This window comes from Chanos chanos, chromosome 5 (genome assembly GCF_902362185.1).
Source record: "Chanos chanos chromosome 5, fChaCha1.1, whole genome shotgun sequence".
Taxonomy (NCBI): Eukaryota; Metazoa; Chordata; class Actinopteri; order Gonorynchiformes; family Chanidae; genus Chanos; species Chanos chanos.
Genome location: NC_044499.1, coordinates 24,791,098 through 24,863,186, shown reverse-complemented (window position 1 = coordinate 24,863,186; position 72,089 = coordinate 24,791,098). Strand labels below are relative to the sequence as shown.

The 72,089-nt window shown below is 41.2% G+C and overlaps 2 protein-coding genes across 2 annotated transcripts in view; both read right to left on the bottom strand.

Annotated features, from left to right (window-relative positions):
* Positions 1-2,828, bottom strand: part of LOC115812334 (phosphatase and actin regulator 1) — a 32,762-nt gene extending 29,934 nt beyond the window's left edge. The window contains exons 1-2 of the mRNA XM_030774817.1: positions 2,666-2,828; positions 211-375 (exon numbers count right to left, since the gene is read on the bottom strand). Coding sequence (XP_030630677.1) covers positions 211-375; positions 2,666-2,807 — 307 coding nt within the window. The 5' untranslated portion in view covers positions 2,808-2,828. The remainder of the gene's footprint in view (positions 1-210; positions 376-2,665) is intronic.
* Positions 2,829-25,260: 22,432 nt separating this feature from the next.
* mep1bb (meprin A subunit beta b) lies at positions 25,261-54,123 on the bottom strand (the record flags this gene model as incomplete). The annotated part of the gene is made up of 15 exons (XM_030774816.1): positions 25,261-25,485; positions 37,812-38,004; positions 38,515-38,725; positions 39,149-39,328; positions 39,831-40,301; positions 41,380-41,595; positions 42,353-42,505; positions 43,027-43,245; positions 44,909-45,087; positions 45,579-45,696; positions 46,165-46,243; positions 46,455-46,498; positions 46,588-46,633; positions 48,713-48,738; positions 54,105-54,123. Coding segments are annotated over 15 exons (2,379 nt in total), but the record flags the coding sequence as incomplete, so codon positions are not given.
* Between the last annotated feature and the right edge of the window lie 17,966 nt (positions 54,124-72,089).

Genomic DNA, 72,089 nt, shown 5'->3' with positions numbered 1-72,089 from the left:
TCCTGAGTGCCAAACATTCAAACCCAACCCATATAAAATGACTGTGGCGTCTTTTAAGAGCACCATACTGTAAACTCATTTTCAATAAGAACAGACTTTGTCACGGTTTCTCCTGGACTGGGAGTTCAGGAGCACAAACATGACCAAGATAACAAGCAGAGAGAGAGAGAGAGAGAGAAAGAGAGAGAGAGAGAGAGACAGAAGTCTCACCGGCAGAGGTCTGCTTAAACTTCTCACTCTTCTTCTTCCTCCACTTCCAGGGCTTGAAGAGACGGCCAAGTGTAGCAAACTTGCTCCTGCGGCGAATGGGCGGGGTGTGTGTTCCAGGGACCAGGGACTCTGAGCGCATTGCTGACAGCCTTTCCACCTCCTCTGCTGTAGGGGGCAGTAAACATATCAAAATACGTCATATAACAAAGAGAGGACTGAAATTTAGCTAAAGCTAAATAAGCAACACAGCAACTCATCTGAATGACAGCATTCTTTAAGCATATTCAGGGAATCAGGAGGATAAGGCTTGGCCAGTCTCTTAAATGCTCATGCATACTTCCCGTAAATCAACAACAACTAAAGAAGCTGTTTTGCCATTTCTGGTTGCTGGGGATATTGTGATTTGTGGATTTTCTGGTTCCCTTTAAATCCACAAACCACATACTGGGAAGATTGGGCGATGGCTGCACTATTCTAAAAAAGCACGAAGCCTCCCCAGCGACAGAGATTAACCTGCAGGGGTCAGGGGTTACATTCAGCTTTATACTGACCCAGTGCCAGTTTGCACAGCAGCCAGTATAAGGGGGATGGGGGCACTGTCATGTAATGATGGAGCCCAGATAGGGGAACAAGCACAGGGAAAGGAAGCAGCATTCTCTGGCTGATATTTCAGAGAGGTGGTCATAGATAAATGGACAGATGTAAATTAGCTCAGCAGCAGATGTATGCTTTGGGATGTCCCAGGATGGTAAGACGTGTCAGCTATGTGGTTCTGTCACCTTTAGCAGGATGGCCAGGCACTGGTTCCACAGCTCAAAATGACATCACCATAAAGCACCCGGTCATTAGCATTCACTCATCCACTCTCTCTCTCTCTCTCTCTCTCACACACACACACACACACACACAACTGCAGCTGAACTAGCATCATGATCCATTATTCAAACACATCATTAAGACAATCATCCTAATTTGGACCGTGTCTATAAATAGCGTATAAATTCATAGGCTGTTGCATTAATCAATTCTGCCGAAGGAGCGAGATGAAGCCTGGTGGTCAACAGATGCTCTGATCTAACAAAAGCATCAGAGTGACAAAGCCACGTGTCATACACGTTATCTTCACCCCACATTCAGAATGAAGCCTAGGGCCGCTATTTGGTTTCCGTCAGTACAGAAACTGTTGTCTTTGCATTTTAAGCACACAATCATCCTAAGCAAATTCTGTGTCCCAAAAACTTTCAAGAACTTGCCAGCAGCTTCAGTTCTCAATGGACTCGCTTGTTTTTTTCCCTGTGAAATGGACTAACTGGACCGCAAATTAAAAAGCAGGCTAGGCAGCTTCTCTATTGATTTGAGGGAGCAGAAGGCTTAAACCTCGTGAATTTGGGGTTTCAAGAAGCCATGCTAGACTTTGATTGCAGTGCCCACTCCAGGAGTTCTCGGAATCAGGCATTCACACGTTTGGGGGGAAGGAGAATTCCACAGTGTATTAACCAAGTTATGCAGACATGAAGACGGGCAGAAGTAGGCCAACACAGCAAGTGCGCAACGAGGAAAGGAGGCACTCTGAAGTCCACATTTCCATTCATCACACACCCTTCAAATATAGTCAGTTAATCACCCATCACTGTGAGTTGAAATTCATTACATCCATCGTCTTCGAGACCACGTTTTATGCCGAGAGGCGCTAAAAGATATCATAAGGCACCGTATCTACACTCCAACAGGAGAAGGGCAGAAAAAGTCGGTGCTGTCAAAATACGCTTACAATTCGACTATCATTTCAATTATTTCAAAATTTCAACGTGTTTTAAATTTGAGCGCGCTTCTACCGTTAAACACGTGCCTTTTCATTTTTCTTCTGCTACAATTATCGATAAATGACTATAGATTACTGCTGCTGGCACTGCCCAATTAGACCACTACACAATCACCTTAACTGACAACGCGGTCAACAACTGCACTAGATACACAATGTTTGATATGGACTTGCGAAGTGAATGTGAAAAAAAAAACCTATTAGCATTCAGAAACGTTCATAAGTCTTGTTTGTATACTTTAAATTACATTTAAGGCGCACGTGACAAAATAGCCTACCATCTTTTAAGTACATTTCCAAAGACAATCCGTTTACGAGAGGAAACCTAGGAATATTTCCAACAGACAAACCGCAAGCAAACACCCTTTTTCCTTAAACGCACCTGTACTTGGGCTATTGTGACCAGATTTAGAAATTAATGAGACAATTGATTTGTATGCAATTATCCGCAGTGAAATTAACTAACTAGCGTTGCATTCCTCTCCCTCATGTAGTGACAGGTTACTATGAGACCCGCATTTGATGGGTGTGCATACACAGCTACACAACGCTGGGCTGCACACGAGCGGACCTGGACGCGTATGCCATCAAGGCTTCTGTATCTTTACTACAGCTACGGCAGCCAGAACTCACCCTCCTGTGAATCGTTGCCGCGGCTGCAGTTGCTGCAAATGTGCTTGATTTCCTTTCCGATGTGACAGTGCAACATGAAGGGCATGTTGTTGTTGTGGTTGTGTTGACTGGTAGACGTCTTCTTGTTATTCAGAGACATCATTTTTACCAGACAGAACCCTCTCCTCTTCGGCTTTTCCACAACGGTTCCCCCGGGCGTGGTGTTCTTCCCGTAAACCCAGCTCCCGTGCATGAGTGTAGGCGCGGTATCCGCCATAGGGTAGCACGCCAATTTAGACATGGAGAAAAGCGATGGATTTGCGCCTCTACAAACACGCAGTGTGAAAAGAGATATTGAAGTGAACCAGTCTTTCGTTGACTCCGCTCAACGCCAGTGGTTCCACAGTTACCACCAATCCCGTGGCGCGTTTACCTGCTATATAGCCTACCACTATGTCGAATGAGCCAGTTCAGTACCTCACATTCCTCTAAGCAGTTTCTCACAAAATGCTTTGACAACAAAAGCGTGAGGTAGGCACGAGCTACAGACGCCTCTCCTTCTCTGTCTCGCTCGAACTACGGAGAGGGACAGGCGGCACTACATAGGGGTGTCTCTTCCCTTCCTTCCTCAGTTAATCCCAGATTAGTTAGCTCAGCATGTGAGCGTGTGATTGGCTGCTCCCTGCGCGTTACAGTATATATTAGATATGAACGATTCATCCGTTACTTATGTCCGACTGAATTCATTTCAGCTAACATAAACATAAATTTACATATTATCATCTTTAATCAGCGCGTCCTCCCTGTTTTTTTACATTTCCACAAACACACAGTAGGGAAGACACGTCTAAAATTAATATTGGAAGAATAAGGGCGCAATTTTAACAAATGCAGGGTTAGAAAAAATATGGGCAAAAGACTTATTACAGAATCAACCCCATGACTAAAACATTTCACATGACGCATTGACTCTAAAAGCATTGCGGACACAGTTGCAGACCTAACGAGAGACATTCTCCTCTTCGGAGCCCTCAACGTTACAAAATAAACCTTTGCCCTGAATTACCTCTGAACCGTGGTGTTTCTATGGTGGTGGTGACTTCTAGTGGAAAATGGATCATCCACCGTGGTAGCCTCTGAAACGTATGCAAACAAGTCCGAAAGCGAACGGTGTATTGACACTTTTTGCTATAGTTCCGGTAAAGGGTGTGTGGCATAGTTGTTGAATGTTGTCTAAAACTTTTGGGACTGACTGAAATAATTACTAAAGTAAATATTTTGATTGTCATGCGATTCTCCACCACAGACCGTGTTTTGTCGTTCTTTTCTTATTTGTAAAACTTGAAACATTATCTGAAACGCTTTCCAAGGCGCTACATATGGAGGATGGTCACTACCTAGGGAACAGTCAGAAACTGAGTACTGATTAAACTGTCAGTGAAACACGTATTAATGATGCCTAAATTACCAGCAGGATTTTTTTCGAACAAGGCAGGTCAGTGTTTATTGTCTCCATATGTACTAGAGAGGAAACCAGCGAAGTGGTTTGAGCACCTTCAGTTTTGCATATTAAATTTGACCCCACCATCAGCTTCACCCTTAAACTAATCAACCACACATATTAAATTATTCAGCTAATTTAGCAAGTATTTCGCACAAGAGCATCAGTACAGGATGCGTGAGCCTGTCTATCAGGTTCTCTTACAGAAGTCAAATGTAGATTTTGCTTTACTGCTGCACCATGCTTGTCCCCCACTAAACCCTCTCCTCTCCTAACAGACAGGACAGGCCTGGATTAGGCCCTGCACTGTGACGAACTATGGCTCATGTTGGCTTGGCTCTGACTGTAACGAACTGCGCTTTATGATACAAGCAGTGCTCACGGTGTAAAAACAGTACCTTGGCTATGTTTGATACATGGACAACTGACAGAGTTCCAAACTGTCAAAATTAACTAAGATTACAGGATGCATTCAGTGTTTCTCCAAGATCCAGATCAATCAAATCTGCCCAGTACTGTCTATTCAGGGCTGTGGCAGATTAAGTATTGCTAAAAGTTTTGATCTTTTTTTTCCATTTAAATTGCACAGAACAAACTGCATTCCATCCTCATACAGTTCAGAAAACTTACACGCACACACAGACATGCACACACAGACACACACACACACACACACACACATTAACTGCATTATATGTTCTGTTCTCATTACTTCTCTTCTTTCTAACATTTAAGATGGCTTTGTGATAGTACAATAATATTAGGCTAATCAGGCTAAAGAAAAAATGAGGTCCTCACTCTTGTGAGATAGGGAGGAAACCCCATGGCATTGGAATCACTTTCCTGGCAGGCTCTTCAGGGGCAGCATGTTCAAGCTTCTGCTGAAACCCTCGACATGAAAGGACATCTGATAACTCCACTGGTAGCTCCCTGGTAAGACGGGGACACTGCTCTCAAAACATCTTCCCCTGCATGTCCAGACTGCAGGATCTCTCCTGATAACAGGCTCTGTTTGTTCATTAATAACCATCATAAAAACACTGCCTCGTTCTGCATTTGGGGTGATTATCATAATATTCGCACTCAAGACATTGTTTTAATTTAAACTGAACTGCTTGTGTTTTATCTGAAAGAGAAGTTTCAATGCTGAGTAGAAAGAGTATAGCATTCTGAACTAACTATAAGCTTCAGTACTTGTTTGAGTGTAACAACACAGTGATCTATTCTGTCACTGAACATCCCTCAGCCACCTCAAGCATTTTGTCTACGGCGTTTCCCCTGTGTCACACCTGAACCAGATAATCCAAACATTTCAGCCACAGCGTTCCCCTTGTGTCACACCTGAACCAGATAATCCAAACATTTCAGCCACAGCGTTCCCCTTGTGTCACACCTGAACCAGATAATCCAAACATTTCAGCTACAGCGTTCCCCTTGTGTCACACCTGAACCAGATAATCCAAACATTTCAGCTACAGCGTTCCCCTTGTGTCACACCTGAACCAGATAATCCAGACATTTCAGGTACAGCGTTTCCTCTGCATCACACCTGAACAAGATAATCCAAACATTTCAGGTACAGCGTTTCCTCTGCATCACACCTGAACAAGATAATCCAAACATTTCAGGTACAGCGTTTCCTCTGCATCATACCGGAACCAGATAACCCGCAGATGGTGTGGGACTTTAGGCTGTGAAGAGCTTCAACAATAAACCTCTAAAGGTCAACTTTTTACATCATCTCTATTCACCCTCTAATCAGCCTTCTCTCTTATAAAGATCCCCCCCAGACACACACACCCCATCTATCTGCCTATTAGCAACACTTACACTGATTAATTAAGATACAAAATGCCTGGTTACTGAAACACATTTATATGAGGAAAACACGTCTTTTACACCCAAAATAGATCAAAGCTTCCTAACAGATATAAAGGCTGGCCATAGCTCTATGGACACACTGATACTTTCACAGCATTTTCACAGTACATTTTAAAAAAAGCAAAGCAGTTGAATTGTTTACCACAGCAAAATAACAGGGCATTTAGTCAACGTTTGGCTTTTATACTTTATCACAGTTCAGGAGTGTTTTGTTCTAAAAATGAAGTCTGAAAGACTGTGCAGTAGCAAACAGTAAACTGATATTTATATGATATATATATACACACACACTTGCACACACACCTCTCTCTCACTCTCTCTCTCTCAATATATATATGCATGTCAGGAGGTGTCAGTAGCCTCGTAGCTGTTAACATTATTATCGTCAAACAACCTCATGACAATTACATCATGGTTGCTGTCACCATCCATCTGCCTTTGAAGTACACCTAATCAAATCATTGCCTGGTTTGTCATTTTAAAGTTTATTTCACATTAACAAGTCCTGTAGTTAGCCTGCTAATAATCAAGCTGTCAGGAAGCTAGCTCATGAGTCATAGCACACGTTGCCGCTAGTGGATGGCAGGGTTTTGTACGAGAAAGCTCCTCCACTTTACATCAGCCTAACCTGCTCTGAAAACCATTCACACAGCTCACAGCTTCACAGCATGTGGATCTTAGTGGATCTCCCAGTGGATCATAGTTCAGTCAACACGATGACACACACTGACAGATATGTGACAGATTTTGGTAATCTAGGCGATCAGTAGAGCTAACCTCTACTTTCTCTCTTTAGCCAACAGAAAAGGCTTAGAGTTGTGACTCATGTTGTTGTCATGTGGTACGCGTTCTGTATATCATATATTTATGAAAGTAAGACAGACACAGATTAGTACCAGTCATCAATACTGCGCTGAGGTTTTTTTGTGTCTGTTTATTCTTTAATCATAAATGGTTCACTCCTGCACACCTAGGATTAAAAAAAATGGAACCTTCAACAGGGCACGGTAACTGACCCATAATTCTGTGCCAACACTTCTTGGGAACAGACTGCCATTACTGATCCAAAGATCTACACAGTAAACCAGTCCACTGGACTGCCGCATCATTCACACTTGAACATTTTCACATGTGAGTAAGTGATTCTCCTGGACCATCCAGCATGTGTCTCTGGCAGAGTAAAGAGGAGTCTCTGTTTTTAGATTTAACAGTCAATTTCTGGAAATCATATTTCACCAGAGAAAAGAGCTGGAGACTGGATTAAAAAAAATAACAGTATGAATGCTGTTGTTTGGTTGTTTGGATTTTTCAAGAGTGTAAGGCTCTTTTCGGCTATGAAAAAGGAAAAATGGAAAAGACTGTATGGAAAAGACCATAAAGCAGAGGGCTGATTGTCATGTTGGAGGGCTGTCAGGTTTCATGCTCTCTCTCAGCAGACCCAAAGATAGGAATCACGTGATCGTCTGCAAACGTCTGCAAACATCACAAACCCAAGAAGGCACCTCCTTCCTATCAAATCTCCAGAAACACATCTACAAGACCAACATCTCTTTTCTCTTTAATGGTGGAGATCCAAAGAAGGACAGGCAATGTCAAAACCATCCCAGGGCCAAGAACGATCCCCATACAACAGGGAGGCCCTCTATGGCCCAGGTGTTTGTTTAGGGTACTCAGTCCTGTGAAGAGGTCCCAAAACTTCTTCTGCTGCATCTTTGTGAAATGGCCCAGTCTGACCCGTGTGTGTCTGTCATCATGGGGCAGGACGAAGATGAGGATGAGGAGAATGTGGAGAACTGCACAGTCATTTACCTAAATGCCAGGAAGACCTCATGACTGTTAAGTCAGTAATATACCATGAACAATTCTGAAATGTGTTCTGATTCCGGAGATTGCTTAAAAAGGGTTTGAACTGGATTGAGTTTAGTTATGAAAAAGTCATTTAGGTACATAAAACCAACAGGCAGGTCAAATGTTTTCCTCTTTGGACTATTTTATTTGGGCTCCTAATGTGAAAATGTCAATTGTTCACCTACTCTACGTAATTTCTATGTGATGCTAATCTTTGTACTTTGTACATTATGCTGCCTAAAGTCTATTAGTTATGAGAAACCAGTCTGACGGAGCTGTGTGTGTCAGAGTGAGGCACTGTTGTGTTTTCTGAGGTGCTGGGACAGCGCAGGATAACAGCCTGATGTCTGGACCACACAGAGTGAAAGTTCTCTGTGAGCTGGACAGCTTTAATGTCCTCAATTTGTCCTCAAAAATCAAGGTTCCCAGAAAGTGGAAAATCTTACTTAGAGAAGCACTTCCCAGGTACTGTGCGTGTAATGTAATCAAAGACTTGCTGTTAACACTTTTCTTTAATTGCAGTCATAAAAAAAACCTTGCCTTCACTTCCACACAGAGTGCGAATTGTACAATGACAATCAGGGGGTCAACTTTTTCTCCAGGGCTATATACCGTAGGATATATAAATGTTTTGACCCCCCTGAACTGTTGTTTTTACCTCTTTTAGGGGGGGTCCAAGTCTTAGTCAGGGGGGTCAGACACCCTAATCCCCCCTGTAATTCTACACACATTTAAACAGAAATCACAAAGCAAGACCATGCCAGCAACTCACAATTCCTTCATTAGCATCAAATGTGACTTAGACCAAGAGATGTGCTTTGTAATGGGTTTAAAAAATGATAATTGGGAGTGTGGGCAAAATGTGTACTCAAATGATTTTGAACTTATTTTAACTGATCTGATTTCATATGTCATGTCCACACCTGTCTGTCTGTCAGACATCAAGCTGATAATTTTGAACCTATGTTGTCTATGTTGTTCACATGCGACCTTGACATGCCCAGAGCACTGTGTTGCCTCTGTGCTGCTCAGCCATTCGTCGGTGTTTGGTCATGTGACCAAAGGAAAACACTATTATACAACAATGTCTTTTGCTCTCTGTAAAACGGCCTGACCCAGTCAGAGCTGGACTCAGTCATGAGGAAAAAGATGATTCCTCCCCTATCCCCACCACCCTTCAACCTCCCACCCTGCTTTTTTCTGCCTTCTCCTTCTTTCCCAAAAGCAGCGCACCTAACTTTTATTTATTTATTTGCTTATTTATTTAGAATGGAGGTTTTAGCTGACCCTCCGTTTAAGCACTGTCTGAGACTTGGAGGTCATAGTAGCAATATTTCTGTGAGCTACTCCGTGTTTTTTGGGGGGTTGCTTGCCTACAGCACACATCCATCCATCTATCCATCTATCCATCCATCCATCCATCCATCTATCTATCAATCCATCTATCCATTCATCTCAGACACATGGGTTTTGTACAGAGGAGTGTTTCAAAACTACTGCGGTTAAGACAGTGCTGGAAGGGTCCACCAGGTCATGGATTCTAACCTTCACTGAATTTCACTTTAAATTATGCTATTTCTACACATAGAGGACAGACTGAAGGACAATTCATTCACACACGCACACATGCACACACACACACACACACACACACACACACACACACACTTCAAAGTTCATATCTAAATGAGAAATTAAATTGGGTTGATAAAAATCCTCTTGTTATTCTTCTTCTTCTTCTCTCTCTCTCTCTTTCTTCATCTCCCTAAGGCAGAGAGACAGTGTTATGTAATTATAATCTAGGAGGAACCAATTTTCTTTCCTTTTGAGTTCCACAGATCTTGGCTCCACCCCCTGAACTAAAGTCAATCTTCCCTGGGAGAGGCAAAGAAGACGCATGTAATCACTTATGTAAAGCAAAATTTTGGGTGAGATGAGAGTTCAGCAGAGATTCTGTCTTTACTGTCCTCACAGCACAAAGGCCTCAGATTAGAGAATGCATTTCAATACGTAACACACACTCATATGAACACATACACACAGACAAAGACCGACACACACAAACACACTCACACACACATATACGAATGCTCGCTCTCTCCCTCCCTCTCTCTCTCTCTCTCTCTCTCTCTCTCTCTCTCTCTCACACACACACATACACACACCAACACATACAAAAATGCTCACGCACACATCTATGAATGCTCTATTGCTTTCTCTCTCTCTCTCTCTCTCTCACACACGCACACACACACACGCGTGGTATGGCTATTTATAACTGCTGTAGCACTACGCTTGCATAAGGTGTTAGAGACTACAGGACTCTTGCCTCTGCATGGGACTCAAATTCAATTAGAGTACAGCAGAGATCCCAGTGAGGAACCAGACTACACCCTCCCACCAAGCTCCCATCACAACAAACAAGTCCATTTTCCACCAAACTGCTGCAGACACCACACAACCAAGATAACAGTCACGGTCTGTAGCTATGCCTCTCAAATAAAAAATGTTTTCAGTTGTAAAAGAGGTGATTTATCACTTGTTAAAATATCTACAGTTACAGAATATTATAGAATCTACATAGGTGTTCAAGTTAAATTCTTTAAGAGGAATCTACCAAAATTAAAAAGAGAAAAACGAATGAAATACATTTGGTCAAGAGCATTCAATAAGTGTTATATGCTGGGAAGAGAACTGTGTTGCCAAGGAGACACTTAAAAAGTCTGAAACAAGTATTCTATGACATCACAGTGGTTATTAGAATGGATACAAATGCTTCAGTTCCACCGTTCTGCTGAGCAGATATAACAGACTATATCATGAAAATTTCCTCTGGTTATGATTGTCATGTATTATTTTTACCTTCTCAGTCACAATCACAGAAGCAGATCACAGAGATACACAGTAAACTAGCAACACAACAAACAGCTGCATCACAGAGAAACACAGTTAACCAGCAACACAGCAAGCAGCTGCATCACAGAGAAACACAGTAAACCAGCAGTACAGCAGACAACTGCATCACAGAGAAACACAGTTAACCAGCAACACAACAAACAGCTGCATCACAGAGAGACACAGTGAACCATCAACACAACAAATAGCTGCCTCACAGAGAAACACAGTTAACCAGCAACACAACAAACAGCTGCATCACAGAGAGGCACAGTAAACTAGCAACACAACAAACAGCTGCATCACAGAGAAACACAGTGAACTAGCAACACAACAAACAGCTGCATCACAGAGAAACACAGTGAACCATCAACACAACAAATAGCTGCCTCACAGAGAAACACAGTTAACCAGCAACACAACAAATAGCTGCATGACAGAGAGACACAGTTAACCAGAGATACAGCAAACAGCTGCATCACAGAGAAACACAGTAAACCAGCAACACATCAAACAGCTGCATCACAGAGATGCACAGTAAACACCACATGAGATGGTGTAAACCTGTCACTGTTAGCAGTCACAGTCACTGGAACAGTGTTAACATGCTCAGAGAGGTATTCTGTGTTTTTGAATCACAATGTTGAGAGAAATACTCAGACCTTACGAGATCAGTTCTTTATATAGAAACGAGCTGATGCTTCATCTGCAGTAAGACCAGTTTGCTGTTTGTTTTGAACTTTCATAAATACACCCTGAGACACTGACTGTCACCATCAGGCACATGGTGGCACCTTTGTTACAACAGCTCCATCTAGTGGTCCCCCCCCCCCCCTTTTGGGTACAGAAAAAAACACACAACAACAACAACAACCACAACAACAACAACAACAACAACAGGTAATACTAAATAACAGAGACAAATGAGTAAATAAATAAACCCACAAATAGACGAACAAAGCAACACAACAGAAAGAATCCTATGAAATTATGTTTATCATTTTTTTTATATATGACCTGGAGATAAGAATAGTAAATGTTGATCAAACCAGTCTACACAGTGTGGCAGAAAGCTGCCCAGTATGTTCACTGGTCTGTCCAGTATGAGTTTACCACACCACTGTTGGAATGTCAGAGAGCATCTGCTCGCTCTGCCAGGAGAGCTCTATTCACCCTGAGTGTAACATTATTCACCTTTACTCTGACCAAGCACAACACCAACACTGCATCTTCTGTTCACATTTACTCTGACCAAGCACAACACCAACACTGCATCTTCTCTTCACATTTACTCTGACCAAGCACAACACCAACACTGCATCTTCTGTTCACATTTACTCTGACCAAGCACAACACCAACACTGCATCTTCTCTTCACCTTTACTCTGACCAAGCACAACACCAACACTGCATCTTCTGTTCACATTTACTCTGACCAAGCACAACACCAACACTGCATCTTCTCTTCACCTTTACTCTGACCAAGCACAACACCAACACTGCATCTTCTGTGGAGTGGAAAGTTGGAGAAAAAACACATCATGCCACTGGAAAAATTTATGTCTGCCCAAATGTTTTCAGAGCCAGGACTGAAACTCAAGCATATTATTTTATAGATATTGAAACACCATATTAATCACTGTTCAAACCACACCCCATTGACCACTGATCATATTGCACCAGTATTGGACCACAACTAGACCCTGTTAATCACTGATCATATTACACCACAACTACACCCTATTAATCACTGATCATACCACACCACAACTACACCCTGTTAATCACTGATCACATGACACCACAACTACATCACAACTACACCCCTCTAATCACTCATCATATTAAACCACAACCACACGCTATTATTCACTAACTGTATTAAACCGCAAACACACCATAACTATACCCTGTCAATCACTGATCATATAACACCACAACTACACCCTGTTAATCACTGATCACATAACACCAGAACTACACCCTAGTAATCACTGATCATATTAAACCAAAACTACACCACAACTACACCACAAATACACCCTATTAATCACTGACCTTATTATACCGCAACTACATCACCACTACACCATAACCACATCACTACTACACCACAACTACACCCTGTTAATGACTGATCATACTATACCACAACTGCGTCACTACTACACCCTTTTAATCACTGATCAGACCACACTGTATTAATCACCGATCATAAAACACCGCTACTACACTAATCACTGATCAGACCACACTGTATTAATCACTGATCATATTACACCGCGACTACACTAATCACTGATCAGACCACACTGTATTAATCACCGATCATATTACACCACGACTACACTAATCACTGATCAGACCACACTGTATTAATCACTGATCATATTACACCGCTATTACACTAATCACTGATCAGACCACACTGCATTAATCGCTGATCATATTACACCACTACTACACTAATCACTGATCAGACCACACTGTATTAATCACTGATCATATTTCACCACGACTACACTAATCACTGATCAGACCACACTGTATTAATCACTGATCATATAACACCGATATTACACTAATCACTGATCAGACCACACTGTATTAATCACTGATCATATTACACCACTACTACACTAATCACTGATCAGACCACACTGTATTAATCACTGATCATATTACACCGCGACTACACTAATCACTGATCAGACCACACTGTATTAATCACCGATCATATTACACCACGACTACACTAATCACTGATCAGACCACACTGTATTAATCACTGATCATATTACACCGCTATTACACTAATCACTGATCAGACCACACTGCATTAATCGCTGATCATATTACACCACTACTACACTAATCACTGATCAGACCACACTGTATTAATCACTGATCATATTTCACCACGACTACACTAATCACTGATCAGACCACACTGTATTAATCACTGATCATATAACACCGATATTACACTAATCACTGATCAGACCACACTGCATTAATCGCTGATCATATTACACCACTACTACACTAATCACTGATCAGACCACACTGTATTAATCACTGATCATATTTCACCACGACTACACTAATCACTGATCAGACCACACTGTATTAATCACTGATCATATAACACCACGACTACACTAATCACTGATCAGACCACACTGTATTAATCACTGATCATATAACACCGATATTACACTAATCACTGATCAGACCACCTGTATTAATCACCGATCATATTACACCACGACTACACTAATCACTGATCAGACCTCACTGTATTAATCACTGATCATATAACACTGATATTACACTAATCACTGATCAGACTATGCTATGTTAATCACTGATCATATTACACCACGACTACACTAATCACTGATCAGACCACACTGTATTAATCACTGATCATATAACACCACGACTACACTAATCACTGATCAGACCACACTGTATTATTCACTGATCATATAACACCGATATTACACTAATCACTGATCAGACCACACTGTATTAATCACTGATCATATAACACCGATATTACACTAATCACTGATCAGACTACGCTATGTTAATCACTGATCATATAACACCGATATTACACTAATCACTGATCAGACTACGCTATGTTAATCACTGATCATATTACACCACGACTACACTAATCACTGATCAGACCACACTGTATTAATCACTGATCATATAACACCACTACTACACTAATCACTGATCAGACCACACTGTATTAATCACTGATCATATAACACCGATACTACACTAATCACTGATCAGACCACACTGCATTAATCACTGATCATATAACACCGCTACTACACTAATCACTGATCAGACCACGCTATGTTAATCACTGATCATACTGCAGCAAAAAAAAACAGATTCATGATTTCTCGGAGTTAAACCAGAACCCTCAAAATGTCAGTCTTTAGTTATTCTTCCATTTTTTGACTATATCCTCTTACATTTAAAACTGCTATCGTCTGGACTGCTCTGGACGTTCTAAAATGGCCAGTCTGCTTCTTCTACTGGTCACATCTGGAACTCACTGTTTTATTCCTAGCCATGTGACCCTCTCCCTGCCTGTGTCCAGGGCCAGGGTAGAAGTCCACTCCCCTGTCACTGCTTGACTATGTTCACCCATATCCAATGACCATTTTATTTTAACCCTGAATAAACATAAATAACCCTGAATAACCCTGTCCACCCATGGGATCATGTCACATATTGATGCTAAGGATGTCCCAGTATGAAAAGAATAACTGAGTGCCTAGGTTTCACACACATCAGATGAAATGTGCACTAACATCACTCAACTCTGTGGATGTAGCTAATACACGAAAGGTGGAGGCTTTTGAGAGGCAGTGGACAGTTGGCTAATTCACGTTAAAAAGTCATTTTGATCTTCAAGTGGAGCACTGCTCTGTCAGGCCATGACACTTCTGAGTCATTTCTCAGTTAGATAAAACTATACTGAAGCTTGTCTGTCACACTGAGTTTACTGCACAACCAGTGTCAGTAACACAAGCTCTCCAGCAGAGGGCACCATAACTCCAGCTCTGCATTACTGCATGAGCCTGATTCTCTCTGTCTCACAGGCCTACTGACACCACTGATAACTTCCTGCTACCGTGGATTACTTCCCATCATCTCAGGGCCATAGGCATCACTGTCAACATCACCAGAATGGAAAGAAGGGAAAACGGAAGCTATTTTACAATACCTGCTCAAATAGACCTGGTCTTGAAGAGGAACAGAGCTAATGGAGCAGAGGACAGAGTTACAGAATCGTTCATTAGTTTTGTCATCCTGTGACAGGCTGGACTGGTCACAAAGTGTCACACCATGCCTCTGCCACTCTGGGACTTTTTTAAACGGATAAAACAGGGCCAGGGAAAGAATGGAAGAAACAGGGAAGAAGGACCCAGGCTGAGGAGGCGTAGTGTGAAACTGTGTGACCAGTTCTGTCTGCCACAGAGTGACAGAACTAATGGGTGATTCTAAAAAGATTCCGAAAAGAAGCAATTGGGTTTGGCTTCATGGATTTCTCTCTCTCTCTCTCTCTCTCTCTCTCTCTCTCTTTTTTTGCTTTGCTGCTTATTGTTCTCCAGAATTTAAGAGCGGCAGGAAGAACTCTGATGGGGGTTTTTAATCAGGCAGGTATGTCAGTTTGCTCCCAGATGGTCCAATCTTACAGCACCTGTCTGAGTAATGCATGGTTACTCGGCTAAGAATGCTTTGACTGTTTGCACATAAAGCCTGCCAAGTAGTGGTTTTATGTAGCCTAACTGTAGATTCACAGACGCTAAAACACAGGCTTAAAAAAAGTGTCAAACTTAAAAAGAAAAAGGGAACAGAAGGTGAGGGAGAGGATGAAGTGATAAAATAATCATGGGAGAGAAGAATACGAGCGCTGAAACAACAAGGCGGCTCTGATTTTAATTTCATGGTCCACTTGGTCAGCAAGCAGAGATATAAGTGCCTCCATACTGAAGAGAGCTGCAGTCTCATACAGAAACTACCGTGAAATATTTCACTGGTATGTTTGGTTATAGAGGGGCAAACACACATCATTATGTAATTATTCTTACAGTTTCATAGAACAGGGAGTAGATGACCAATTCTGCTCCCCTTTTCCTGAAAGAATAAGAATCTAGAGTTATTCTGGGTCCTGTGAATTTATTAAGCATCTTTTGAAAATGTGTGAATACATGCCAAAGATTTGGAACGATCTTACTTATCTCCTAACTTATCACTGAACAATGAACTCTAACGGTGGAAGACATTCATTTACAATGAGATGATGTTCTCTGAGGTGCGGAGTGTGTCGCTGCTGTGTCATGTGGTTTGAGAGACCACATTGGTTAGTGCTGTTGGTGTTCTGGTCGGGCTGGGCTTGGTCTTATTTGGTCGGTCTTATTTGGTCGGTCTTATTTTACTCGTGAAGAAAAATCAGGCAGCTTTGTGCTTTGGTATGCTGATGAGGACAACTCTGCAAACACACTGCAGTCAGACAGAGATCAATTTGATTGCTGAAAGAAAGAGAGAGGAGGAAGGGGGGAAAAAGGCAGAACAAGGTGAAGAAATGGGTCACAAAGCCAACAGACACGAAAATTAGCCCCGTTACCCTCCATCTGGGTGAACCACACAAGATCAACCACGTCAGCGTTTAGTTCTGTTCATTTACCCACACAGAATCCAATTAATTTGTGCTTCTCTGTGCTTCAGACTGCAAGCTGCTCAAAGGCAATACTGACAAAAGGGAAAATGCAACATAGTTTTGTGCTTTACACACAGATAAGGTGAGGGGATGAAGAGGTGTATTGCTAATTTAAACATAACAAATGAGAAAGTTCTAGAGCTATTTGGTCTTATAAGAGCAGAAACAGATAGTGCTGTTTGACTGGGTCAGAGTGAAATGTCCTGTCTCCCTGTGATTTGTCATACTGACTCAGTTCACTCAGCTCACACACTGATCCAAAGGTCAAAGGTCTAGGTCTGTGGATAGCAGTTACACAGGTTTATATGGGATCAGATGTCAACACCGACCCAGTACTCATTGTCTGTCTCTGGTCTACTACACACATGCACACACACACGCACGCATGCGCACACACACGCACACACGCACACACGCGCACACACGCACACACACACAACCACACACACACATCCTCACTAATGCACTGACCATAAAGAGACAAGCATGGTACTTGACTGAAATAAACACTGAGACCAGTGACAGAGCACCAGTAATAGAATAGTAATGATATTCACAGGAACTAAACTGAACTAAAATGAGAAATGCAACCAAGTGACTGCAGTCATGAAACAAATGATAAAGTTATAGTCATAATCTGTCACTCACTCACACACACACATACAGAGAGAGAGAGAGGTTTGTCACCCCTGTGATGACTCAGCTAACAGAAAGAGGCTGCTCCACTCTTCTCTCTCTCTCCCTTATTCCAGTTGGAGAGACGGCTTACAACCCCACACTGCACCGTTGCTATGGTGACCAGTCTACCAATGGAAACGCTCCAGATGCTGACACAGCATATTACTCTGTCTGAATGCCTGGCATCTCTGCATTAATGTATGCCTCTGTTTCTTTCATTCATTCATTCATTCATTAATCCATCCATCCATGCATTCATTCATTAATCCATCCATCCATTCATTCATTCATTCATTCATTCATTCATTAATCCATCCATCCATCCATCCATTCATTCATTCATTCATTCATTCTCTCTGCATTTAATGTATGAAGTGTCAACCTCTGTATTCTTTCATTAAACTATTCAGTGCTTTCTTTTTGTTGAAATGATTTTTATGTCGGCTCAAACCAGGAAACAAAATACAATACTGTGTCTAAACTCTACACTACGTACTCGATAAGACATGTGTTTAGCCTGCAAAATTAACCCCTGAAAAATGATCCCCTGAAAATGATCACCAAAACAAAGGATACTTAAAATACATGTGTAACTCGTGCTGTGTTTCCCTAACACAGGCATCCTTGTGTTCCCCGCCACCTCTGGACAGGGGAATCATGATAAGACCCAGATCATTTGTTACTGCTATTTCAGCTGTTTGATCTGGTCCACCGGTGGTCTGAGTGAAGCCTGTAAAAACTAGAAATTACCCAAGATGAAATTCACATATTTATGACGTCTGGTTCCCACAGCAAGAAAAAAAGACTTTACAGGTGTAAAAGGAGCTAATGATTTTTACCAAACTGCCTGGTGTAAACTGTTACACTATGCGTTTCCCGATAGTGTTTAATGTATCTGCATTGCATGGCATGTCCACACTGGTATGAGACATCCACAGTGAGACCAGTACAGGGATCTTTTTCCACACCACACAGCTGGAACTGAGACAGGCAACGAGACAATACACACTCAGAGCTGTTGCTGGTCAGCAGACAACATAAGACACTAATATACAGTATGTACTGTTAGTTATGAGGACTCACTGCCGTGTCTCAGCCCTGCTCCTGAGAATGCCTTCAAAATGTCATGGCACGATCATGTAAGTAGACAGTCAGCTACTGCATCAAACACGAATGTGAAAAATAACCCCCCTGTTATCTATGGAACAGAGAAGTCCCAGCGACATGCTATACCTCTCTTATGGATTACACCAATCATGTCTTTATACAAGAGAGAAAACAGAGTACACGCAAGATTATCCTGGCCAGTCACAGTCCTCGTCAAACCATTTTCTTTGAATTTAAAAACAGGTTGTGTCATGTCATTTTTAATTTTTTTTTTGCCCTGTCAGTACCATTAAGTTACACACAGACTCACTCAACACTTACTGTCAGTACCATTAAGTTACACACAGACTCACTCAACACCTACTGTCAGTACCATTAAGTTACACACACACTCACTCAACACTTACTGTCAGTACCATTAAGTTACACACACACTCACTCAACACTTACTGTCAGTACCATTAAGTTACACACACACTCACTCAACACATACTGTCAGTATCATTAAGTTACACACACTCACTCAACACATACTGTCAGTACCATTAAGTTACACACACAGACTCACTCAACACTTACTGCCAGTACCATTAAGTTACACACACACTCACTGAACACTTACTGTCAGTACCATTAAGTTACACACACACACTCACTCAACACTTACTGTCAGTACCATTAAGTTACACACAGACTCACTCAACACTTACTGCCAGTACCATTAAGTTACACACACACTCACTGAACACTTACTGTCACTACCATTAAGTTACACACACACTCACTCAACACTTACTGTCAGTACCATTAAGTTACACACACACTCACTCAAAACAGGCAAGACAGCATTACAGTTCATGTTTACCATATACAGCTGCATAATAATAATAATATAATATAATGTGAATATGATGCAATATTGAGTTGTGATACACAGACACAGAAACACACACAGACACACACACACACACACACTTGCACAAACACACACACGCATGTACACACTCTCTGCAATGCAGACTCATCTAGGCTGTTCAATTCATATTCAGTGGAAGCACAGAGCTCTGGCCGTATAGAGTTTACTCTGATGAAAAAAAAACTATTGTTCCATTTCAACTTCAATATGACTGCTGTGACTAAGAGAATGACACTGAGGTTCACACCAGAAATCCTAAAACTCCACCCATACAATGCACACTGAGATGTCACCTAAATCTCCTCTCAGTGTGACCTGATTTCTCAATGCTAAAGAGCCCAATACAGAGGGATTAGAAGAGAGAAATCATAATCACAAGTTCAGCAACCTGAGAGAGAGAGAGAGCGAGAGAGAGAGAGAGAAAGAGAAAGAGACAGAGAGAGAAAAAGAGAGAGAGAGAGAATGTGTGTGTGTGTGTGTGTGTGTGTGTGTGTGTGTGTGTGTGTGTGTGTGTGTGTGTGTGTGCTTTTTGAAGATAATAGTTGTGGCTTGTGCTGATATCTGTGGAAATGACAAGTAAATGAATAATCAAAAAACAACATTACTGAGAGAGTATGATCATCTCAGCAGACCGCAACTCTGACATAATATTCTCTCTCTCTCTCTCTCTCTCTCTGTCTCTCTCTTTCTCTCCCTCTCTCTCTCTCTCTCTCTCACACACACACACACACACATAAAGGCTTTCACTCACTCTCATATTACTCATGTGTTTGGACAATGTAGTTGTGTATCTGTTGCTGTGTGGTTTTTATATTTGTAGGTCATGTTATGAATGAATGTCATGTGCCAGTATTTGTATTTGTGTGTGTGTGTGTGTGTGTGTGTGTGTTGTGTGTGTGGTATGATGGAAGGTGGAAATCTAATCATTTCTGATTGAGATTAAGGTCTGTCCTGATAACGTCAGTCATCATGCCAGATGGTGGTAGTGCCTTTCTCTCTCTCTCTCTCTCTCTCTCTCTCTCTCTCTCTCTCTCTCTAACTCACTCACTCTCTCTCTCTCTCTCTCTCTCTCTCTCTCTCTCTCTTGCTCTCTCTCTCTCTTGCTCTCTCTAACTCACTCTCTCTCTCTTGCTCTCTCTCTCTCTTGCTCTCTCTAACTCACTCTCTCTCTCTCTGTCTAACTCACTCTCTCTCTCTCTCTCTCTTGCTCTCTCTCTCTCTCTCTCTCCCTCTAACTCTCTCTCTCTCTCTCTCTAACTCTGTACTTTGTTTTTCATGGGCAGTCTCTGCGTAGTGAAGCCACATAAGCAAACAGCATGTTAACATCATTTCCCCAAGATATGAAAAGGACTATTGACCAGTTCAGGGAGGGTATCTATTAAACAGCTGAGGGTTGAGATGCAGGTATCTGTAACTCTCCACAGCACTTGTCAATCACACACCTCTGTTCTTGTCTCCAGGGTCTAAAAATGCACTGGCATGACATGTACGCACATCAGTGTATTAGCCACCGATAGTAAAGGTGTGTGTTTACCACTGGCACATCTATGAGGAAGTGACACTTGTCTTTCTACATATGGATTAGCAGGAAACCTTCTATCTAAGGGTATTCTGAGACCTTCAATCAACGGAAAAAATGGAAATTTCTTATGTACGACATTTGTGGAACATTACTGAGCTTTGCTGAACAGAATGGTTTCTAGAAGATTCCCATAGAGCATTGCCAGTGTCCAGAAGCTCCCGTACACACTAGCAGTGTTATTGTCCTTGTTTCAACATGCCCTGCACCACGCCAGGTTAAGCCCATATTCTGGTCTTCAAACCATATATCTGGTCAGTGTGTTAAGGTAAGATAGATATTTACAGGACGCCTCGTGGATCCTTCTCGCTCTTCCTCTCTGAGGCATATAAAACACCACAGTTCCCAAGAGAGACGGGAGAATGATGAGCACCAGAGGACAGCAGCTGTGAAAAACATCCTTGGGGCACATTTGTCAGCCTTTGGATTTAGTATTGTTCCTTGTGATGACGCTAAGCAATGGTCTCCCAGGGCAACCGGAGCATTGTAGGGGTGAATGCAGGTGCTTTTCTGCACACCTCTGAATGAGGTGTCAGCCAGCGCTACCAAACTGGAGCTGATCTAATCAAATGTTCCTAAATGAATTAACCCTCTGCTAAGTAGAGCCCTTTAAAAAAGCTCAGGATAACACTCTATTCTCAGGAGTGGTTAGCAACCAACTGGTGTGTTACAACAGATTCTCCAGACAAATCCGTACGGTTCTGCTGAGCTAGAACCGTGGAAATGTATTCCTCAAATTCAGTTACACTGGGTGACCAGAGACAGGAAGGAAAACAACAAAAATAATAAAACCCACAGCTGATGACTGACGTATGATGTTGAAAATATCAGTTTCATTGAACAGAGGTGCATCTATCTCTTTAGCACTCAGATTTGATGTTGTGGTGACTGATTACGCTGACAGAGTGGAAAACTAACTGAAAAGGCCATACATTTTAGTGTGGTTAAAGTGGCATGTTTGTGGACCTGTCCTGCGACACATTCGAAGGGACAAATCACTAGTCAGTTTTAGATTCAGGTTTGCCACATACCTTCCCAGTCAGCTTGTGGAGTAAAAACAAACCTGTTTGCAGTAGATGTGTTTCCATTAGGCTGACAGAGTGTAAGCAAATGCTCATGTGAACCCTTCAATTGGGTCAGCTGGCCTCAGCTTGCAGCCTCTGCCCTAACAGACACAATGTCCTGCTCTCGCTCACTTTAATGCTCTTATTGGCTGCAGTGGAAGAGACTGCTTATGTGTGTATGTGTATGTGTGTGTGTGTGTGTGTGTGTGTGTGTGTGTGTGTGTGTGTGTGTGTGTCTGAAATCGATGCAGTCTCTATGCCCGCGGGCGCTGTTCTGGTCCTCCCTATATTTCTCAGTAGTAATTGATGTCCTCATGTTTCACAGCTATTAATCCCTGTCTCTGGTGAGGGGCTTCTGTATCAGATCTGAATTATCCTTGTTTTTCCATATTGTTTATTTGCTTAAGTGTGATTTTAATACATAGCCATCTGCTCTCAAATGATACTCCTTACCTCCCTCATCCCCCCCTCACTTTCCCTCTCTCTCTCTCTCTCTCTGTCTCTCTCGTGGTGTGAAGGTAGAGCAATGTTAGATTAGCCCTGGGTTTTTATTGAGGACTGGGTGACAGGGGGCAGTATGTAGCACCATGCTGAGTGACATTACTATAACAGACTGCACAACACACATCAAACAGCCCAAAAACTGAACGCACCCTCACCGTTCAATAAACAGCATTCTGTCTAAATCTGGCACCAGTCGCCCCAAAAAATGGAGTGTGCTCTACATTATGAACTTCTCCACTGGGTGGTAAACCCTCATCTGTTTCCCTGTACATGTGAATGGATCTGTCTGACGTCTCTCTAATGGAACGTATGTTTGAAAGCAGTCTTTTCTGTTGACTTCAGTTCACATTGATTCAGTACCAAACTGAATTGCAGGCATGTCCTCACATTTGGAAAAAGAGGTGGGAGTTCAGTTGTATTCTTACAAATAAACTGATATTAAAAAAAAACATACTCTCCACTCCAATTCCCACAGCTAAGATACCAGTATATGACAGCCGATATATACAATGCATTCTGCAAACAAATATATGCATTACATGCCCATGTGTCTAAACTCACATATCCAACCAACCTATCAACATACCAATGCATAACACCACTATACATGCTCCATTCTCAAGTACGCAACCAGTGCACCAATTATATAACTGTGTTTCCAGAGCCACAGACCCAGCCCTTCACATGTAGCATTAGAGAGAGACATGTCTCAATGAAATGCCACACAGGTAGATGGATCACGTCACAAAATATTCTGTTAAACACTCCATATTTCCCACAACGGTGCAATACCCCCTTTTTCTTACCCAATGACTTTACAAATTTAACAAGCTAACCCCCCAAAAATCTTTTTCATAAGACATCCTGGAACTGCGATGATTTATAAATTATTAAATACAAACTGTAGTGTTTCCTGTACCTATGCAAATGGAAAAAGGGAATTAGTCTTCTGAATTAATTTAGTATTTTTTTTTACCATGTCTGACTTGTTAAGTATGTTTTTCAGGCTGAGCAGTGGGTTTAAGAGAGAGAGAGGGAGAGAGAAAGAGAGAGACAGAGAGAGAGAATCTGCGGCTTAAGTTGGGGCTCCATTCAGGCAGAGAGGTGGCGTAACGCCGCAGTTTCCTCGGGGTGTGACGCGTCCAGAGAGCTCTGCAGTATTACTGGAGTAGGCTAAACCGCTATACTGAAACTAGCAGCTAGAGCTAGTTCCTTAAAAGCAGAGATACGCCCTGGCACACCAATATGTTTGCAGTTTTAAAATCTAAAAATGCCAATAATTTTGAGGCTAATTAAAGGGAGTCTTTTAAAAACATTATTGTACCAAGAGGCGCGCTGTTTCGCAGTCAGTTCACGTACACAGTTGACCAAGTAGGGTAGGCGGTAACCGTCTCAGCACCCCTGTACTGTGGACAGCTCCGTACGGGAAACCACGGATGACTGCCAACCCAACGGATCGTTCGCGCTCCTGAGCATATGCCGGCAAATGAAAACACTATTTATGTAATGAGCCAGTGAAGTCATCTGACTGATTCGTGCAGGATAGTCTGAAAAAGCGTAAAATTAATTCATGTCTTTGTTCAGTGCCTTTGCATTTGCAATCATTGGTCAAACCTATGTGATTGTAGAGCCTACTTGTAAAGTTACAAGCTCCTGGAAATCGGTCTACGAGTACTGACTCAGCCGTAAAATAATGCCAAGTCACCATGGTAACAAGGGATGCAATACACCTCGTTCATTCGGCTCCATGTCTGCCCGTTTGCAAGCCACGATCAAAATAGCAGTTTCTCAATAAACTGTACACATTCATGAGGGGAATTATGAACCACAAACACGCACACGTGGGCGATTATTGCCTCCGGGGATAAGCCAACAAACTAAGCACACTGGTGATAATTACGCACCCACGTTAAGGCAGGCATATCCACCAAAATAATTTAGTTCATTATGTAAGTGTATTCATGAACAGCACTATTGATCGTGTTGGTTTCACTTGCCTAAGTTCAAAAAGGCTACCATTTGCACTTCACACAATCGCAGCCACTCACAGTTCAGCTGGTACGCTATGAATCCTCTTTGGTCACAAAAAATACCGTGGCCTTACCTACCGATTCCACTATCTGTACTGAAATTAAAATAGCCTAAAATAGACTATGTAAGATGTATCGCGGGTTTCAAATGCAAAGTTTAAATAATGGCAGTAACAAATGTCTCGACGGGACAGCAGTTTGTGTCGACAAACGCATTCACATGTTCCGCAAGAAGATTAACTGAAATTCAGCCCTCCCCCAAATAAAACAATTTCAACAATCTCAGGAAAAATATGAGCTCATGTGAGTAAGTGCGCACAGCAGCGTGCATTGTGTACTAACCACAGATGCAGCAGGCTATGTCGCGTCTGACACGTGTGCAGTTTGTTCCCTACCTGTCTCCAGGTTGAGTGATATCCTTGCCTCGGCGAGGTAGGGCGTATCGCTTTTTGACCGCACTCTTCGTATGGGTCTGCGGTCGACGGCGTCGTCCTCCGGGGAGGCCGCCATCAACTTGAGCCGAGTCCAGTGGCGGTTGGGTGCCCGAGTGAGACACAGAGCCACGGCCGCGTGCTGATATGGCTGGGACACACGGAGAAACAGGAGACAACCGAGCAGCGAGTGAGCACGGAGGAGAGGGAGACGTCGGCAGCCAGAGGGCGAGTAGAGCAGTATCAAGCCAGCTCGGACGATAGACGGAAGGCAGAAAACAGAACGGCAGGTAAATCCCGCCCACAACCAAGAGCTTTGGCTTTATGGTGAAAATTTCAGAATAATTATAATTTCACTCTGTTGCCCCTATTCTGATTATTTGACTTCTGATTATTTGAGTTATTTTAACGGTACGCAGCAGGTGACATTAGACCAGATGACAGTTTTCTAAGCCAGAAAACAGAATGGGCTACGCCTTTCAAAGCGAGGTTTGTTTAATCACCTTTTTCTTTTTTACTTTTTTTTCTGTGAGGCCAGTTTTGTTACACACACTGTATAAGGCAAGACAGAAGACACACACAAATCCAAAATATCCCATCTCGAATGATGCTTTCCTTGGACAGGCTCTTTTGGACGTGATATCCGAGGAAAGCACCCCCTTTTCAGACAGCTCACAATGATAACAGACGCGTTAGAACACACCGTAATACCGCAAAATATTTTAGAACTTAGAATTTTAGAATATTTTAGAAATTCTAGAACTTTTCGATCGCAGTAGGTGTACAGTTCTTCTTGCGTGCTTGAGCACAAAAATGATGATACATACCCAGAGTGAGAAGTGCTGGCCAAAATGACATGCCTTTTTGTGGCAAAATGCACGAAATGCGCAAAGATTTACACACTTCACTGATTCTTTCATTTCCCAGAGTTACATTTCACAAAATTCAGTTTGCAAACACACAAACACGAACACAATTCGTGCTTTTTAATTCACTAATGGCCGAACAGAGTCATGATGAAACGTTAATTACTTTATTAATTCAGCAACTGCTCCTGCACGGAAACTCCAACTTTCATTACACTACCTAATCCCATTTTCTCGACTTTTATTTATCTCAGATAGGCTATGCCGGTCAAGCTCTATGAATGACATTTAACGCGCAAATTCATCTACTTTCACACGAGCTCACCATCCCTGTTATGGAATTTCCAGCTTGACGATTAACGTTTTCACAGGAACACCTGAAATGGTGTACCCTACTCACATGAAAATCCACGACTCACATACATTCGATTTAAGACTGGTAAACCTCGTAAAACCGGTGCGCCCTCTTAGTTTGTCAGACAACGTATTTCTATGGTTGTGCTTACTGTTTAACTTGAATTTAAAAGCATTAGTGTTTGTTGTGGCAGAGAAACCATGAATAATGGTAGACTACTGCGCTATATTCCCATTAATGAAAGGTAAATTGGTGGTGATGAAGATAAACAATTGTTTGAACAAACACGTAGATTAATACAGTATACGGCATGTGATACCGATTTTACCTCTGATGAGAATTCAGAAACTGAGCAGGTGACGAATCATTTTCTATGCGGAATGTAGAATTAAAAAAAGTCCTCTTCATTTAGATGAAAAAAGCAATCGCGCAGAGCGATGAGAGTCATCATCCTCAGACGGATGCAACACCTGCTCCCGTGTACAGCGGACCCTGTTGATACAACAGTTATGAAAATAGGAAGAGGATTTTACACTTGTAAAAACTTTTGTGTTCGCATTTTTAGAATAATAAAGAGTCAAGGGCAAATTTCATTCACTGATGGAAAACATTTGGACATAAATATTTTACTGTAATTTCGCACCAAAAACAAAGAAGGCGAAATCAGCACATCTGACTCATTCTAAACTATTTGTACGAAAACCAGTCGGCGTCACTCAACGTCGTGACGTGCCTCGGACTTCACCACGTTAGGTCGTCACTTCACACCAGACTGACGCCCGATAATCGTGGACAATATTTTTTGCCTTTCTATAGTTTACCGTGTTTGCGTTCACTAAAACTAAACCACACGCTCAATACAGACACAACCGCACACATACGTGCATACGCCTGGCATTGCAGGAGTATTTATTCTAAATAGAATCCTCTGATTCTAATCCCGGCGTTTTATCGTCTAGTTAATAAATACGTTTGAATGAGATATCTCTCTTCTGGTCACTGATTCTCTCATCGGAATCTTTGTCCATACTGTCCGCATCAGCCTGCGTAAAGTAGAGTAGAGCTGTTCCCATCCGCTTCACGACTGGGCGACATGTCCTTTTCAGCATCTACTTGGGGCATCACGTCTGAATTTACGGTGCCCTTCTCCGTGTATGTATTTCCACCCATCACTCTGTATCTTAAACCAAACTGGAGTTAAGCCTAGTTCTAAGGGATCATGGACCGAACCGATTTACAAAGCCTGATTACAAGTGTGAAGAAATTGGCCAGTGTAGGAGAAAGTTATCAAATGGGGGCAAATGTTTGGATTTTGTGTCATTAAAGGTTTAAGCCTGGTTTTGGTGCCATCTGTAGAGTGCGGTCTTCACTGTTTTGCAGGCAAAATGCGCAGCAACTGGATTTTGTTTCACATTTGAGGGAAATTATTTAGCATGTTCCAGAAAATGTGACAGTTTCGTTCCTTTGGCCTGGTTTTATTTCCATCTGAGTCGCAGCTGGATTTAAATTGCATTTAGAGCCCACTTTTTAATACTTATAAAAAAAAACTGAAAATAGAAACTTTCGTTATTATCCAGGCTCTCTTTGATGTAGTAAGCTATAGCCGGAGACAGGTCACTTACTCAGGCTGTGAGGTTTGGATCATCGGTATTACAGTTTAAGAAATAATGACCGTAACTGAAATGGCAAAGTGTTTCCAATCCCAGACGGTAGAAATATTTTTCAGCATTAAGATTTTGATCCAGGACACCATAAATTTGATGAAATATTGGTTTCAAAATATTTTAACCGTTTGGTCTCTAATTTAATTTGTTTTATGCACATTTGCATTATGTGTTGTTTCTGGAAATAGGCCCACAATGCCATCTTGCGGTTACGACTGTTATAGCAAGTAACGAACTAGGGGGGTATTCGGGAGAAGGGATTTATAGACAAACGAGAAAAAAAAAATCCGGCTTTGTCTCATTTATCTGACATTTCACCTCTGAACTGTGCAGATCATCTAGGAAATTTATGCGGCACCTGGACTGTTTTAGGGCCAGGCAAAAATGAATTTATTGGGGAACCTTTGAATGCGCCACAAACAAACTTCGCCCCGCGAACAATCAGGGCTCAGTTGTTCAAAAAGTTTAATCTGGATCGGAATGATCCGGATTTGGAAATACCATGGTTTGATATCCAGGATCAGGTGTGCCGGTTTTTCAAAGCGACAGTGGATCACCCTGATCCAGATACAACAATGTCCCTCTCTGTGATGACGTTTATGATACACCTGAGCTGCTGAAGGATGAGGGACAGACTGGACGTGCAATAAGGGATGCAATTGTTAGAAACTACTTTTGACTGTTCATCTCTGATGATTGTGTCATTGTAATTAATATACAGTGATACATGACAGTTAAAATAATTATTTTTATTTGATATTGACAGCTGTTTGTGGGATTATTTATGGGGACAAATTTTTCTTTTTACTTTACTGTACTGAGAGGCTTAATAGGTAGCCTTGAATGTGTACCTTTTAAACTTTATCACTGTAATGGTTAAATATACCAAGTGCAAAACGTATATATATATATATATATATATATATATAAAAGATATAATACAAATATTGTATTATTTAACGAATTTTAAAGTTTTATTGCATTTTGTTCCTGAAATCCACCCTGAATCCACCCTTCTGATGGGATCAGAATAATCCTGAGTTTTTGGATCAAAGGTATCCCAATCCTACTAAAAAGTTTTGCACAACACATACTGAAGGTTTGATCTAGATCAAAACCAAGACTGGATTACGTAGTCTAATCTGATTTCAGAATCCTTTCTTTCTTCTGAACAACCCATTTTCAAGATTTGATCCAATCCGATAGCCGAAATCCAATCAGATTACTTCTGAACAACTTTTTATTAATCATTATTAGCGCAAAATATCAGAACAGCATATTTATAAATATGGCAAATAGCAGAAAACATATAACAAATACAAATATGCTCAGGGTAAACAAACAAAATACTTATAAAGAGAACAAGAGAATGAGGCACAGGCTGTATGTGTTTTAACAGCTTTGGGACATTTGCAAGTTTTCAGCAAAACTTGCAAGTCATTTCAAAATATCTGACTGTAAATGCAGTCCCGAAAGAGGTGGGGTATCGTTTCATCTTTTCTTTTACGAAACGTACAAGAAACATCAAGGTCTATTTTCAATTTGGCTAGCTTAGTTTTAATGGGGTAACATCTGTGTATGATCTTATAGGAAACTTCCTTGACTATTAGTTACGAGAAATTTGTTTGGCAAAAGCCATGTCCAGTTCCAATTAATATCATTAAACATGTTCCAATAAAATACTGCAGGGGCAGATGAAACAGTTTCCCTTTGAATTATTCTTCTAATACATTTGTTGGTGGTTTTAGAACTAACTATGGGACAACCACCGTCAATGTAAAGATTCTTGCAATTAAAGTGAGGAATTACACAATTTTTCCCTTTAAGAATGCTAGACAATAAGAGCAGTCTAGCACCACTTGGAATAGTATCCATAACAATAGCTTAGTGTCATGGAATAACAGGAAACGGAAATTTGTCAAGGAATTCTTCATATGTTAAAAGATGACCATTATTACCAAGTAGCTGACTAAAAAGTATAATACCTCTATCAAACCAAACCCTGTTAAACAGTGTTTTGTTTTTGTATGTTATGTCTCTATTATTCCATATATAATATTTATGTGGGGAGAAGTTTAAGAGCATTTGTTTGTGAAAGTCTGAGGAGAAATCAGACATCTAAATCAGCATCTAAGGAGAAAACTAGGGCCACCAAGAGAATTCAAGACATAACACTTCTGAACAACTGGGCTCAGGCTGCTAAGAAACGTAACGTCACTCTCTCTGGACGATCCTCTACATCTTTACGGATGTTTTGTGATGTTGTAATGCTCACAGCGGCAGCAGCAACAAGAACCAAGGAGGCCGGATGTCATTCATTTCCAATGACTGCTGGATTACACTGAGCACCATGGCGCGATGAGTCGCCTGGCGGAATTTGAAAACGTAAATATAGCCTACAGGTCAGTTGTGGGCGTGGCTACCTAAGTTTCTTGTTTAATGATTTGTCAAACAGCTTTGCTGACGGGTAACCTAAATAAGTTTGAAAAACTTCTCAGTTGTGATTTTACACCCCTGACTGAAAGCACAAATGGTTTCAGCAGGTTTACGTACCCACCTAAGAGGAAATTCTAGACAACGGAATGCATTAATGGGCAACATTTAATACAATATAACACAATTTCACAATGAGACACGAGCCTATATTTTGAGTGACAATTTCTTAATCAAGAAAACTGTAATTAATTCAAATAACACAAAATCGTGATACAAACTCAGTGAAAAAATTGTAATCTGAACAAACATTTGAGCAAACAACATCACACTGCAATTTTCGTAACAAAAAAAGAAACAAACTTACGGATCATGGATGCACTTGCAATATAGTTTCTAAAGTTTATTCCACACACGGGTATAATGCTCAGACCTGAACAATGACATTTAAAGATGCCCTAACTGAGGAGGACAGGTGGTTGCAGAATTTTACAAGCAAGTAATAGTATGGATCAGAGGCACAGCAGAGCAGTTCCAAGGAATCACTTTTACTTTCTCCTTGCAGAACAAACATGCAAATTCTAACCCTGTAAGTAAAGGCCGTCAGTAACATTGCTACTTTGTATAGGGTTGTAAAAGAAATTATATGAACTATGCACACACATGACCTACATACAAACAAACAAATTCAGTGATTAGCATTACCACTTTGTTAAAGGACTACAAGAATAAGAACTATATACTCCAGGAAACACACAAGCAATGCAGTGAGTACCAATGTCACAGTGCATAGGTTTGTAAAGGAACTGCAGACATTTAACTGTGCAAACAGGGGGTGGGTAAGTGCTAGGGATGCAACGGTACACGGTATGTTATGGAACTGTTCGGTATGCCCCCCACGGTTCAATACGGTACACGGTATGTTATGGAACTGTTCGGTATGCCCCCCACGGTTCAATACGGTACACGGTATGTTATGGAACTGTTCGGTATGCCCCCCACGGTTCAATACGGTACACGGTATGTTATGGAACTGTTCGGTATGCCCCCCACGGTTCAATACGGACACGTGAACTGCGGTATTATGATATGCCTGCCATTTTCCAATAATTTCCAAAACTTGCTTATTACTGCAGACTACATGCAGGCTACAGACAAAAGTCATAATATTACGATAATAAAGTCGTAATATTAAGGGAATAAAAATCATAATATTATGAGAATAAAATCGTAAAATTTCAAGGAAAAAAACCCCATAATTTTTAAGTAAATATATTACCAGTCATGCTGCTATTTTTCTGAATTGAAAGTTTTATTTGTCTATAGGGAAAATAAAGAATTCATTGTTTAAATGGTGATATGTTTATATTTTTTCTTAAGTATAAAGATACCGAAACCGTACCGTTACTGTGGCCCAAAAACCGCGATACATACCGAACCGCAGGCCCACTGTACCACTGCATCTCTAGTAGGTGCACTGCACTTAAATGTACTCACAAAAACAAACAAGCAATGCAGTGAGCACCAATGTCACAGTGTATATGTTTGTAAAAGGAGCTATAGACATTTAACTATGTATAAAATGCAGCTGGGAGGGGGTTGGGGGGGCGCAGTTGTGTTCATCCTCTGGGGAGTTGGGGGGGGCCCAATGCATTTGAGTGTCCGTCCTCGGGAGGGTGGGAGGTGATGGCCCTGGACTACATGTCAGGCACTTTGTAGGCTTCCCGCATGCTTTCTGCATGAGGACCCACTCTGCCTGTCTACCTAGATTTCGGCCTTCCAATGGACTTCTGAGACAATGGGGTTGGAATGGCTGATGAAACTCTGACCCTCTTTGCTTCCAGATGAAGTGGCATCCCATCCTCTGCTGGGAAGAGGTGTGATGTCTTTCAGCAGGGTGCTTAATTTTTCTAAAAGTTCCTCAAGTCTGTCTTGGTCCTCAGTGAGATATATTTTGTCCATGATTTGTTTGGAGAAGTTGACACATTTCTTCTTTAGATCTGTTTTCCTTGCACATCTGTGCGGGGGCAAACCACAGTCTAAGGTCACCTGTGTCTCTGCAAAGAAAGAAAATGGCGCTGTTCTCTTATTGATTTTGCACTTTGTGATGCATACCCCCGAAAGAATTAAGACTGATTAACAGTTTAATGATTACGCACGCTTAGACAGTAACCCTCATAAAAATATGTTTTACTACTTAAGTCCTTCATTTATGTTATACATTACTAATCAGACAGCTTACCCTCACAAGTGACTGGCTGGCCGACAACCTCTGTGCCCAAACCATCTCCTGAGATCGGGGTCATACAGCTGGCCATTATATTTCTCGGGTCCTTCTCTGAGGGGAAGTAACTGGTTCCCCTAAAAAGCTCAGCTCTTACAAACTGAGCAAGATGCCGCTTCACCTCACTGACCTTCCTCACACCCTGCTTTGTGAGCTCTGCTACTCGCTGCTCTACTCTTACATCCACAGGCTCGCGAATTGATGCTTCATTTAAAAGTATCATAGTTGTAGTTTCATATCAAAGTATCAAGTTTCACACTCCATAATATTGTATTTTAATAAATGTGCATCATGTCTTAGTACTTTGTGAGCAGATTATTATGTGATGATTATTTTATTACCATTTCTCCCGTTGCATGCCCAGCACGCACATTTGGTTGTGTGACAATTTGTTAGACCAACCTTGAATTTAGGGAATGTTGCTATCTTACTGATTGATATGGCAGTTGGGCATCCCACCTTTTCTGTGTCTCGCCAAAGAGATCTCTGGCTGCCAAAACTGTGGTCCATCATCTGTATAAAGTGAGGGAAATTGTAAGGAAATTGAAGGATTTACTGTCTGTACATACACTCTTTACTAAGATCAGTTAACATTGGTAGAGTGTCTCTGCACACTCAAGGCGGACATTGGAAAATAAGTGAAGGTGTATGCAACACAGGTAAACAAGATACTCCACAGAAGCTGACGTATTCCCATTTTATTAGTACCAGTTGTTTCTTGTTGTCCATGTCATCTGTGTGAAGATACAGGAAAAATAAGTACATCTGTAAACATAATTACATAGGCCTAGATATTTTATAGCGCCTCAGAATTTGCTTGCTCTCGTGCATGTCAAGCCTGTTCGCGTGTGTGTGTCTTGTGTTCACAGAGTAGCATCCTTTTAGCCTTTTCCTTGGCATACCTCTGCTTCTGGGCTGTGGCAAGGTCTTTGCCTTTATGGCAGACAAGAACCTCCAGCCCATTGCCAGTAGACCTGGTTCATGGGTAAAGGTTGCCAATCTGAATAACAACCAGTGTTTGGGGTAGTTACTCAAAAAAAGAAATTAGTTATGAGTTACCAATTATTTCTTTAAACTGTCATGGGATTACTTTATTGGTTACTCCTTTTGAAAAGTAATTACACTATTCATTACTTTAAAACTACAAATTCACCAGTTTACCACATAAAGATACAAGGACAAACATCATAGTCCTTTACTTTATTTTCAATGTAATAGCCTAGTGCAAAGTATGAACACAGTTAAAGCATAACTTATCAGGCTTTAATTAGCAAACTGTACAGCCAAAACTGGCTGCAACAGCATACACAGTAAAAATGATACATCAGATCCAGTGGTTAACTACCGGTAGTTTCTGAGGTAGCTAGTAATACGTTTTGGTATCATCAGCAGGCGACAGCTGCATTATCGGTATTTTGTGCTTAAAAGTAACATTAACATTTTAAAGCTCTAGATATCATTGTCCTGGTTGGCAACACCTTATTTTCGGGATTTCTCAAATGTAACAGACCATGCTAGCTAGCTGACCAACCAGTTGTCGGTCTTGTACCATTTAATGGGAGCTGTCACCCAGTCTCTCCTTAGTGACAGTGGGTAGTAATATTATAGATACACAATTAAGGCGAACAAGTGCGTGTCGCGTCATAACTGCTTCTATAATCATGTATTTTAACATCGCTGGAACACTGTATTGACCAGTTAGCACCCAGGACCGGAACTATCAGTCTGATAAGTTAAATCTGAATATTCAGCACAAAAAACATTCTTTTGAAAAGACATGTGTAACGCAGGAAATGTCATTTTAATAGTCCAGTAACTGTAATGTGATGAATGAAATTTGAACTGTAATGCCTTACTTTACTTCGTTATGGAGGAAAGTAATATAATTACAGTACGTCACTTTGTAACTCGTTACCCCAACACTGATAGTAAATAACACCACTTAACCTTGTGACAAGCAAATTTATCAACTTCTTCTCTAGACATTTTCGTTAATCGTCTTACTCGCTAATTCACCCACAACAGTAACATTAGTTAGTTAGTTACCTCACGTTTAGCCAGTTCTTTTCAGAAACCCTTATTTGATATCTAGCTAGCAATCATTTGTTCATTGTTCATGTCTTTACCTTTGTCATTGTAATGGCGGTCCACAGAAAAAGTAATAAACTTAGTTTGCAACTCTTCCTCCACCCCTTTCATAAAAGAGTCTGGATCGGCGGAGTTATCAAATTGTGTCATGTTTGACATTTAATTCGCCATTCGCACGAGTGTTTTGAAACCTCTGTCAGATACTGCGACGGGAACGTCAGCTGTGGTACAGCTGGAGCGTCAGTAGTCACCTAACAACGTAACAATTAATCACAGCAGAGCGTCCCTCCCGCTGATCCAATCTAGCGCCCACCTGCCAAAATCGCCGGGACTTCACGACAAAAAAGTTGAGCAAAGGTCAACTTTATGCAAATAAGCAGCGACTGCGTCGAGCGATGGCCAGGCAGAAGGCAGATGTGTTTCTCTTATATTCTTTCGCTGCGGAACGTTTTCTTAAACTTTAGTTCCCATATTAGCATTTCAGTTCCCATAGCCACCGATATGGAGGAGAAGCTGATTGAAACGGTAGTGTTTGAGGCAAGATCACACTATTTACAGGAAAAGACATTCCCTCTAAAACATATTTTTAAGCGGGAATGCACCTGATTTGCAGGTTCATGCAAATATTGGGCGATATATTAAAAGGTCTGCCTTTAAGAAAATACAAACATACAACTCCACGATGAATGCAGCAAAGACGAAGTAAATATAACATATAAATAAATATAAAACATAATATGTATTTGTAATATTTACGTTGGAAAAATATTACTCTCCTTTAAGCTAACCAGTGTAGTAACCATGATAAACAATGTAACCATAATGTATTCATTATTATAGGGGTGAATCAATGTAATCGTTTATATTAACAGCTATATAACTATACAATCCTTTGTATTGCAAGAAACATCAAGTTCTCTTTGTTCAGAAAGAAAAGGCCTGTGCGGCCCTATAGAGGACAGCATGTGAGATAAGGTTGGCGTTTCTGCCAGAGTGTTGAGGTCAGTCATAATATATGGAAAGAGAACGGCGCCTCTGCCAGAGTATTGTGGTCAGTCATAATATATGGAGAAGGTGAAATATTCCTGGTTTGTGCTATATCTCGCTCCACCGCTTAGCAGGGCAGTAAATATGGTAAACATAAAGGAACTAGACAATAATGACGATAAGAGGAGTCTGTGAAGATGGGCTGGCCGAGGTGCCCCACATACAAAGAGACAAAGTAATGTGTATCTTTTTTGAGAAAACGTGTCTTAAGACCGGTGCTTTGTGAGAAGGAGTCAGTCACTCCCCGGGACCTGACTCAGTTTGTTGTATGCCTTTTGAACTCTACAATAAACTTACACTGCATCTGACTCATTGTTAGACTCCTATTGTTTTGTCTCAGAACAGGTATCGTGTGGCGTTGGGACTCAGTCTCATTTGGCCCAGGCTGAGAATTTCACCCACATTTACTAGTACATGTTTTTTTTGTTGTTTTTTTTAGAAAATTGATACATCTCCTATCAATACATTTGTATGATTTACATGATGTGAATAACCAGCAGTTCTAAACAAACGCTCCGCACTACATTCACCTTGCCTCTTTCAACATGCTATTGTACTGGAACTTATTACAGGCCTCATCTCTCATTTATTTACAGTCTATGAGCTTACGTTGTTTGTGTGACGGACTCGTCTGTGTGAGTTCAAGCTGCCCCGATACCTACTACAATTTGCTGGTCACGGAATTCGACGTCACACCGGTGTGAGCGCAAGGACGTGCAGGGAGATTCGCAGACAGTGGTTCAAAGATTCTTGTCCACAGACAGTTGGCCGTGCCACTTCCAGGGGCCGTTTGTTCACTTTACCTGGGGCTCGCAGCTACGTGTTTGTGAGATACCTTATGTGTAGGCTACTGATGACCGACTGGTCCAGCAGATTCAAAGTTTGCAGTGTCATTCGGAGAAATGTAAGACCAGGGACACCTTTGTTCCTTTAAAAATTTCTCTCGGGGGTATTACCTGCTGACTTGGAAGGACCAACAGTAAAGTGCGTTTTTGAGGGCATCAGTGGTGACGTAGGAAAACAGAATCCCCGAAACCTTCACTGACTAGGAGCTGAATAAAATATCAGATTCCACTCACTGCCAAATATAAAATATATAGTGCAGGAAACTTTAAATGAAAGCGCTGATACACACAAGAATAAAATCTGCACTTAATACGACAATAAAATTAAAATGACCCAAATAACCAAAGCTAGGCTAAAATATTCATATCCTAAATGGGGGCAAATCCTAACTCCCCCCCCCCCCCTCCCCTTTAACTACAGCAACGTGTTATATGCAAGCATGCTTTAACTTTATTTTCAAAGCATTACAGGCCTCCTCAAACAGCAGGGGGCAATGTTGTCTTTCAAAATGTTTTAAGTCAAGACCGTTCTATCAGTTCGAACAACAGAGCTGACGTTTTAAAGAAATGAGTAAAATAAATTAATTAGAATGATTTAGAACAGAACAGTTTGAGATTTTCCCAGAGAAACTCAGCAACATTTTTCCTGTCTGCTTCTCTAAATGTTGTAAAAGAAGATGAGATTTATTCCAAAACAATTACTCACACACCAAAGGGTCATCTGATTATAACAAATATGTAATAATTCACTAATTACACAAACCTGGACCTTTGGGTTTGTAAACATATACCAATGTCACGATTGTTTGGTCCTTTCAGAAATGCCAACATGGGTAAAACGTGGAATTATTTTGCCGAATCAAAGTTTAGCACTGTAGTTTTGCTTTTGCATTACGATGTCGTCGCCTGCTGCCTGCATCCTCTTCTTGTACTTTTTCTTAAGGCACACCACACTGGTTATTGTGACAATCAACATGACAGCCAGTACACACACAGAGGCAACCACTGCTGTCACAATCCAGTCCTGTGTGGAGCCCTTAAACTGGCACCTGTCACCTGTATACCACCAGTCATCTCCTACTTTACACCTAGAGAGAGAGAGAGAGAGAGAAGGCAGGGAGGGGGGTATGATGAATTGCAAGAATAAGAGAGTGACAGAATTTTGGACTGTCTGATGAGAAATGTTCATAACATGAATCTGTCGCTATCTTGACACTTCTGAGAGTTCTGAATATAGATTGAGACAAATTAGCCATAGCATTACAAGCTGTAGTAACAGTCATGAAAATTCATGTTCTGGATATTTACTAGAGTTCCATGAAGGGTATGTGTATATTACATACTTTAACAAGAGGATTCGCCTAACTCAGTGTCACTGCATTATTTCATCTCATTGACCTAGAGACTGAGGGAGAGCGTGACGGGGTGTGAGCCCAGTGTGTTTGAATGCATCCCCTGATAACCAGCACAGGAACTTCACAATACACGTGTGTATGTGTGTGTGTGTGTGTGTGTGTTTGGTTTTGAGTACTACAACAGTAGTGGTCCAGTTTGACCACTGTTAGAAGGTACATGGCTAACGTCTCCTGTGGTTGTACCTGCACACAGCCACGCCCCCGTTGTCCAGCACACACACTCCGTCGTTCTCACATGTCACTTTGTCACAAGGGCTGCTTGGTTTTGAAGTGGTGGTTGGTTTGGGGGTTTCGGGTTTGGGGGTTTCAGGTTTGGCGGTGGTGGGTTGGGAGGTGTTTGGCTTGGCTGTTGTCGTTGAGGGGAGGGGCTGAGATGGCACCAGATGAGAGATATCTATAATAAAGTCAAAAATCAACTTCTAAGAGCCAGCAGATACTATAATAATAGAACTATACCATCCAGCACATAACTGAGTTATGATTCTGAAATTTAGCACCAACATACATGAATTGACCTCTTCAAAGAAAAATCACGTCACTAAAGAAATGAGCAGAATTCACTGACATCCCTGTAAACCCATAATGTGGACAGTGAGGCATTTTCTGCTTTTCCTGTAGTTTTTGCTCTGACTAGAGACAATGTGTACAAGTCATATAATTAATACAGCTGACTCTTTGGAAAACCAGACCAACTAGGACACTAAACTTTGAAAACAGAGTCTTTCACTGTCTGCTGAAATGAATTTACTGCTGTACCTGTCTTGTTATTCTTCTATGGGACAAATCAGCCCTATTATGGAAGTTTAACAGCACCCACCTTCCATTGTTAGGAGGAAGATGGCATCTCCTCCTTTGATGAAGTCTCTACTGCGGGCTCTGGCCTGGGTCAGGTATACATATGTTCCCAATCCTGGTCCTCGGAAGTACTTTGTGCCATCTGCTTCTGTCACCTCCATCCCTACCTTACGAGGGTTATCCCAATAAAAGTTGGTTGACCCTAAAAGAAGATAAAAAAAATTTGGAGATATAACAGATTCAGTTAACAAAAGTGCTATGTTGAAACTGTGAGAGAATGATCACTGCTGTGGTCTTAAAGAGACTAAAAGGTGGTATCTTTTGGAAAGGAAGGATTTTCTGGGAAGATGTAGAATTTGCCAAACCTGATCCCTTGCAGAGGAAACTCTATAGGTTCACATTTCCAGTACTTCATATTTTCTCAGAATCTCTGACAAACAAAGCGCATCTCCCCAGAGAGATCATGAAACTTAACTACACATCAGATGTTCTTACCGCCCTTGTTACTCACAGGAGTACCTGATGCAATCCCCTTGCTTTCACTGAACCATGAAAATGTTGTTACTAACTTAACTCATTTTAACTCATTTGACTAAGCAAAGTCAAGTTTGACATAAATTGACATTTAGGTGTTGAAGTACAGCCACGACATCTACGGAAATAAAGGCAAAAGAATTTAGCTGAGGGCAGAGATGGTTTTTCACCTGCTATTACTTGCGTGGGGTCTGTGGTGATGCTCCTCTGGTTGGACATGCGTTTGCGTATGTCTGTGTTCTGATCCATCAGCATCATGGTGATCTGCTTCCATGCACTCGGCCATTCCAGGCTGGCATCCACAGCATTGTCCCCGGACGTCAAGTGGGCGAAGGCGCCTAGTTCCCCAGGGTAGTCGATGGTACCGTTGGGGTAGAGACCCATCTGGAAGGTGTAGCCGTATTTGGAGTGGAAGCGGGGGCTGTAGATGGCCGTACCCTGGGGGGTGGTCTCCATCACACTGAGGAAGTTGTTCACGCGCCATATGTGCTCTGGGCACATTGTCTCAGACACATTAATGTCATCCAGAGACAGGCCACCGGCAGAGGACCCTGAGCCTTTGGTTCCTTCAAATATCACACGGAACTTTTTGGAAACTGCCAAACTCACGTGATGGAGCTGCCACAGGTTCTGGGGGGGTCCTGGAGAAGAAACAGAGAAAGTTAGCGAGAGAGAATATTTTGTCACGTTCATGACACATGCTGAAAGCCAAAAAGCCTCAGAAACTGCTTACATCTGATATTTAGCCCCTTTCAGATATGCACTCACTCACTCATTATCTAAGCCACTTGTCCTAATTAGGGTTGGGGGGGGTTGCTGGAGCCTATACCAGTGCTCATAGGGCAAAAGGTGGGGAAACACCCTGGACAGCTCGCCAGTCCATGCAAGGCAGACACACAGCTAAACACACTTACACATTCATACCTAGGGGAAATTTAGTGTCTCCAATTCACCTAACCTGCATGTCTTTGGACTGTGGGAGGAAACCAGAGCTCCGATTCAGCCGGATCGGACATTAAACAGACTTTACTCTGCCAGCTCCCTTGTACAAAGTTCGTATAATGTCCGATTGAGTGCATGTGCGAATAGAGCAGATCATGGTATGGAGAATTCATAGCGAGCGAATGAACGTGCTGCAGCCATCTCTATCATGTGACTGGCATGAAACCGGAAGAATACAAACATCTGAGGGTGAAAAAGAAGGGTCATTTACATGAAGACGATAACGTAAATGTCTAACTGGAGAGACGACAACATTCAGGAAGGGCAGATGCCGAAATCGTCAGACAAAAGTCGGTAGTCTCGTCCGCCATATTCGAAAAAAAAAAAAAAACCCACTACGATATCCGCAGAATACTTTTTGCGTCGTGTCCTGTCTCCCGCTCCCGCACGCTCTACCCAGGTGCCACCCCTGGCCTAAACCAAACGGATTATTTCCAGTAGGTGAGAACACATCTGTCACAGACAGTCTCCTGTGTGCTACATTTGTGAAATGGCAACTTCGGACAATGTCCGAACCTAATTCTGCGGACATAGTCCATTGTTCATAAGTGACAATGGCTTATGTTGTCAGGATAATCCACACCATTATGTAATTCATTTTATTTATATGTCATCACGATATTGCATTTCCTAATAATGGAAAATAATATCTGATATCTTATCTCTATATAATACCTGTTCCTTATCTGAATTAGGTGAGTGGGATGGATGCGTTACCATCGATTGTTTGGATGAAACGTAGTGTGCCGTTGGGGTTGGCCTCATCATACTCTCGAACCCAGATGCTGAGCTGGTCAGAAGTGTGCCCGCTGTTATAATAGAAGAACTGGAGGCACTGGTAGCCTCTTTTTGGATAGAGCAATCTGCTCTCCAGCAGAGCCTTGTTCCCTGAAGTGGCACTGACTGTGCTGAAATGCATGAAGTAGCCATGTCCTGGGGAGAAGAAACACACGTTTTGTCACAAAGCTTATAAAAGGTCTTTGAAGAAAAGGCCACTGGAATGATTCAGCTCTTGAACAATATGTGATATGTGAATCATTGTTCTCTTTTCTTCACTGAATGATCCATCTCAAAGGACAAGGTGTGATGTCTTGCTGTGAACAGTGACTTGAATGGAACTGAACTATAAGTGATGCTTTCTTTGCAGGTAAAATTGCTCTGTCATAGACAATGATGCCACAGAAAACAGCCAATGGTATTGTATAGCATTCAGAAATACAGGTCATGTAACGGTTGTGGGAGCAAGCACATAAATAGCTAGAGAAAGCATTTAGTCCAAGTGGAGAGCCAGTGGACTTAATGGCCTCAGTTGTATGAAGCTGATATTTGATGCTTACTAACCCAGACTCATATGCCTGTGCAAAGAGTCTGACTGGCAAAACAGTGGTTAACTGATTAGACTGTTGTGATGTAGGGTAGAGAGTAACAGGCTGTTGGAAAAGCCTTTTGTACAGTGACAAAGGGTATGTTCAACTCAGGCCCACAACATATGAATGATTCACTTGGCAGATTTTTACTGCCAAGATAATTATGTTCTCAGAACATTAACTGTGTAAGAGAAAGATTACAACAAGTTATTACAAAATATAAAAATCAGTAAAATAAATAACAGGAATGTGAAAGAACTGTTTGAAGATTTGTCACTAGTCATACTCTGAGTGTCCAAGGCATGCACGAAAGAGTGTCTTACCGGTGCAGCGGCCAAGGTTGGTGTAGTCCGTGGTAGGTCCACCGGTTACTGTGGAGACGCGTTCCCAGTCCGCCTGGTCTTCTGGACCTTGGATCATTCCACAGATGTTTTCACGCTCAAAGTCACAGGTGTCCAGGAAGGTGCTAGAGCGAGCTAAGGTAACAGGCAGACACGTGCCAGCCAATCAGGCACCGCCATTGCACACAAACTTTGAACTGTCATAAATTCTAAAGGTGCCTCTACAAAGATTAATTAGGTAGTTATGTAGGTAGAATATTCAGTGCTGTCGTTTAAAGGGACACATTTAAGCGAAACATCTTTAAGGAGATATAAGGTATGCAGTGTTGCCTGCTACATCAGAGGAAAGATGATATATTGTTACTATCTCACATATGTCTTTTTCAATCCACAGTGTAGATTTCACGTAAGGGCACAATGTGTTACCATGAATTTGTGCCAAAGTACACCCTAGACAAAGGCAATGCTTTTAATAGGGTACTCCATTTGAAGTTAACATTAAAATTGAGAAAGTCCCTCTAAACTGAGACGAGAGGGTTTTAAAACTCTGAGAAACCTGTTGCATTGTCACTCAGATTAACAGACGGATGTGTGTATATAGATGTGTCACTGTAGAATCTGCTTGGTTTTTATTTATCTAAACATAAGCGTCTTACCACAGCCATACATCCTGTTGAGCTTGAGAAGGTCACTGTCGCTGAACTCCATACGCTGACCGATCACATCGGCAAAGGCGGGGATCTTTGTCACAATGGTGGGTTCAGTGCCGTTTCGGAAGGCGTTCTTGCTGTAGTGCATCATGGAGGTGTAATCGTATGGCACATTCAGTGAACTGGATGTGCTGTCGTTGTATTTGTTAAAGTTGTGCTCCCTTCCTGTGAAAATATCACTATATTACTCATAACACCCATTATCTGTGACAGAAAATGCTTTTCCTAGAAAGCTGTGTCTCTGCACAATTTAGTTGCAGCTTTCTGAACACAGAATATAGGTTGACATGGTTATAAATGACTCTGAATGGTTGAATAGGGGTTTTTTTTGGAGGAGGGGGGCTGAAGGCTGGAGCAAAAGCCTTTATACTCTGTGATGATCTTTCAGGAAAAGATTCGCCCAACTCTGAGTAAGGGAATTGAATTGTGGGAATTGAACTGTGGGAATTGTAATACGTTACTGAACACAATCATCCTGCAGTCTGAGTACAGACAAGTTAAATTAGAACATGTACTATTTGATGTCGCTTCAACATTTGCCGTTTTCTTACTTGGTACAAAACTACAGTGGCCCAATGAATTGTTCTGAGATAAGGGATTCAAAGTTATAAAGCAGGTCAGTAATAACAAACATGCATGTTGGGTAGCTTTAGAAGTACACAGAGCAATAAATGTCCTGCAATGTGGTTCTAAAATTCCATAGATGCAAGGACTGTGCTTTACTCCAAGGTGGGAAATTCTCCTTCTGAAGGCTTGTCACGCTTATCATACTTCATCCCAAAACAAGCAGCTGACTCAAACGTTTGCAGTCTTTTAGAGCATGTGGACATCAGAAAGCAGAAACCAAATTTTGCATAGTATAGCCTTCCAGGAGAGGCATTATCATGGCTTTGGATCACAACAGGAATGGTGGAAAAGACACATGTGAAGCATTGCGTTCTGTGTGAATGCTCTTCCGATGCACAGTCAATTAATGCGCTTTGTGTGTGTTGCTTGCAGTTTGTTTTACAACGAAATGCTAGTTGCTTTACACAGAATTGTTTACATTTCCAGTCAGTCGTCTGACTGTGTCATCCACATGTTTGATTGGGCACATTGAGCTGAGATGCAAGACATAACTCAGAACACATGAGCTGAACATGTGATTGGAGCCCTGACCTTGAATCAGCTCGCTCACTACGTCAAGAATGAGACCAATCAGAGATTGGCTGTCCTGTTCCTCCCAGTCAGAGGTGGGGACTAATATATAGAGATCTGTTATGATCTAACTTTAAGTTTAAACAATGGATCTTCAGGAGAGTCTTGGTCCATTGCTCAGCAAATATGGAATCTTTAGTTTTCTTTGAATACTCAATATCTGCTGAAGTGCCCAGGCAAAATCTTTGCATATGAATTGTCATCACTTGTGAGATACTGGATAGTCTTTGTTCCATAAATGTGAAGTTGTTCAAGATCTTAGTGTTATCTGGCTTATCATCCTGGAGTGCTTAATGTATAGCTGAAGACACACCAAATCTATAATTTTTAATATTTAAAGAATTATCCAGCAACAAACTAACACATTTGTGTTTCTGAGCAGGTAGAGCAGTAAGTCAGACGCGTGATTGACAAATGGATTGATAGATTGATTGAACAATGGGTCTGTGATCTGTAGATCTGATTGGTTGTTGATTACTACTGAATGTGTGACAGTGCAGAATACTTCTTGAATCTGATGGAACGATCTGTGACTTGCTCATGGTGATCAGTCCCTTGGTGATCAGTGCCGTGGTGATGGGCGCCGTGCTGACTGGTATAAGTGAGTTGAGAGAAGAAGTGAGTCAGGTACCTTCTGAGATACGGTCCCACATGATGGTGACATAGTCGTCGCGGTCGGAGCGAGACTGTTCGTGCCAGAAACCCAGAGCGTGCAGAAACTCGTGCTCAATGGTAGCGATGCGATCACAGCCGCTGCCGATGGATAGCCTTTGTTTGCCAACCCGCCGATTACCAACAGAGGAGAAACACCTCGAAAACAACATTTAAAGCCCAAATGTGAAACATATTTCTCTTTCATTCACAAGCATTTCTCTGGTGAGGTGTTTATGATTACTAAGAACAAATGCACAGCAGAGAATATGCTGGTTTCTCAGGTCAGTCTGCGGTTCTGTCCTCTGACAGGAGATTCATATAGAACCATCACCTACAACATTCTAGACCAGTCCCATGGTAATTTATCATTTCATAACCCCTGTTTACTTTTTAAGGATGTCACCTGTCTACCCCCCAGTTACTCACCAGTCTTCCTTTATTATTTACTGGTATATGACATGTCCTCCTTAAGGAAGCTTTTGTCAACAAACATTTTGTGCATTTTTTTCTTTTATTAAATCAAAGGAAGATGTGTATTGTGATAATTGTCACACTGATTTTTTGCTCGACTACATCATGGATGAATGATAATTTCTTCCCAGTAATAAAAACAAAAATGACCCTTTAAGGTTTAAATGGTAACTTACCCACTGCCTTTAAACACAGAGATGTAGTTCTCCTCACCACTCCAGGGCTTGAAATCAATGCATGACTTCAGACGGTACTGTTCAAAAGCCTTCAGGATCACCCCTTTGGCATTGACATCTGACACACACACACAGAATATCAACAGACATTTAGTCTTCCATTTCCAGTCCACTGTTCACCCTACAGATTGGCCTACAGACTAAATATACCCAAAATATATAAATATACCCAAAAAAGGTTAAGCAAATCCAGCTGCCCAAAAATCTTTGGCATAATGTTATCCTAAGGTCGGTGTGAGACGTGTGATGTGTGGCCAGGACCCTACTTTTGAACTTTTTTATTTTGTGGAAATATCGTGTTCTAGGTTCTTCATTTTACAGCCAAAGTAGTTAGACTGTATGGTGCTTGGCAAAGGTGTGTGTGTTCATGTGTTTGTGTTTGTGTGTGTGAATGTGTGCATGTGTGTGAGCATGTGTGTGCATGCGTGCATGTGTCCGTGTATGCGTGTGTCCGTGCATGCGTGTGCATGTGTGTGTGTGTGTGTGTTTGTGTTTACATTCCTTGTGTAGTCCCACTGGAACTTACCCAAATCATCCTGCAGATAATATGGAACAGTCTTTGGCCACTTGTACTGATCTCCAATGATGGAATTCTTTTGTTCCCTCTGACATAACAATTATAAACAATATAAACAACATGCTAGCACTTTCTTCTCTTATACACACATGAATACAGGTACATGAGAACATATGAATACAGTTCATCAATGTAACATGGAACATAATCTAAAAATCCTAGAATAACACAGCTCAACCTGTCCAGGGGTTTGGCGGCAAAGAGTTAAAAAAGCTGTTTTAATGTGGAGTGGAACTCACCTCATCATACAAGATATCTCCTTCAAAAAGGTCTAACCCAGCACCTGAAAGCCAGCGAGCAATCAGGCATTACGGCTGCACACAGATAGCGGCATGAATCATAATAAAGTCATACAGTCAAACTTTCACTAACCTTCATTGACATCAAACAGATCAGCTTTTCCATCGTCAACGTCCACCTCTGCCAGAGCAAAATGCAGAATAATTCAACATCACAAATGCTTGAATTTTTTCATTACTCTCAAAATCAGTCTGCGGATTTTGATGGTTGTATCATAAATGTATGATGCATGTAAGAAAGACAAAACAAGACAAAAAATTTCTTACCGATTATTCTGGAGGTTGGCTAATTGATTGAAAATGAAAAAAAGAGAAGGATTAGATGAGAGAGGAGTACTTCTTCTGAGAGCAGCACTTTGACCATATCTCAACACAGATCTCACGTAACCCTATCTCAACACAGAACAACTCTTCACAAAATTGTGGTTGAACAGAAAAATTTAATTTTAAAATTGAAAAACTCACCAGACATTTGATGGAAGAGCAGAGCAGGTTTATAATACTGAAAACAAGGAGTATGTGTGGTTTGCTCTGGGCCATTTTACCTGCATGCAGACACAGAAGGACCGAGCGACTGAAGAGGACAGTGTTAATTGGACACTCCAAGACCTGTTTAGGCCATAAAACCATCCATAACCAGATACGTACATGAAGCGCAGAATGATAAAAGAGATATGAAGTGTGTGTGTGTGTGTGTGTCAAAGGGGGGAAATAGAGAGAGGAAGATAGGGAGGAGATCAATAATTGACATCTACAAGTGCTGTGCTTGGAGTCCTGTGTGATAAAGTCCCATTTCGTCACCTTAATCACAGCAATAAAAATATAAACAGTAAAACTACACTTTAAACTGCATACACATTCACCTCTCTCTCTCCTTCTCTCTCTCTCACTCTTTCTCCCTCTCTCTCACACACGCACACACACACACACACACACAAAGAGACAATTTTGATGACTTTGAGAACCTGACAGATAAGTAAATGTAAATCATTAATCAGAAAATGTTTTTTTATGTGTGATATTTATTTATTTGTTTATATATTAAAATATAAATTTTTACCATTGTTGTTGATTTTTTTTACATTTATACTTAATGAATTTTATTCAAGTATTTTATTTAAGCATTTATGAATTTCTCCCTGTTATTTAACATTGTTTTTCAGCCTTTACACTCAGATTATAACCATTTTAAAGATAACATTCAATCTCAGGCAGAACAGTGAGACTGAGCATCTTAAGAAGCCTGTTATTCACCTAGATTCTCATATTTTTGCATCTATGCGAAAGTTCACTGTAGTTCTCAGTAACCATGTAGCAGTGTTGTAAAGCAGTTTTCCTAAAGAGAGGTATGAATGATTCACTGCCTCCATTCTTAGCTTTTGGATCATTCTGGATTCATTTCTGTGAGTTGAAGGTTCAGACAAGCATTTTCAGTTTCTACTTCATCACCCCGTCTGTGTGTGAGAATATTGTAGCTTTATTTAAAAAACAAAAAACAGCTGCCACACCAGCCTTTTGTCTCGCTAGCTCTCGCACCTGACTTGTTGAGGGTGACTACAGAATATAGCGATCATTTTTCAATAATGTGTAGTAAATGAAACGACTAGTTAGTGGAATTATAGTCCTGTGTTGCAAACAGAATGGGCATTTTTATCTTATGGCCATCTACAATGACATGAATCGATTTGAAGAAACATAATGGCTGACGCACGGACATGTGAATCACGTTTTCTTCCCGAATAATAACGAGGAACTTCGGATGGAAAAAAATATGCGTTTCCACCGCATTATTTGTGTTTCCCGAATAACGTGTTGGGATTCAGGTACACCCCTAGTGTGTATACTCTATGAATAACTGAACTGGTCTTTTACTTAGTCTTGTCCCTTTAACCATTATACCAGTACTTAGATAGGTAATTAGTTAGTTAGCCAGCTATTTATTTAGTTGGTTAGTTAGTCAGTTAGTCAGTCCATTAGTTAGTTAGTTAGTTGTTTTTAGTTAATTAATTAGTTAATCCTCTTCATTCTGGTTTGGACCTAAGGCTAAAACAATTCTTTTCCATGTCAGCTGGTTTTTGGTTCTTTGGTTTCTGCTTAGGACCATGAGACATCTATCTTCTCCAGTCCAGTCACCTCTGCACTCTGTCACAGCCTGTGTGTCTGACGTCAAAGTCGACTCTTTTACACTCTGTCACAGCCTGTGTGTCTGACGTCAAAGTCGAATCTTTTACACTCTGTCACAGCCTGTGTGTCTGACGTCAAAATGTCCTTACCTGCACCGTGATCCAAGGTGTATTAAGCTTGTGTCAGTGCCTCTCCATCAGTGGTGACTGATGGAGAAGTGTTTTTTGCACTGATGCGTGTGATGTGGGATTTCTGTTCATTGACATTCAGACCAATCTGTTTTGCATACATGCTCCACCTGTTTGATTTATTGCGGAGGTGGAGGTGTTTTGATGAGATAAGAGCCAAATCATCCAAAGCAAAGGTCTTCTAGGCTTGAGACCATGGTCCGCTGGATTCCTCGCATCTGATACTGTTTGGCACATCACCCTGCTGATGGCAGCAGTAGATGAAGTACAGAAATCCTTGATTGAAAGTACAGATACACTTGGTAAAATATTACTCCAATAAAAGTCCTCCTTCTGAAATTCCACTCAGGTTAAAGTACAAAAGTATTGCTTTTAAATGTGCTTATATATCAAAGATAAAACCATTGTAATTTATTATGGTTATAATGTTACTGTATTATTTTTACAATTAGATATGTTCCCACTTGTTGCTTAATCTGCACAGTTTCCGCTCTCATGCTACTCTGAACACACACAGTATAAATCCAGCTAAATGCATCTGACATGTCTATTCACATGATCACGAGTAGTCAGCATGCAGGTGAACAATTCCATGTAGGAGATCTGAGTGGATGCGGACACGAAACAAACAAGATTTGAGAATAGGCAAGCTGTCCCTGTAAGATTCATTTAAAAAAGTTGACAGTAAACATACATTATAAAGAGGTTAAACTTGTAATAATAATTCAAGTATCTTAGTAAACTGTGTGTGTGTGTGTGTGTGTGTGTGTGTGTGTGTGTGCGTGCGTGTGCGCGCGTGTGTGTGTGTGTGAAAAGTGAAAGCTATGGTAAAAATATACTGTATGGTAAAACACACACACATACACACTGAAAAAGGTGATGGCACTACTGTCAAATTCTAAATTAACTAATATCACATGACAGGGAGTTCAGTAAAACCTGGAGATGACACTCAGAGCCATGCTGATACACAGTGTAACAGTGTAACAGTAAAACCTCGAGACGACAGTCACAGCCATGCTGATACACAGTGTAACAGTGTAACAGTAAAACCTGGAGATGACACTCACAGCCATGCTGATACACAGTGTAACAGTGTAACAGTAAAACCTGGAGATGACACTCACAGCCATGCTGATACACAGTGTAACAGTGTAACAGTAAAACCTGGAGATGACACTCACAGCCATGCTGATACACAGTGTAACAGTGTAACAGTAAAACCTGGAGATGACACTCACAGCCATGCTGATACACAGTGTAACAGTGTAACAGTAAAACCTGGAGATGACACTCACAGCCATGCTGATACACAGTGTAACAGTAAAACCTGGAGACAACAGTCACAGCCATGCTGATACACAGTGTAACAGTGTAACAGTAAAACCTGGAGATGACACTCACAGCCATGCTGATACACAGTGTAACAGTGTAACAGTAAAACCTGGAGATGACACTCACAGCCATGCTGATACACAGTGTAACAGTGTAACAGTAAAACCTGGAGATGACACTCACAGCCATGCTGATACACAGTGTAACAGTAAAACCTGGAGACAACAGTCACAGCCATGCTGATACACAGTGTAACAGTGTAACAGTAAAACCTGGAGATGACACTCACAGCCATGCAGATACACAGTGTAACAGTGTAACAGTAAAACCTGGAGACAACAGTCACAGCCATTCTCAACTGTGACATTGCTTTAGTATAACAGTTCTATAAACAAGACTATTTATCAAGAAATGGTAATTTGAGACAACATACTACGAGTTTTGTCATTTATTTGACTCTTTTAGCTAAAATTGTTCTGTCTGGATTCCATTAGAATTCCAGTTATTAGGCTCTGTTGTGGTATTTCCATCTCAATATCAAACACTTTTAAAGCCAATAAAGTTGATGTAGTGAGGTGTGCTCCACTCAAGGCACTGTTCAGTGATATTCTGTGGGGTAAGAATCTGGTTTATGGTTTGTACATCCTCTTCTTGTGGGAAAACCAGCTTGCTCTTGCCTTAGTACCCCATCAATGGAAGCACCCATCCTTTTGAATTGCATCCTGCAGAACAGATTGACACCTCACTTTTTATCAGATTTGCTGATGTTGCCTTTCTCAGGCAGTGTGAGAATAAGGCTTTTGCTCCAGTGTTGTGCAATGGCATCATTGGGCCCAAATCGTTTTTAAAAGGGAGGTCAGCTTTTGTGTTGCTATGGTAATGTAAGTTTTCAGCAGCTCAGTGTGTAAACAATCAGCACTTGGTGCTTTGCCACACCTCACGGCCTTGATGGCTCTACAGAGCTGTGATTCGGATGGTTCTGATATTTCGAGAGGGTGATGGACCTGTTGGACTGTTGGATTCTGGCCGACTGAGCCCCATTGCAATATACTGCACCCAGCTTACAGTTTCATCCATCTCTGTTGTTAATAAGTGCGCTTTTCTGTAATTTCAATTCCAATTTGGCCACACAGCTGTTTGGTGTAGTCTTTTGTAGACAGTTCTTTGTTTACCTCTGGCCACTACCTGCTCTGTTTGTGAGCCCAGTTCTTTACCAAAGACTACCTCCTCTCTTCTGGCACTCCCTTTCACTTCCCAGTTTTTAGTCACTACTCCTGCTCTGTTTGCACAGACAGACGTGGGGAGCCAGTTCTCAAGAGTGTCAGGTTGACCTTCCTTATTTTGCTGAAGTTCCATGTTGCTGGTATCAGCCATTTTTGCTCCTTGTCAAAACCAAGCATTTTCTTTGCTGCTTCAATGTATGTATATTATTTGATGTTCCTCCCATGTATTGTCATCTGTGCTTGACACTTTTTCATGGACAATAATGAAAGCCCATTGTAACAGGAAGCAGAGATGAGGTTTCCACGCAGCCTAGATGGTACGTGGGACTATATGTTTCTATTTATGCCTGAATGGGTTTTCAAACATATGATGAAACCAGAATGTACTGGCATATAAAGGGTAATAATATCATAACTGCTAAACATGCTTGCATTGTTGATCTGTGGTTACCATGGAAAATGTTCTTGTGTGGTTTAAGGAACTTCAGTTGTTGTGTATTTGCTGTTTACTAAAGTTCACTACTAAGACCATATTTTCGGCTTGTGATTTACCCATCTTGATATGTAACAAGGAATAGGCCAGTTCTGTCATACTCACATATGATAGATAGCTATGTTTGAAGCCTAGGTCATTTAGCTGGGCTGTGTTCATAGAAACAAAGAAACTGCGTAAGTGAAGGAGGTCTGGTCACATGATTATATTGCTAATAACTGATGAGTTCAGGTAAAGAAACTACAGGCAGAAACATAATTTAGGTGCATAAGTTAGATGATACTGCAGACTGGGATCATTGGTCATTAGTCTCCTGTAGCGGGTTCCAGTTCTCTAATGGAGCAGCCTGGCTCTGAGGCTTTTAGTTCTCGCCTTCTTTTCAGCACAGTCTGACCCCATCATGAACAGTGTAACTCAGGCCTTTCCCTCTATTGAATTCTGATGTAATTCTCAATAAAGGTCATTGGTGGAGGTATCTGCTGAAAATGAGTGTTCATGCAAAATGAATGGAAAAGGATGGCAGATTTGTAAGGTGGTAAACTTTAATTATTTGACTTTAGAATAATAAATGTAGAGATGGACACCAGGTATAATGATAAACTCCAAAGACAACCTACACTGGTACTTCCACTCTTTTATTTATTTACTTATTACATTTCTGATTTGTTCAGAGCAAAACAAGATTTATGCATAAATGCTGAAAGGACCAAGTTAATCTGTGGCTGGAAAGACTGGCTTTAGCTATTCACACACGCTCTCCTAAGGTATACATTGATTTAACACAGTTTATTTTTGCAAACACAGTCAAAAATAAAAATGAGGAACAGAATCTTAAAAGTGCATTCATGCATGGTCTTTGGCAAATGGAAAAAAAAAACAGTCATTCCCTGAGTTGTGCTTAGCTTACCTACAGTAAATTGCATGTGAGGTAAACACAGATGGCTAGGCAGTAACTGGACACTGACTGACAGTGGCAGTGGCTAGGAGAGATAAAAACGAGTGAAAGAGAAGGTTGTCAGGACTCCAGGTATGACAGCTGTAGGGCCCGTGCCACCTGGCTGTACTCGGCCTCTTGCTCGTCCTGAAGAAAACAAATTGATCACGTCAAAGAAAAAAAAAACACGTTTGGCCACTGTTAAGTCCCAGTGAATGGCAGACACTCCTCATCAATGTGTAATGTGTGTGTATGTAGGTTTGTGTGTGTGTGTGTGTGTGTGTGTGTGTGTGCACGCGTGTGCATGTGTGAATGGACTGCTGTTAGAACATCAGGGGAAAAAAACCACACACTGACCATGTATGCAGCGTAGCTGATTCTGTGTCTTAGCCTCATGTGAGCGATGAGGTTTCGGCTGCAGTACCCAGGGTCTCCCCATGTCATCCCTGCACAGATCGGGCAAACCTGCAACAGACCAGACCAGAAACCTGAGAACTGAGAAAAGCTCCAAATAGTGGCGTTCAGACAGGAACATACAGACAACAAATGTTTCAATGTCTATATTACAGCTGTACAAATGAAGATGGTAGAATAAATAAAAGCATACTATTTATTTAAACTGCTGAAAAAATATGAGATTATGGTTTTTAACTCTCAAAAAGAAGACTGCACTTGTTTTTTGTAAATTACTTAATTTTACCACACCAAGAGTATGTTTGACCATAGATACAGAGTTACTCCTCCTGATTTTATGTTTTAAGCAGAATTATTGAATAAGACAAGTAATTGAGAAAGTTAGTGATATACAGTGTTCCAGGTCTGACACTGTCACCTGATTTGAGGTGAGAGAATTCCATATACCCTGATATTCCACAAACCTTGACATCCCACAATCAAATCTTTAGTCTGTATGTCACAACTGTGTTTTAAAAGAAAGGTTTTTTTTTCAGCAGTGTCATCTGGTTTGTCACGTTCTGTTGAAGAAAAATTAGTACCTCATGAAAAGGCGTGATTTATTTATTTATTTATTTTAAAGAATATTTTGCAAGGTTCCTCCCTGATTCAGCTGTTACACACATTAGAACATGGGTAGGAGGAAAATGAGAGTGTGTAGCCAGGGGGTCTTTTAGATGGACTGACCTGCCTCTTTCAACATGCTAATGTACTGGAACTTACCACAGGCCTCATCTCTGTGGCATGAATCGTTGAACAGTGCTGCACCAGAGCCATATCTCTCAGGTCCTGCAGGGGGCAGTATGGACACGCGTACACCCTGACTGCTCTAGAACAGACAAGGCACACACAGGAGCACACACACACACAGGCACACACACACACACACACACATTAATCCTGGAACATCCTCCTTAGCTGTCTCCTTCTTGTTCAGACTTTAGACTGAGTGGCGGAGCAGCATAAACTTTGCTATGATCTGTGTGTGTGCGTGTGTGTGTGAAGCCCTGTGTAAACATGTCAGAATAAACACGTGTGAGTACAGGGACATTACACTTATAAACTCTTCAGGGATTCTCCATGGCTTCACACATGACTGACACATAGACCTACCACATAATACTCCAAACACAGAGTCAGTGACACTGACTTACTGAAAGACATTTTAGGGTTAGTGAAGGTCTTAATCATCATTAAAAAGGTTGCTTTATCACAGAGATGTTTTTTTTTTCAATCATAATGTTATCACGCTTAATTTTAATTTTCATATTTTCAGCTCTTTGATATTATGCCAGCACATTGTCATATCAAAAGAATTACTTCAAAGTAATTATTCACCAGTCCAGCTTACCTTCCCTCATCTGACATCAGGTTAAATAAGGGCAGAGCCCCACCCACTGGAGGTGCACTAGAATAAGAGAGGAATAATTAGGTTTAGTTTTTCTCTCTTCCCCTTGAGCCCTCAGAAGAGAAAATAAATATCTAGGTGAAGTGGTGGTGTGTCAGTGTGAGGTGAGAGAACATACACACAGTCAGGACAAGTGTCTTATCAGCCACAGATTTAAACTGTTCTCAGATCAGTTTCTGCTGTTTCAGAGTGACTGGGAGCAGAAATCAACCAAGAGAAATAAAAAAGAAATCTTGTCTGTTCTGACAGGGCAAACAGGTTTTGGTTAAGAATTAAACTCTCACAGTTTACTGAAGGTTTTGGGCCATGTGAGAGAAAAGCTTTGACGCAGGTGATAATAACATCAGTGGAACATTGTGAAATGTGATGTGGGTTTGTGATACATTTCATCATTTGTGAGTTATGCATTGTCTTTTACAGAAGGTTTAATGGAACTTGTATTTAAAGCCCATGGGTTCAGATGCCTCCTGATATGTGAGAAGACTGATTATTGACCAATCCTGAGCCAGAGGAGATTCATTTTTACAGGTTTAATCACCAAATGGACTTGAGTGGATAAGACAAAACTGGAATCTGCAGCAAACTCCAGAGTAATATCAGGTTTCATCTGCACAGCGAATAGGTATTAAAATACTGCAAGATCGATGCTGTGGTTCACCTCTGATGAAAAAAAAGCACTGACTTCAAAACAATCAACTTATAAAATAAGAGGCCCAATTAGTCCATCAGTCAGAAGTACATCCCAAGTGTAATACTGCTGTGGTTTGTAAAGACACAAAGGGAAATGTAAAATTAGTTATTGATATTACATCTGAGCCACTCTATTTCAGTTATTACACAGGGAGCTGAGAGTGTACCAACTGGAGCAGAGCTAATGAGGAAACATTCGACGGATTCCAATTTGGCGGCAACACACACTCAAAGCAGCAAACACCTTACAGAAACACACCACCCTCATCAAATGTACTAATATTTACTTTGTAAATTCTGTACATCTGTACATTTAATTACTTATATTTGTAATACTGCAAAAGTGCTTCAAATATCAAATATCTAACGTATTATTTAACAAATTGTTAGTAATATTGCTGAATTAGATTAAATCAGTTATTATTATTATTATTATTATTATTGTTGTTGTTGTTGTTATTGGCAGTAGTAATATTTTTCTTGTAATATAATTTTCCTGTCTGTTGTTTACTGTGAGCTGCATGTATCAGAATGACTGTGAGAAATATGTCAGATGTGAGCCATATGCTGTGACAGCTATGTTGTTGGGTTTATAGTTTGTGTGGACTACCTATTATTCCTTATATGTTTTAAAAACCATAGAAGGAGTTGTCATAAAAATACACTTCATTTCTGTAGGATATATCAGGGGACAGTAATATAACAAACTCTATTCAGGAAGACTGCGCTTACTGTTTTGAAAGCATGGCTGTGTGATCAGTGGACAGTTTGCTTATTTTCTCAGGGTTGTCACTACCTAGACATTCTTAACTGGAGGCAGTTAGACTGGAATGCTCTGAAATTGATGAATGTGTTGATTTAGTACTCTTCACACTGCTTCAGACTGTGTTTGTCAAGTTCATGGAGCTGGAAGCACAAGTTACTGGTAAGCTGTTCACCATCTTGAACAAATATTCTACTGACATTCTGATATCAGTCTCTAAGCAAACCCTCCCAAATAATGTTGAGGAGAGTTCCTCTTCATCGCAGCTGCTAGGTTTTAAAACTTTAGTCACGTTGTGATGAGATACATGTAATTCAAATGCCGTGTCACATACCGAGTAATGGGCTGAGGAATGGGCATAGTGCGGTCTGGCATGTTGTTGCCCCTGCTGGTCAATGGTGGTACTGCGGCTTCAGGCAAGATGCCGAATTCCTCTATGTAACTCCTACAGTGCTTATAGTGTTGTCTCATCTTACTGAGCAACTTCTGTGGAAAGACAAGATGTTCTCAGTAAGCTCTGAATAAGGGAAGTGCAGGCACAGCCACAGAGGACAAAGCATTTCAAACCATGGCTACTAAAAAAAATCTACCTTTACCCTCAAAACAGAGTCTACACAACACAGCTCTGTAGAGAATCTATACTAAACCCTGTCTGTTGCGTAGGGTTGGTGGAGACAAGATTGGTGGAGTAACAATACTTCTGGGTTATTTAAAACATTTCAGGAACTACAAAAAAGGAAATAATCTCATTTATAGAACACTTAGACATACTATTTAAAATGCTCTCAACAATTAAAATGGTCAGCATTAAATTATACGTGACACAATATAGAGTAACGTGTCAAATGATAAAGCATAGAAAACTATGAGGAAAAAAACCCATAAAGGTAGACAGGTTGAGTTTTGGGCAGTTGATTTTCGGTTTCAGTCTGATATTGAGTTGAGTTGAGTTGAGTTGCGGTTTCAGTCTGATATCAGCTGACCTGTGTTTGTTTTTAATAAATGGAGCATAAATTTACGGGGTTTTCCAGAACCTGAGTTACTCGAAAGGAAATGGTTTACTGTAATACACAACAGCTCCCCCTGCTGACTGCTCTGACAACCTGCAGGTATGCAACAGAACAACAAATTTAGCACCAGATCTGAACAGAGAGCTTTCACACACTGAATATATCTGAGAGTGTCAGACAGGCCAGTCTCATGACCGAATGAGCAGAAGCTGGAGGTGCTCTCTTTAAGGGAATGAATGCTAAAAGCTGAGCTAAAATATACAGAGGCTGTCAAGCCATGTAAACTGGGTCTGTCAAGCTCAGCTGAAAGACAGAACATTAGTCAAACACTTCTCCATAGGCTTTAGAGTAATTTGAGGTTCATGCAACAAACACTTTTTAAACATCATCAGAACTAATTTAAAGGTTACAATAGACCATTCACTAAAGTCTGTAGTCCAACCACCAATATCATTAGGGTATTAACAGGCCTAATATTTAAATGACTTTATTAAATGAATTCAAATGATGCAGTATTTTCATTTTGTTACCAAGTGGTAGCCATGGGAAACACAGCATATTACACCTATCAGGGACTCTCTGAGCACACATAACAGTCAGTGAAATAATTCATAAACATTTGATGTTTTATATTCATATTTGATGGAAAGATAAAATATGAAATCAGCATAAAGTAATTATAATGATCTGGGGCGTTTTCCTGTAAGGAGAAAGGATAAACTCTTTAAGTCTTAAACGGGAAAAAACTCAACTCAGGAAAGTCCCTCGCCAACATACAGACGTTAGTGCTCTACTGAACAGCTCATTAATTCCTACTGTACACTGAAAGACACTTCACATGAATCACACACAGAACTGTATAGTAGCCCTGGTTTGTGATTAATTCATGCAAACCAGGTGATATTAATTATTAATTAATTAAATAAATAATAAATAAATAAGTAAAAGTAATTAATAAAAGTTAATAAATATTAATTAACTGACTTTAACACATTAAGTCTGTAGAGTTTGTCTACATACACTCTTCTTTTAGGCCTAACTTTAAGCCTAACCTTACATATAGGATATTCATTTACACACAACACAGTTTTATCATTGGTGCGACACCTACTCAGCGGTAAGTATACAGGAAGTCTGTCCACTTCATATCAAGTGGAACCAAGACATCAGCCCACTGTTATATGTAGCCATCATAACCCTTTGATAAACACCTGTGGATCCTTATATTGGGTAAGGAGGCATGCGTGGAGTGGCAGTACCAACCTCAATGCCACATGATTTACACTTCCCAGTCTGTTCTCTCATTCTCTTCTGGATGTCAGTGGCTCCCCTCTCTCTCTCAGACACAGGGCCCCTGCACATTGGACAGTGTGGCCCCTGGCTTCTCACTGCCATCTGAAAACAGCCCTTACAGAACCTGCAGACAGAGACCGACCCACAAGAAATCACTGCACGTTCTGCATCCCACCTTATAAACTGTTAGAACTACCATAAACTACCATTTGGTTGATGTTGATTAATGGACTTAATCTCTGCTGTTTACTTAATTCTCTGACGGTAAACTCAAAGCCGTCAGGACAAACGTGCAGTCTGATTTGCGAATAAGACCGAGCTTACATTCAGCCCGATCATTTCCTCAAAGTCCTATACGTCAGTTTCGTTTCTGAATCTATGCTGATTTAACAATGCTACATGGAGCCGACTGTTTCATTTAAATCATCAGTTTAGTTTTAACAACTCCAAAATATCATACGACAGACGTGTATGAAACACGATGACAAGTAATTATTACTTGTGGAAAAGCCTGCGTTTGCTAAACACGATCAGCTCCCCTGTGAGTGAGTGCAATGGGAAAACGTGGAACGACGTTCCACTGTTTTCAGTTTTTTGACTGTATGTTTTTACACGGTGGGGGGGCCAAATTCATTGAGGCTAAAGCCATGTACAAAACAGCCAGCGTCATATCCTCGTTTACTCACACGTGTCTGCAGCTCCTTGTCCTGATCGGCATTTTAAACACCTCTTGGCAAATTGGGCAGTCGAAGTCATGATCTGGGCTCAGGTCTGCAGCCATACTCTCTCTCTCTGCTGCTCTGTTCCCCGTAAGAGTCACTGTCATCAACAGCTCAGACCCGTCTAGGGAGGGGGGAGAGGGAGAGAGAGAGAGAAATAATATGTCGCTATTTTCTTGTAAATGGTTTACACCTCACGGTCTGAATGTTGACTGTTGAAATGTTCGAGATACGTTCCATTCCGTAAACCCAGGTGTATCGGCTCTTCATGGGACGTCAACCGTTTGTTTTCTATGCTACTTTAGACACGCAACGCTCGTCTGGTGAGAACAGGAAGACATACAGACTTGAAAGGAAAATCACCACATCCAATTCACTTAAAGTAAAAATATTCAAGACATTGCATTAAGACCAATCTGAGTGTAAATTAAACCTACCATCCACCAACGGAAACAAGCCTGAAACATATACTTCTCGCTCCGACTGAAAACATTTACGGCAGTACACATTCTTTGACTAAAGGAAACAACGCATATTTGACCGTCCATTGATCAAAAGTTTCACTAGCAACATAACTCTAACGAGATAGCGTGGAAATGAAACTCAGTACCTGTGAAAAAATCCGCTGTAACGCCAAGGTTTTGCGTGGTCACGGGCTTTTAAATCATTTGGCAGTACTGTCACACGATACGCTAAGACAGCGGGGCTTGTTTCTCTATGTATAGTTTCACTTTCTTTCTGTATTGGGGAAAGCACCTGATAATATGAACGTCAACGTTTCTCACTATTGGCTTGTATGCTGGGCTTTCAAAACGTTTTGACTGTTTCATTGACTATTCATGCTTCGGAAAAGGTACTGAGAGCACACAGAATAACTATGTATTACTACAAAATCATACTGAACAAAAACTTTACAATCCTCAATACTTCCGAATACCCAAATGAAACAATAGGGTGACAACAATCCAATAATCAACATTTTTCTTTGTAATAAGTATTGGATTATCGCCATCCAGGTCAGTATTAAATGCAAAGTGTCTCATTCACAGTATGTAACATTAATAATCTCACATTTGACTGCATCAGGTAAATGGTACTGACTTATCTAAAATGAAATTGGTATGAATTAAACTTAGCAAGAATTAAGTCAACCAGTACAATAATTGTTTAACCCTTCAGAGTTGTTAGTTTGCATCAAGTCTTTAAGTAAAATAAACTCTCAGATATGTTTTCAATGCTCTGGTGTGTTTATTATTTTAGTCACTCTACACTCAGTGAGTTTAGGAGCAAGAGAAATATCACTCATTATTATTATTATTATTATTATTATTATTATTATTATAACTGTTAAATGGATCAAATGGAAAACACGTGTGTCTCCTTTTGGCCCATGTGATTATGTGATGCAAGAGATCGCCGTGTGTCTCTTTGTTTTTTTAAACTCCTGACTGTCCAGTGCGAGGAGAACTGTCGTATGGGTAGACGTCATCCTCGGGCAGCATTGTAAGGCTGTGAACAGTGGAGATTAGCATATGTTTGATAGGTTAGGGAAGCACAGATGCATGGCGTTCTATCTACCCAGCAGGGAAGCACACCCAGAATAATCTTGGTGCATGTATTTAAAATTTCAGTAGACTACTATATCCTGCAATATCTTCACTGACTTTCTCTGAAACTTCCTCATATGTCCTTTGGAGTCAAACATTGAAATATTTGCTTTTCTTTTGCTTTTTTTTTTTTAAAGAGTGCAATGGTGGAGTTGAATGCCGATCTTTTTTTTCATATTCACCTATGATACATGATACATACATGACAGTAAGCTTCTGGGTGTTCATGAAGACAAAATATGGGAGAGCAAAATTTCATTAAGCGCTTCAGTAGTCAAGGTGGCACAGGAGAAAGAAATGGATTGTATTTGTCAAGCATAAAAGTGCCATCATTTATTTTTGGATTGTTCTGTCTGAAGACGCTCCTTCGCAGGCATACAAGGACAGGTATACTGTTAGTGATCATTGTCTGCCTGCATCATCAGAGCCACAAACACTCCCATTTTCTAAACCTATATGGACAGAATTCCCCCTAAATTGTCTGCTCAGTCAGGAAGGTCGCTTTTTAAAGACAGTCCTTTACCTGGATCTTAGGAGACCTCCTGAGCTGTCCAAATAAATGTAGAAGCTGTCTCGGGGACAGCCATGTTCAAACAGGTTTGAATGCCTTTGTTTACTGTGAACTTGTTCTCTTGAATTGGTATATCTGAATTATGCACATAAGACAATGACTCACTGTGGCATTCAAGAAAAGTCAGCTCGACACTGCTTTCAGGCATTTACTCTCATTAAAACAGAGAAGTCTGATAAGAGCTGAAAACAAGAGGACAAAGAAAGTAAACGAGTGTAAAGATATTGCCATTGAACATTGTCATTGTACAATTTGAATAATACAGGTTATAAAATACACAGCTAAAAAATACAAAACAAAACAAAAACAAAAATAAAGACAAAAACATATTTAAAATAATTCTAACCCCAGACAAGACCTGCTCAACCAATAGGGAAGCAAAGATGTAGTTAGCTATGTTGCTGGCACATGTTCAGAAAAGCAAAGACAAATCAGTCACGGTCTATGCCAAAACACAAGCAGCTGTGAATTTCCAAGGCACCAGATTCCAGTCAACATAGTCCTCTACAGTCCACATTTCTGAGGATCACATTTCAGTGTGCCATTTCCTTTATGAAGATTTTACAGAACATTTTTGTACCTGCAGCCTGTATGTCAATCTAGTTTTATCTGCTCATTTTTTCATTATCATTTTGCTGGTACAGATTGGACTGACCGCCTGAATCCTCATCTCATAAACGGTTTCAGTAACATGATTGAATAGCACTTATAACGATCAAGCACCAAACGCATGGTGAATTCTCAAGCTCAAGCGTACTTTGAGGGACTGGAGGGAGTTTCAGGCCCCTTAAGGAAACTGTAAGCACGGGTGGATTTAGGCATGGGCGACATGGGCGGGTTCAGCTGACCTCAGATCTCCCCACCAGCTCGAGGGGGAGCGGGGAAATCTATCAAATAGCGCACCTCTAACTTTGTACAGCAGCCTACTACTGCAATTAGTAAAATCAGTCACACTACTAAATGTCACCAAATAAACCACAACTCATTTAAAATACTGTGAATATATCGTTTCACATACATTGGTTATTGTTGCATTTTTTCTGGTTTGTGCGAAATCGTCAAGAATATAATATGAAACGGAAGCGGGACTTTTGGTTAATTAACACCGCCCAGGTTATGCCAAATGACGAAGAGAGAAGTAAACGGTTGCAGCGGTAACCTAGTTCTTATGTCTACATCGCAAGGTAGCCTACGTAACGTGATAATGTTTAATGCTGCGTTCAGACTACACGACTTCAGCCCGATTTTGACACGATTTTGTCGTCGCGAACAAACTTCCAGCGTCGAGCCTGAATATAAACGTTGGGAACGACAATTGGGCGTCTTTACCTAAAAACAGCAATGTGGCGTCTGGGACGTCCAAAGACGAAACACGACAAACGACACGAAAAGTCTAGCATGTCAGAGTTTTCTGTATTTTCCTGCCTAGTTTAACATCTCCTACGACATGTTCCTTGACGTTCTGCATCAATTAAAAGACTGCAACTGTGATGCGGTTTGTCCTACCTTTCGCAATGGTGAAGTATGGATGGTAATGACGATATTTTAATGTTATTGTTACCAACATTATACAGACGCCCATAGTAAGCTCAGTCAACAAAGCGTGTTGTGCACACCGGGTTAAACCCGGGTAAATTTGAAAACGTATAATTATTGTTCTTATTGTGTTTAGATATATCGGCTGCCTGGTCATCATTAGTAAGCCTAACAGAATTAAAAATTAAATTAGTCATATTTGCTTGCATCCACCTTTTAACAACATAAATTTGTTTAGCCGCGTTAGTAGCCTATTAGCCTATATGACAGACTCGACGTTAGAGCCATCCTTGTGAAATCCGTCCACAACTCAAAAATGTTGCACGTTTATTTCATCACAACGACAGTTGTGAAAGAAAATTTGCACAGTGAAATACAATAATAAAGCAAACAAACAATCAATTCACCTTTTTATGGTGTCGCCACAGTTCCTAAGGGCTCTCCCTGGAAACTGAGTACGCGTGAGCATCATGCGATTAGCGAGTACTCGACGATAATGAAGAAACTCGAGAATTGATGTAACTCGAATATTCCAATATCCTGTTCAACCTATGTTATGATTACCTAATTTGACATAGTGGCCATCGTGAAAGACAAAAATATCGTGTAGTTTGATTCGGGCATAAGAAAAAATGCGAGGCGTACGCGGGCTGTGCAGTGTATTTGAATGACCAACAGAGATCACTTGATTGTAAAGCACAATTTCTTTGTAACTGCATCTGAAGTAGGCTCCCTTAGACGCTGAAAATACGTTCCTGTCCCGCTGGTGCTATGAAGGCTCCAGCTCCGGTGTCTGTGTTTTGACAGTTTTGACTGCATCAAATTTGCGAAGTTGCATTGTAGCATACGACATTCTGATAACGCCACTGCCTTAAGGCTTTCCGTTTTTGTCTCAACTGCGGGAAAATGGTGCATTTAGCTGCAAGGGGTGCTCCACTTTGGTGAAATATTGGAGAGGTAGCAGAAGGACAAGCTCTGAACTAAAAGGCGGAGCCTCACTGAACCATGAGTACAATTTTTAGTTTTCATTGGAACATTTCAGATGGTAGGCATAGTTTGTCCATTTTGCTAGTGCATGTTCACGTGGGGGTTGTGTCAGTTTGGAGTTTTTACAAACCAAAAGCATGATTTAACACGTCATCTTATAAACCCATAAAAAATCCTGCTCTGCTACCTGTAATAACCACACACAAGAGTCCTTGTCTCCTTCGACACCTCTAGGCTATTTTAATGTATCAAAGTAATTTCTGGCTTAATTTATTCTTTATTCCATATTCAGGTGAATGCCTCTGATTTCACAGCAAAGAGGCCCATGGAAAATCGACTTACTCTGAGATGTTTTAAGAGGCCAGGGTCATTTTCTACATTACATATGACTACAACATACACATTAGACCATAGAAAAAGGCCCACAACACTAAAAATCCTCCTGATTCCACATAGGGATTTGACTGTGCGCTGTTAAAGACATGCTTTAGAAGAACTCAGGAAGAAGAACAGCTGGCCTGGTGATTAAACTGCTGTTGTGTGGAAAACACAAAAGCATGGGGAGAAGAGCGTGAAATAACATGTCTGTTGGTACCTATATCACTGTATTCTGGTATGTTATCCAAAAAAATATACACACACACACACACACACACACACACATATACATACATAAAAAGGCAAGCTGGCGGATCCTTTTTAGATGCTTGACCACACGAGCAGTCTACATTAACCTCTTTCCCAGCATTGACACTGACTCCTTCCTCATGGCACTTCGCATAATCATCGCCCGACGAGGGAAGCTGTATGAACTGCTATCCGACCAAAGAATGAACTTCAACGCGGAAACACTGAACTTCATGAGACATTCGCAGCCCTCCAACCAGCCTTACATGAACAGTTAACCAACAGATAAGATTTTGTTTCAATCCACCCAATGCACCTCACTTTGGGGGATCATGGGAGAGAGAGATTCAGTCTATCAAAGCAGCCTTAAACAGTACCGTCGGAGCCCAGACAGTTTATGACGAAGTGCTGAGGATAGTCCTGGTGGAAGTGGAGGGAATTCTGAATTCAAAGTCTCTTCCAACATAGCGGACCCAGACCCAGTTACTCCCAACTGTCTCTTGATGGGGCGGCCAGATTCATCACTACCACAAGTGGTATATCCGACATCTGAACTACTCAGCCGCAAGAGATGGAGACACAGCAAGGTCTTAGCTGACCAGTTCTTATTATACACACACACACACATATATATGTATATATAAAAAACATTAACAACTGAACATAAGTGAATATGGAAAAAAATCTGTCTTTGAACCCTAGAAGGTATTCTGAGAGAAAGGATTTCTCAGCCACAATAATTTGAGCCCAAACTCAAAGCTGTCCAATGGGAATTTTAGCTTCTCTCCTGACAGGTTGTTCTGACTTTTGTTCTGTACAGGTTATATAACAGGCAGGGTGTAAAATGTGTACAAATGTTATTTACACATTTAGATAAAGACACTTAGATAAATTTCATATGGTGTTGAGGTATAAGGAATATTGTCAACACAGGAACGTTTTACAGCTTCACATGTTTTCACAAGTCTTTCAGATACAGGCTAGAGGCACATCTAAAGCTGTCTGCAGATCACAGTGAAACACAGAGCACTGCTCAGCACTGTGTTTGTCAGCGGCATTCTGCTTTGCCAGCCTTTTTAAGAGAAAGAGAGAGCAAAAAGATGAACGAGAGGTATGTGAGTATTATCAGTGTAAGTCTGTCTCCTTACACATCAGACACAGATACTTGCTCAGTGACAGCTATCAGTGCCTGACATATGACTGAGAGAGGGGAGAGAGAGAGAGAAAGAGCTGTCAAGTGAAAGTATCACGTGTGTTCCTGGAAGTTCATCACATGCGTACACAGTTCATAATTTGTTTCATGCTGAAGTTCCTCTTCAAGTATGGAAATCTGCATAAACTCATTGTGATATGTCATGACAGTGTTGATTGTATGAAACTCTTCACTAGCTCCACTGTTAGTGATAAAGAGAGAACAGTATGATACATATGAAGCCAGACCTCAGCGTGGACTCTTATGCTTTAGGGCATGAAATGTTTTGAGGCACACTTAAAATAACCACTTGTTTAGTCAAATGAGTGATACTCTGTACATGCTGTCATACTCATTAAACTGTCCCTGTTAACTGTGGGCTATGAGAGCACGCCATGACGGCTCATACTCATTCTCTTTCCATACAGCTGAGAGTGTCATCAGTCCTCATTACTGTAATAACACAGGCAGAACAGATGACCCTGTGCCCAGGGGTGCATTCTGCATCTGGGATTCTTGATTTGGATCTTAGCTGTGGCACACCTGCCGGATTTGACAGCAAGTCTGGGAGAATAGGGCTGACTGGGTTTGTTGGGTGGGGGAAATGGGTCAGGGTCTTTCTCCCTTCTCACTCATCTTAACGTATTAATAGTCATGCGCCTGAATAAAGTATTCAGTTTGTCGGCCACACCCATTTATGGGTGGATCAGACACTCTTTTGCCTCAACAACAGCTTCAACCCTTCAGGACGTGGATTCTACAAGACATTGGAAACATTCCACAGGGATGCGGGACCATGCTGATTGAATGGTATAGTACAGTCTCTGAAGGCAGGACTGTGGTACAGTCATGCTGTGAACAGTCTGTTCCATAGGTACTGTACTGTGTCAAAGAGCAGAGATTCCTTAGATCACTCGTGTGAACTCACTGTCATGACCCTGGACCCATTCTCAGGTAATACGGGCAGTGAGACATGGTGTATTATCCTACTGGATGTATCCGTGTGATAAAGGGTGAAGTGTAGTCATGAAGTGATGTACCTGGGGGGTATTCCAGAAAGCAGGTTTGCCAAACTCTGAGTTTAATCCTGAGCTCTGAGTTGACGAACCCTGAGATGGGAAACTCTGAATTTTCGGTTCCAAAAAAGCTGATCTTAGTTAGTTCAATCAACTCTGAGTATGTTAACTCTGAGTTAAGCGTGTGCATGCATTATAAAAAGCCATCATCAATGGAGCTCCGATACTACGATTCACCATGGCAACCAGCGAAAACAAAAGTTGTCTTACTTCACCCCGCTGCAGTTAGAAATTCTGATACATGCTTTTGGAAAGCATTTTCAAAAGAAAAAAAAAGGGGGGGGGGGGGGGGGGCAACACAACTGCATCGGCAAAGGCGAGACAATTGGCGTGGGAGAAAATTGCTGCCCCAGTCAGTGCGTAAGTTTTAATGCAGTAGTCTATTCATTTAACATTTAACCACACTTTCTTTTAATATTAGAGGGGGAAGTGGTGGAATGTAATTGAATAAAATTCAGTTTTCTTTTAGGTGCAATCCCATGGGCACAAAGCGCACTTGGCAGCCGCTGAAAATGAAATATAAAAACATAGTTCAAACAGGTAAGGCACATTTTGCTTAGGCCTATAGGCTCATGATTGTACCTCATTTTGGTTTTAATCATATTTGACATATTGAACAAACTAAATATCATTCAGTGGCTATTTCTTGGAGTAGCTTTAACCTCCAACAGAATGCTGTTTTAAGACATACAAATGTCCTCTCACCTAATTTCCTGCTTAGCAGATTAACATTTGAGTTCTATTCAGCTAACAAAAAGAAGGGAAGAGGCCTGCAAAACGTATGGAGGGCCACCACCATCACCTCTGTATCTGTATATCTATATCTATATTTATATTCCTTTTTTGGATTTTTAATTTCTCCCAACAGTCGCTGATGGTCTCATCAGCCTTGTTGAGCCTCCTGCCACAACAGAACTCCCTGCAGTTGTACTCAGTACTCAGTTCTCCAGAGATTTTGCCAAATATAGTAGTTTAAAGTATACTGAAACAGAATGCTCTTCTTCATCACAGGATGATGATGAAGACACATTGTCTGCTGCCACAGAGAAGGATTCAGAAAGGCCTACAGAGGTTTTGTAATATTATGTATGGTAGCTACTGATATTTCTCTCCCCATTTAAATGTTTTTACATTCTTGTGTGGAATTTTTAGTTTAAAATGCACATTGAAGGGATGACACGTTCTTATCCTTTTTAACAGAGCATGACTGGGCATTACCAGGAGGAGAGTCCATCAACCTCCACAGCACAGACTGACACAGTGAGATGTTCAGTAAATGCCAGGTTAATTCTGCATGTAGAACTGTAGAATTTAATGTCATCCTTTCCGACAAAGGAGTTGCATCTCCTGAAGAAAATGGCTAAAACTGACATAGAAATGGTGTACTTGGAGCAACAGATAAGAAAGGCCTATCTTGAAATTGAATTAATGGAATATCAGTTAGAGGTGGGTGCATGGTCACAGGTGAATTGTTATTTGTTGGAACAATCTAAATATATTAATTGTTGCATTTGCATTTGTAGGAAATAAAGAAGACCAAATAAAATGTGACTGATTTTTCTTTATTTGACTGCTGGGGGTGGTGGTATCTTTACCTGTGAAATGATTTTGTCAAATTATGTCTCGGACGGCTCCTCCCTCCGGGACATCTGCAGGGTGCATGGGACTGTCTTAGGGTTGTTCATTTGTGTGGCAAGGTGCTGCTCTCCTCTAATTGTGGCAATATTATGGAGAACAACACATGGCAAAATAATGTCACACGCCCTCTCTGGGATTACCCTGAGTTTACACAGACGCTGGAGGCGGGCTTTAAGCATGCCTATTGTCATCTCAACCCCGGCTCTAGTCCTGCAGTGGGCCACACTGAAACGTTGTTGGGGGCCCAGCTCAGGGTCAGGGTAAGGGCTCAACAGAGAGGGCTGGCATAGGTACTCTCAGTCACCAAGCAGGTGGCCATCAAACTCTCCTGTAATTATACAGTTGATACATTTTAAGGGTGTTAAAGGAGGGAGACAAGGGAATGATATCTGTGCAAAGCTTTACTTAGCATGTGCAAATCTGTTGCTCAGGGTACACTAATGATACATTTGTGAATCATGCACAGAGCCAGGCCACTTGGCTTCAACATTTGTGATCAAGTGCGCTGCATCACATATGATCTTGACAGTGCAGAGAATGAGAAATATTAGTTGCAGTATATTGTGATGTAAAGTCTTTGTTATTGTAAGACAGTAATCAGCGTACCTGCACATTAATGCTGTGGAAAGACTTCCTATTCACATAGTCTACTTCATCAACTGAAGGAGCAGTGATAGGGATCTGTGTACCATCGATGTAGCCTATGACACTGGGAAATGCTGCAACATAAAAACTAACTACTGATCCCAGTCTGAGGTTGCAGCAGAATGTCATAAACACAATATAATTTAAAATATCGTCATTAACTTCAACTGAATGATTCTCTATAAGTCACCTGCAATCCTGTGGAATTCCTCTTTGATGAGGTTTGTGCACTACGAAAATGTGCAGTAGCCGTGTTAAGTGCAAGGGACACTTTCTTACGGCTCTACAAACAGTTGTTTTCCTGATATATTCGGCGTCGCCAGTGTTATAAAGAAAACTCACGTCGGCAAAAAAAATGAAGAGCAATGCAGAGAATTTGCTCTGATCTGAGAGCAAGAAGTCCACGGTGCTTAATATTAAAGATGCAGGCCGGACTTGTTCGGAATAATGGATTGTGATGAAAAACGGTAACGCTCGATTAAGTAGTCATCAGGGAATGATAATACGTCCCATCGGTTTCTCAAAATCCTCTCCCGACGTAAGGCTATGCGAATTTATTTGGCTTCGACGCCGATCGGGTTAGCGACGACAGGACACGCCATGTTTGACAGCTGCTTCAGGTTCAGCCGGAGGGAAGAGTTGGGGAGAAACTCAGGTTTTGTTGAAGTGTGTCATCTCAATGTTAACAAACCTGGTTAGTAACAGTGTTCAGCCATTGTTTAACCATTTGTCTGGGGAACAAGCGAGTGTCAGCAAAACATTTTCCACTGTTTTATCGCAACCAGCAGCAGCCTGTGGCACTGACATTAGGACGAGATGGCTCCATGGACTCATGCAACTTAAGGCTGATTTATACTTCTTCGTTGAATCTACGCAGAGCCTACGCGAGTGACCTACGCCGTTGTGAGCATTTATAATTGTGGTGTGTCTATGTATGTCGCTCTGTGATTACGCTGCCAAAACGCTAGTGTGCGGCGGGGTTTCTGTGCCACTGTGTTGAGTTTCTTTTTGCATTACAAACGGTGGTGAGAATAATGTTAGATAAAAAGTCGGAATTCAGTCTTTGCACAGCAATATCTATGAAATGAGCTTTGCGTTAGAAAGGATAAGGTTCTAAACTTTGGGGGGACAAACTCATGTGGGAGTTGGAGCTAATATTTGAATAACAGTTACTTTTACTGAAATGACTGCAACGCGGAAAAGAAAGAAGACATCGGAGGAGATGATGTGTACGACCACTGAACCGACTGAGGCAGAAGGAGATTAAAGCCACCAAGTGGACCAATGACAGTTGTTGCAGTCTGCGCAGTTATATTTCGGGGGAAGTGTGCATCAGGCTAGGTGTAGGTTATGAGGCTACGCAGAATCTATGCCGTACCTATAGGGTAGATTCAACGCAGAGGTATAAATTGGCCTTTACACACTGAGAAAATCCTGGAGCAAGAGCAGGGATTTGTCAGACCAGGCATAGTTGTTCCACTCCCCAGTTCTCCAGTGTTAGTGATGGAGTGCCCATTGGGGCTGTGTCTGCTTGTTGTTAGCTGATAGATGGTCACATCACGTGGTTGCCTGCTGCTGTAGACCACTGATATGAGGTCCAGTGCAGTGTATGTTCTCAGATGTACCGGACAGCCTTTCTGGCCTGTGTCACGATGCTCTGTACCTGTTTACGATCAGACTGGTGACTTGCATCCTAACAGTTCTCGTCTAGCCTTTCTCGTTGGCAAGGTGTTTTCACTGACAGCACTACTGCTTACTGCGGGTACTGTTTTTGTTTTCCGCCTCACTCGTGGCAGGCTCTCTTGGCATGCCTGGCACTCCCTCTGCACATTAGAATGTTCAGTCAGCTGGATCTTTTGACTTTGTGGGATCCGTCTGTGCCTCGATGCCAACCACGTGAATCACTGCCTGTAGAGGACAGCTGTTTTTGTGTGTGAATGGGTTGATCTTCTGAGTAAACTGACCACTGAGTATATATGCTTTTGTGTCCTGAACGGCCTCTATATTTAGTGTAACATCAGACCAGACCGTGGTAAGTGGGTTAGTGTTTGATGGTTTCCAATACCTTGTTTTATAAACACTGGCTTGTGACCACCTTCATGGCACAATGACTTGTCTACATTTTTAAGATTTTCAAGGGTAATTCAATAATAAATAAATTAAAAAAAAAAAAAGCCATGTAAAATTGGAATATTTCGCAACAGGACTGAACATGGGTACATGGGTATTCATGACAGAGACATGAAATATAACAGCTTAGGATGCCTGGCATAGCTTGTTGACAAAGCACAGACATGCTTCTACTGGCATTTGACATTATACAACAGGAACTTATCTGTCTCTGTCAGTGTGTCTTTTGAATGGTCACACTTGCTGTGTCTACTCATGTTAGACTAAAAGATCTGCATCTCACTGCACTGCAGTGATTTGGCAAAGAAATATTCTGAATTCCCAGTTCAACACCTTTCCCTGGGCGCAAGGAATGCTGCCCTCCGCTCCTGCGTCTGCTGTGTGTGTTCACTACTGGAGTGTTGGATGGGTTAAATGCAGAGGACAAATTCACTGCTCACTGTTCACAGTGTGTGTGTGCAATCACAGAGATTTACATTTACATTTTGAGAATGGCTTTTTTTAACTTTCCTTTATTTCTTAAAGTTCATTTATCTCTTAGCTGTCCATCATGTCCAGTGATGATGTTTGCTCCAGGAGGGATGGGGGGGGGATTCAGCACCGTTGACGCTGGTGCCATTTCATGTGGCTGTGGAGGCCGATGCGTGAGCCACCCACTCGCCCACAGGTGGGGCAAGGGAGCCCAGATGTTGGGGTAATGCCGGCTGCCCGCTGGTGTCATTTGGCGCGTCTTTCGGTCCTCCTCTGTTGGATAGTGTGATGTATTTGTTTGGCCGCCTTGGTACAGGTGACCTGCCAGGCCGTTCTATCGGACTGGACTCCACCTGTGCCTATCTCCAGCTGCAGATTTGAACTCAGGGTTTACTCTCCTAATCATTGTACCTCTCAAGGTTTACCCACGTGGCAGTGGGGCAGTGGATGGTGGAACACCTC